The sequence below is a fragment of the Taudactylus pleione genome, unplaced genomic scaffold, assembly GCF_031769625.1.
Source record: "Taudactylus pleione unplaced genomic scaffold, aTauple2 ptg000671l, whole genome shotgun sequence".
In the NCBI taxonomy this organism is placed as follows: domain Eukaryota; kingdom Metazoa; phylum Chordata; class Amphibia; order Anura; family Myobatrachidae; genus Taudactylus; species Taudactylus pleione.
In genome coordinates this window covers 5,087,421-5,159,509 of record NW_028285073.1, presented here as the reverse complement: position 1 = coordinate 5,159,509, position 72,089 = coordinate 5,087,421, and the positions used below count along the sequence as shown (strand labels likewise).

General features: G+C 45.6%; 1 pseudogene; it reads right to left on the bottom strand.

Moving 5' to 3' along the window:
• Positions 1 to 60,310: 60,310 nt before the first annotated feature.
• On the bottom strand, positions 60,311 to 71,014 carry LOC148478205 (zinc finger protein 862-like; annotated as a pseudogene).
• Positions 71,015 to 72,089: the final 1,075 nt, after the last annotated feature.

Sequence of the window (72,089 nt, the reverse complement as noted above, 5' to 3'; positions counted from 1 at the left end):
CAGCACAGCACAACACTACTCTGCACTACACTACACTACACAGCCCAGCCAGCCCTAACTCCCACCCTCCCTCTTCACTGTCCACAGCCGAGTGAGAAAATGGCGCCAACGCAGGTACCTTATATAGGATCCAAAACCCGCGAGACTCGGAAGGCGGGATGATGACGTTTTGCCTCGATTTCAGATCCGAGTCAGGCGGGAAAAGTCGAGCCTGACTCGGATCGGCCTCGGATCGGGGGGGCTCGGGGGGGTTCGGATTTCAGAAATCCGAACCCGCTCACCCCTAATATATACACATATATATTAGGGGTGAGCGGGTTTGGATTTCTGAAATCTGAACCCCCCCGAGCCCCCCCGATCCGAGGCCGATCCGAGTCAGGCTCGACTTTTCCCGCCTGACTCGGATCTGAAATCGAGGCAAAACGCCATCATCCCGCCTTTCGGGTCTCGCGGGTTTTGGATCCTATAGAAGGTACCCGCGTCGGCGCCATTTTCTCACTCGGCTGTGGACAGTGAAGAGGGAGGGTGGGAGTTAGGGCTGGTTTGGCTGTGTAGTGTAGTGTAGTGCAGTGTTGTGCTGTGCTGCGCTGTGCTGCTGTTGTCCATAGGGGCTGTGTCCACTACTTCAAAGTCCATAGGGGCTGGCTGGACTGTGTTGTGCAGTCAGTTGTCCATAGGGGCTGTGTCCACTCCAAAGTCCTGTGCAGTGTCCCAGTCCTAAAGGGGTGCTGTAGTGTTGTCCAGGGGGTGCTCTGTCCATCAGGGGTGCTCCCCCCAAGTGCAAAAAAATATATATTTTTTCTGTGTTTGTGAATTGTGTGCACTGTGGCTGCACGTGCATCAACAAAGGAGCAGCGCCAAGCGTGCGCCTGTGTCCCATAAGTAAAAGGCCGGCTGGCTTGTCCATTAAAGGGTGCTGTAACCCCCAAAGGGCACTCCAAACAAAATAAAAAATATATTTTTTTGTGTTTGTGAATTGTGTGCGCAGTAGCCGCACGTGCATCAACAAAGTAGTGCCAAGCGTGCGCCTGTGTCCCATAAATAAAGGGCTGGCTGGATTGACCGCTAAAGGGTGCTGTAACCCCCAAAGGGCACTCCAAACAAAATAAAAAAATATATTTTTTTGTGTTTGTGAATTGTGTGCGCAGTAGCCGCAGGTGCATCAACAAAATAGTGCCAAGTGTGCGCCTGTGTCCCATAAATAAAGGGCCGGCTGGATTGACCGCTAAAGGGTGCTGTAACCCCCAAAGGGCACTCCAAACAAAATAAAAAAATATTTTTTTTTGTGTTTGTGAATTGTGTGCGCAGTAGCCGCACATGCATCAACAAAGTAGTGCCAAGCGTGCGCCTGTGTCCCATAAATAAAGGGCCGGCTGGATTGACCGCTAAAGGGTGCTGTAACCCCCAAAGGGCACTCCAAACAAAATAAAAAATATATTTTTTTGTGTTTGTGAATTGTGTGCGCAGTAGCCGCACGTGCATCAACAAAGTAGTGCCAAGCGTGCGCCTGTGTCCCATAAATAAAGTGCCGGCTGGATTGACCACTAAAGGGTGCTGTAACCCCCAAAGGGCACTCCAAACAAAATAAAAAAATATTTTTTTTTGTGTTTGTGAACTGTGTGCGCAGTAGCCGCACGTGCATCAGCAAAGTAGTGTCAAGCGTGCGCCTGTGTCCCATAAATAAAGGGCCAGCTGGATTGACCGCTAAAGGGTGCTGTAACCCCCAAAGGGCACTCCAAACAAAATAAAAAAATATATTTTTTTGTGTTTGTGAATTGTGTGGGCTGTAGCTGCACGTGCATCAACAAAGGAGCTGCGCCAAGCATGCGCCTGTGTCCCATAAGTAAAGGGCCGGCTGGCTCATTTCTTAAAGGGTGGTGTAATCCACAAAGTGCACTAGTCTCCAACAAAAATAAAAAATTATTTTCTGTGTTTGTGTGCGCCTTAGCCGCACGTATATATCAATATAACATAAATGGAGGACCAAACTTTCTCCGATAAAAATAAAATAGGGAAAGATCAAGAAGCACTTCCTCTTAGTGCTGAAGCTGCTGCCACTAGTCATGACATAGACGATAACATGCCATCAACGTCGTCTGCCAAGGCCGATGCCCAATGTCATAGTAGAGGGCACATACAATCCCAAATGACAAAGTTCAGGAAAATGACCTTGAAAAAAACATTTAAATCATCTGAAGAGAAACCTAAACTTGCCAATATGCCATTTACAACACGGAGTGGCAAGGAACGGCTAAGGTCTTTCCGTATGTTCATGACTAGTGGCTCAGCTTCACATGACGATGGAAACCCTCCTCCCACTAAAAAAATCAAATGAGTTAAGCTGGCAAAAGCACAGTGAAGAACTGTGTGTTCTAAGAAGATATCACAAATCCCCAAGGAGAGACCAAGTGTGGTGGTGGTTGAGATTCCTGACCTTCCCAGCACTGAACGGGAAGAGGTGGCTCTTTCCACCATTTGAACGCCCCCTGCAAGTGCTGAAAAGAGCACCCACAGTCCACTTGCTGATATGCAAATTGAAGATGTCACTGTTGAAGTACAACAGGATGAGGATACTGGTGTAGCTGGCGCTGAGGAGGAAGTTGGCGAGGAGGATTCTGATGGTGATGTGGTTTGTTTAAATCAGGCTCCGGGGGAGACAGTTGTTGTCCGTGGGATGAAAAAGCCCATCACGGTCATGCCTGGGCAGAAGACCAAACATTCCACCTCTTTGGTCTGGCAATATTTCTATCCAAATCCGGACAACAACTGTCTTGCCATATGTACCATATGTAAAGGTGAAATAAGTAGGGGTAGGGACGTTAACCACCTAGGAACATCCTCCCTTATACGGCACCTGCAGCGCGTTCATAAAAAGTTACTGTCAAGTTCAGAAACTTTGGCTAAGACCGTAAGCAGTCCAGGGACACCTAAATCCCGTTGTCCTGTTGTATCCAAGCGCCTGCAAACCACACCGTCAACTCCCTCCTCGTCAATTTCCTCCTTATTCAGGACCGGAAGTAGTCCTGCAGGCCATGTCACTGGCATGACTGACTCTCCTATCCGGGATTCCTCCGGAGGATCCTGCATTGCTATGCCTCCTGCTGCCACTGCTGCTGTTGCTGCTGCTGGGAGTCGTTCATCATCCCAGAGAGGAAGTAGGAACACCACTACTTTTACTAAACAACTGACCCTCCAACAGTCCTTAGCGAGGAGGATGTAGTACGACAGCAGTCATCCTGAAGCAAAACGTATAACTGAGGCCTTGACTGCTATGTTGGTGTTAGATGTGCGTCCGGTATCCGCCATTAGTGCAGTGGGATTTAGACAACTGATGGAGGTACTGTGTCCCCGGTTCCAAATCCCGTCTAGATTCCACTTCACTAGGCAGGCGATACCGAGACTGTACAGAAACGTCAGAAAAAGTGTCCTCAGTGTCCTGAAAAATGCCGTTGTACCCAATGTTCACTTAACCACGGACATGTGGACAAGTGGAACAGGGCAGACTAAGGACTATATGACTGTGACAGCCCACTGGGTAGATGTATCACCTTACGCAGCAACAGCAGCAGTGTCACCAGTAGCAGCATCTCAGAAACGCCAGCTCGTTCCAAGGCAGGCTATGCTGTGTATCACCGGTTTCAGTAAGAGGCACACCGCCAACAACCTCTTAGAGAAACTGAGGGAAATCATCACCCAGTGGCTTACCCCACTTAGACTCTCCTGGGGATTTGTGATATCTGACAACGCCACCAATATTGTGCGGGCATTACATCTGGGCAAATTCCAGCACGTCCCATGTTTTGCTCACACAATAAACTTGGTGGTGCAGAATTTTCTGAAAAGCGACAGGGGCGTGCAGGAAACGCTTTGGGTGGCCCGAAAAATTTCTGGCCACTTTCGCCATTCATTGACTGCGTGCCGAAGACTGGAGCGCCAGCAAACACTCTTGAACCTGCCCCGCCATCACCTAAAGCAAGAGGTTGTGACGCGATGGAACTCAACTCTCTATATGCTTCAGAGGATGGAGGAGCAGCAAAAGGCCATTCAAGCCAATACATCCACCTATGACATAGGCAAAGGAGGGGGTATGCACCTGACTCAAGTGCAGTGGAGAATGATTTCCGTGTTGTGCAAGGTTCTCCAGCCCTTCGAACTTGCCACAAGTGAAGTCAGTTCAGACGCTGCCAGCTTGAATCAGGTCATTCCCCTCATCAGGCTTTTGCAGGAGCAGCTGGAGAAAGTGAAGGAGGAGCTAAGATGGAGCGATTCCGCTCGGCATGTGGGACTTGTGGATGAAGCCCTTCATTCGCTTTGCCAGGATTCCAGGGTGGTCAATCTGTTGAAATCAGACCACTACATTTTGGCCACCGTGCTCGATCCTAGGTTTAAAGCCTATGTGGTGTCTCTCTTTCCGACCGACACAAGCCTGCAGAGGTGCATAGACCTGCTGGTGAAAACACTGTCAGCTGAAGCGGAACGTGACATGTCAACAGCTCCTTCTTCATTTTCTCCCGCAACTGGGGCTACCAGGAAAAAACTTAGGTATCCTAAGCAACCCGCTGGCAGTGATGCAGGGCAGGCAGGACCAAGTTTGGACATCTGGTCCGGACTGAAGGACCTGGCAACAAATTCTGACATGTCTACTGTCACTGCATATGATACTGTCACCATTGACAGAATGGTGGAGGATTACATCGGTGACAGCATCCAAGTAGGCATGTCAGACAGTCCGTACCTTTACTGGCAGGAAAAAGAGGCAAGAATAAAAATAAATGAACTGCGCTAGGTATGTCTATACAGCTGCTCAATTAAAAAACATCACCTAGTGATCACTGTAGAGCCGGAGCCGCAGTGGGAGCGTCTCTCGCTGGCGGCCCAGATACAGAGCAGCGGTGGCAGCTACCAGAGCCGCTGCTGCTGCTCCTTCACACACACAATGATCACTATGTGATCACTGTAGTTCCGGAGCCGCAGCAGGAGGGTGTCCCGCTGGCGGCCCGGATAGATAGCAGCAGCGGCGGCTACCAGAGCCGCCGCTACTGCCATTTACTGAAGGGGGTGGATGGCTGCCCGATCACTGCTGGCCACAGTGATCTGGTCACAGCAGCAGCACTGCTGCTTCGATGGGAGGGAGGCTGCCGACGGTGCCCGATCACTGTGGCCAGCAGTGATCGGGACATGCTAGAGAGGCAGCCACGCTTGCAGAGGGACCAGAAGGTGCCTCTGATGTAGGCGGCTGCGGGAAGATTAGCTTCCCAAAGCCTAGTGGGCATTTCTGACTGGTCGTATCAGATACGACCATGTCAGGGAAAGCCCAGCCTGGTGCGGTCGTATCTGATACGACCGTGCCAGGCAAGTGGTTAACAGACAGACACACGCTTGTCGCTGCTGCTTTGAGGATGCATGTGCGTATACAGCCCACACAATTCACAAAGACAGAAAAAAAAGAATTTTTTTATTATTTGTGGAGCGCACTTTGAGGGTTACACCACCCTTTAACAGACAGACGCACACTTGTCGCTGCTGCTTTGAGGACAGTATCATATGCAGTGACAGTAGACTTGTCAGAATTTGTTGGCACGTCCTTCAGTCCGGACCAGATGTCCAAACCGGCCCTTGACTTATGACACAGGCGCACGCTTGGCGCTGCTACTGTGTTGATGCACGTGCGGCTACATCGCACACAAGTCACAAGCACAGAAAAAAAATTGTTTTTTATTTTTTGGAGCACTTTGGGGGTTACACCACCCTTTAACAGACTTATGGGACACAGGCGCACGCTTGGCGCTGCTCCTTTGTTGATGCACGTGCAGCTACAGTGCACACAATTCACAAAGACAGAAAAAAAAAGAAGAATTTTTTTATTGTTTGTGGAGCGCACTTTGAGGGTTACACCACCCTTTAACAGACAGACGCACGCTTGTCACTGCTGCTTTGAGGATGCAGGTGCGGCTACAGACCACACAATTCACAAAGACCGAAAAAAAAAAGAAGAATTTTTTTATTGTTTGTGGAGCGCACTTTGAGGGTTACACCACCCTTTAACAGACAGACGCACACTTGTCGCTGCTGCTTTGAGAATGCAGGTGGAATCTAGACGGGATTTGGAACCGGGGACATACTACCTCCATCAATTGTCTAAATCCCACTGCACTAATGGCGGATACCGGACACACATCTAACACCAACATAGCAGTCAAGGCCTCAGTTATACCTTTTGCTTCAGGATGACTGCTGTCGTACTTCATCCTCCTCGCGAAGGACTGTTGGAGGGTCAATTGTTTAGTAAAAGTAGTGATGTTCCTACTTCCTCTCTGGGATGATGAACAACTCCCAGCAGCAGCAACAGCACTAGGAGGAAGTGGTTCTTGATCTTTCCCTATTTTATTTTTATCGGAGAAAGTTTGGTCCTCCATTTATGTTATATTGATATATACGTGCGGCTAAGGTGCACACAAACACAGAAAATAATTTTTTATTTTTGTTGGAGACTAGTGCACTTTGTGGGTTACACCACCCTTTAAGAAATGAGCCAGCCGGCCCTTTACTTATGGGACACAGGCGCACACTTGGCGCTGCTCCTTTGTTGATGCACGTGCAGCCACAGTGCACACAATTCACAAACACAGAAAATATTTTTTTATTTTGTTTGGAGTGCACTTTGGGGGTTACAGCACCCTTTAACGGTCAAGCCAGCCGGCCCTTTACCTATGACACAGGCGCATGCTTGGCGCTACTTTGTTGATGCACGTGCGGCTACTGCGCACACAATTCACAAACACAAAAAAATATACATTTTTATTTTTTTTGGAGTGCACTTTGGGGGTTACAGCACCCTTTAATGGTCAAGCCAGGCAGCCCTTTACCTATGACACAGGCGCACGCTTGGCGCTACTTTGTTGATGCACGTGCGGCTACTGCGCACACAATTCACAAACACAAAAAAAAATATTTTTGTATTTTTTTTGGAGTACACTTTGGGGGTTACAGCACCCTTTAACAGTCAAGCCAGCCGGCCCTTTACCTATGACACAGGCGCACGCTTGGCGCTACTTTGTTGATGCACATGCGGCTACTGCGCACACAATTCACAAACACAAAAAAATATATTTTTTTTTTTTTGAAGTGCACTTTGGGGGTGCCAGCACCCTTTAACGGTCAAGCCAGCCGGCCCTTTACCTATGGGACACAGGCGCACGCTTGGCACTGCTCCTTTGTTGATGCACGTGCAGCCACAGTGCACACAATTCACAAACATAGAAAATATTTTTTTTATTTTGTTGGGAGTGCCCTTTGGGGGTTACAACACCCTTTAATGGACAAGCCAGCTGGCCCTTTACTTATGGGACACAGGCGCACGCTTGGCGCTGCTCCTTTGTTGATGCACGTGCAGCCACAGTTCACACAATTCACAAACACAGAAAATATTTTTTTATTTGGTTTGTAGTGCACTTTGTTGGTTACAGTACCCTTTAACGGTCAAGCCAGCCGGCCTTTTACTTATGACACAGGCGCACGCTTGGAACTACTTTGTTGATGCACATGCGGCTACTGCGCACACAATTCACAAACACAGTAAAAATATTTTTTTTTTTGCACTTGGGGGGAGCACCCCTGATGGACAGAGCACCCCCTGGACAACACTACAGCACCCCTTTAGGACTGGGACACTGCACAGGACTTTGGAGTGGACACAGCCCCTATGGACAACTGACTGCACAACACAGTCCAGCCAGCCCCTATGGACTTTGAAGTAGTGGACACAGCCCCTATGGACAACAGCAGCACAGCGCAGCACAGCACAACACTACACTACACTACACTACACAGCCCAGCCAACCCTAACTCCCACCCTCCCTCTTCACTGTCCACAGCCGAGTGAGAAAATGGCGCTGACGCGGGTAACTTATATAGCATCCAAAACCCGTGAGACCCGGAAGGCGGGATGATGACGTTTTGCCCCGATTTCAGATCTAAGTCAGGTGGGAAAAGTCGAGCCTGACTCGGATCGGGCTCGGATCGGGGTGGCTCGGGGGGGTTCGGATTTCAGAAATATTTTATCTTGTATTGAGGAGTGCCGGCAACACTGTATACTATATATAAACATATATATATATACTGTAGACACACACATATGTATATAGTATACACACACTATATATATATATATATATATATATATATACACAGTATACACACACACACACACACATATATATATATATATATAGTATATATACACATATAAATATATATACAGTATACACACACACATGTGTGTATATATATATATATATATATATATACATACATATATATACATGAAAGACAAAAGGTGAAAGACAAGCGCCTAATAGCGTAATACGTTTATCAAAAAGTGCACACACCATATGTATTCAGTATGCGTACCATAAAGTGCTCATCCAGCAGCATATATAAGATCTCTATCACTCTTGTATCATAGAATGGTTCGTTACTCCCCAATTGTAGATATATACCAGGAGGAAAAACACTCACATAGTCTATTACCATAGACAATTTATTCACAAACAACGACACACACTTAAAAAATGCATAATTACATAAAGAAAATTCAAGATAGACTTATCTGAGAGAGTCAATGTATCAAACGACAGAGGTCCCCACTTCCTCAACGCGTTTTGTCACTTATACCATTAGGGTTGGACTTCGTCAGGAGGATTGCGTTGGAATCAAGAAGTTCGCAAATTTAAACATTCTATGATCAAGTCGGGGAGAATAGTGGGAGGAGCTTCAGGGCCTGATTGGACGAGATCCCTCTGTCCCTGCAGTTTTTGGCAGTCTGTGGAGTAAGTTCTCAGAGTTCCTTTTAGCATCCACCATGCAGTAGTTTAAGGTTGTGAGATGTTAACAACCCAGAGTTCTTGAATACCGCAATCCTTCTTAGAGGGGTTTTGTAAAACAGTCCAAAGTGCATCCAGTGAGTCTTGGGAGATGTAGAATAAAGCTATCAACGTGTTTCGCTGGGGTATGGGGTGGGAGATATATATACACATATAGATATATACATACAGTATACACACATATATATATGCAATGTACACACCCATATATACAGTATATATACACACATATATATATACATATAAATATATATACACAGTATACACACATATGTATATATATATATATACACATATATTTGCTTTTAAATGTCACTGTCTCACATTTAAAAGCAAAGTTGCTGTGAGCTTTTAACCTTGATAGCATACCCTGAGTTTAACACTAATGTGATGGCTATGTCCATGTTATAATTCTGAGCAATAGAGTTGGAACTTGCAGTAAAGTGGGGTCCCGTGACGAGGGCTGCAAGCTTAAATGCATTGATCAATTCATGAACCAAAACCCCACTGTTTATTATCATTATTGTTAGTTATTATGGTGAGTGCAGAGCCCCTGTGATTTCTATTTAAACAATGTGGTCACATACCATGTTGCACCCCAAAACTAGGAATGGTGAGTGCCGTGGATTAGTGCTTTTTGTTTATTGTGATTAATTTTTATAATTAATCATTTTTGTGATCACATTTTCTCATGCACCCCTTTTAACTAGTTATCTAACTCGTGTCAGCTGTTTTCCTAGGTGCTTTGCAACAGGTGTGCTTGGTGACTGTCTCACATTTAAAAGCAAAGTTGCTGTGAGCTTTAAACCTTGATAGCATACCCTGAGTTTAACACTAATGTGATGGCTATGTCCATGTTATAATTGTGAGCAATAGAGTAGGGACTTGCAGTAAAGTGGGGTCCGGTGACGGGGGCTGCAAGCTTAAATGCATTGATCAATTCATGAACCAAAACACCACTGTTTATTATGGTTATTATCATTATTGTTAGTTATTATGGTGAGTGCAGAGCCCCTGTGATTTCTATTTAAACAATGTGGTCACATACCATGTTGCACCCCAAAACTAAGAATGGCGAGTGCCGTGGATTAGTGCTTTTTGTATATACACACATGTAAATATATATATACAGTATACACACATATATATATATATACACACACTACCCCCACAGCCCCACAGTTGTTGGTGCCAGCATGCACAGCAGAGTGTGACACATACAGCCATTTGTCAACCTCCCCCCCAGGGCTGCAGACACTGGCTGCTCCCACAGTGTGGCAAGGGGGCAGGGTGGAGGTAGGATGATGAGGGGAGACTCGGAAGTCACCATAGCAGGACTCAGGTGGGACAGAGAAGTGATAAAGAGGGAGGAGACGCTCTCACTCATGGCTGGGTCCATGAGTGCAGCTTTCTTTACCTCAGGGCTGCTTCCCTTGCCACTGCCTGGACCCGGAGCCGTCGTCACATCGTGTTAGCCTCCTGTGACCTACAGTAGACAGCGGGCATCAGGAGCAGTGCATTGTGCCCGGAGTCGGAAACAGGAGCAGGAGGTGGAGGTGCGGATCGGGAGGCGGGACCATCAGCCAGCACTGCCGCGACTCGCACTACCTGGACCAAGAGGCTGCACACTGTCTGGGGGAAGATTTTGCCCCTGTGCTGGGGGCGGCGATCGCTCCAATCGCCCACCCCTGGATCCGCCACTGTGTGCTACCCTATACAACCCTGGTCCCTGGGAGGAGAGTCTAAAGCGGTGCTAGCGCGGTGGCATAAGAAAATAGACTGGGGGCTCTCACCACATGCAGGAGCTCTTCCACCCAAATCGACTCCTGGGTTCTGAAACTGCGCAGACCTGGGATGCAGATCACTGCACCAGGCTGCAAAAACAACTCCACTCCACGCTATACAGACATCTGGCCACAAGTGATAAAGGCGGCTCCTCTGCCCAGCGGCGATACTTCCTCCGGTGCATGCAGGCTCTCTAGGAGTACGCAGGTGCAGATCCTTCTACCCTTCAGCGACGGGCCCTTCTTCTATCCCTCCGTCTTTAGTCCTCTGCAATGCAGCAGTCTTCCTGCAATCTGGCAGTGGCAGCATCACCCGGGAGACAGGGTCCTTACAGTGGGGTCCTCTCCACCTGAGGCTTCCCCAGCACTGCCTGCCTATCCTGGCCATCCAGCAATCCTGCTCTGGATCCGGCAGCCAAACAAGCCACCTCAGCGGGGTCCTTCCTGCCAGCAGCTGGGTCCTCACAGGGAGTCTTTTGGCAGCAGCAGTAGGTACAGTCGGCAGACAATCCCCGGGGCATCCAACCACCTCCCCAGAATCCTCACATCAGGGGATGATGCACAGCTGACCAATCATGGGGTAGCAGGGGTTCAATAATTATAATCCAGGTGGGTAGCAGGGGTCTATGCAGCAGGCACTCCTCTAAACAGCAGGCAGTGACAGCACAGCCATCATACTTAGCAGGGGGCTCTTCCATACTGGGGGGTCCTCCTAGTTCTTCACTGGTCCTTACAGCTAGTTCTCGTGGGGGTCTTTGCGCCGGCTGTTTGCAGCCGGGATACCTTCACTGTGGCAGCGCTCAGGCTTCTACCACAGCTGCTGACCTCCAGCGAGTCCTGCTCTGCATCTGGGTTACTACTGGCTAGGACACCCCCCTCCTCTTTCCCCTGCAGGTTACACTTTTGATTTTTCTCAGCTACATAATGGGGTTGCTGCACAGTATTTTCCCCTAGTGCAGGATTTCTACACTCCATATTAACTATATGGCAGCTCCTACTGCCCAGCTGCTTCCCATCAGGGCATCTCCTCTCCCCTCCAGGGGATTGCTATTTTATAAACTCTCCCTTTCTCTCCTCCCTGTCAGTCCGGCTTCTAGGAGTGGACAGGGGACCCCCAGCAACAGGCCGCATACAAGGATCTCTGCCTGGACACCCAGGCTACCAATGAAGGGGGCAGAATATTCCCGCAAAAAAGAGTTGCTGACCAAGGGGCATTTTCTACCTTCCTGTTCGCACATGCTCAGTATGGTCCAGGGGAAGCAGGGTCAGTGAAAGTTCACTATATTAGCCTATGGGGCCTATGGTGCTGTATGATCTTATAGTAAAAAAACTGACAGGGGCTACAGAACACCTGAATGTCTCCCTAATTTATTAAGGGGTGACCCTATAACAGTGGGGGTACCACATATTAACAACTATCACAGCAGTATGCTCTCTTGTGTATGACCCTTCAATGCATTATATATCATAGCAGCATGCTCTCTTGTGTATGACCCTTCATTTCATTATATATCACAGCAGTATGCTCTCTTGTGTATGACCCTTCAATGCGTTATATATCACAGCAGTATGCTCTTTTTTGTATAACTCTTCAATGCATTATTATATATCACAGCAGTATGCTCTTTTTTGTATGACTCTTCAATGCATTATTATATATCACAGCAGTATGCTCTTTTTTGTATCACCCTTCAATGCATTATTATATATCACAGCAGTATGCTGTCTGTGTATGACCCTTCATTTCATTATATATCACAGCAGTATGCTCTCTTGTGTATGACCCTTCAATGCATTATTATATATCACAGCAGTATGCTGTCTGTGTATGACCCTTCAATGCATTATTATAAATCACAGCACTATGCCCTCTTGTGTATGACCCTTCAATTTATTATATATCATAGCAGTATGCTCTGTTTTGTATGACCCTTCAATTTATTATATATCGACTGTTCTGCAGATATATCTGCAGTCTGGGCCTGATTCAGACCCGGTCACAAGCGCTGAGCGCTCACAACCTGGTCAATGTTTGGCCACTGGGCATGCGCACGACGGAGACGGCTAGCGACGGGTGCTTTGTCGCTCCAGGTCTTGCACACAAAGGGGGAGAGCTGTTGATGGTGTGACAGCTCACCCCATTTTATTAGGCGTGGCCGGGGGGTGGCTTCACAAACGGAGGCGTTCCCAAGCAAATGCCTGCTGTTTGTGGGCACCCCACTGACATCACCAGTGATGTCAGTGGGAGAGCTTCCGGCTCTGTTAGAGCCAGAAGCTCTCTGGGGCTCGCGGCCACTAGACCCTACCACAAGGGTCTCGTCGCAAGCCCGATGGTCGTTATGGTCTTGACCATCGCGACCATCAACCTGGCCGCTCGCTATAGCTGTGGGTGGTCACCCACAGCTATGCGAGCGGCCAGGAGGTCGACACTCATATGGTCGACATGCAATTGGTCAACACATGGTTTTTTAGGGTTTATGGTTAGGCACTTACCGGAGGGTTAGGGTTAGGCACTTACCCTGATGGTTAGGGTTAGGCAATTACCCAGACAGTTAGGGTTTGGCACCTATACTGACAGTTAGGGTTAGGCACTTACCCCGACGGTTAGGGTTAAGCACTTACCCCGACAGTTAGAGGTTAGGTTTAGGGTTTCAGGTTAGGGTTAGGCACCAAGGGGAGGGTTAGGGTTAGGCACCAATGGGATGGTTAGGGTTAAGGTTAGGGCTAAATATATGAGTGTCGACCTAATGAACTTGTCGACCTTCAATGCCTGTCGGCCTTGTTACTAGTCGACCTTTAGTGTGTCGACCTTCAGACCCTGTCGACCTTCAGTCCCTGTCCACCTATTGCCTGTCTATCTTCCATTGTCTACCCAAACATTGTCTATATAGACAATGTAGACCTAATGATCCACACCCTCATTAACTATGACGTAATGCCCCGGGCCAAAATGTGTATTCCATAAGATAAGTTTTATTTTAAAGGCCCTTTTTAGTGCCTTCTTTTCTAAATTATATATATATGTTCCCAGAAATATCGTCATTCACAGACATATCGCTGGTGCACACTGGCCGATGCACACACGATATACCGGCCGTTCAATTGATCGGCTGATATGATGGCCAGTGTGTACCCAGCATAAGTTAGCTAATAAAAAATACCCCCTCCCTAACCCACCACCCTCACCTCATTCAAAATGTTGTCTATGTGCGATGTACTTCTCCAGGCAAAGTTCCCCAGAACATACAGTAGGATAACTGTCATCTTCTTTCATGTTACATATTATTATATATATATGCAGTAAGGTTTTACATTGAAGGGATTTGATGTATTATTGATAAATCACAGAGCAGTGTCATTGTGGCTTATTTCTACATATCTGTCACAAAATTACACCACTGGTAACCATTTGTACAATTTTACTTTGGAATATAAATACTTTCAGTGCCTCATTACCCTGATCAGTAAGTTCCTTCTCATATATTCTAATGGACCAGCACTGAGATTCTCTCTGCTGTTGCTACTTTCTTCAGCCAAGCAGCTGTGTAGTTATTTGTCATTTGTGAACAACCAAATAATGAGAATGAGAATAGGGCAGGGGCCATAAACACCACCAGTGTGCGTATGAACCAGGCCCACCTTAGTACGATTGAGGATCATAGTGTGGTGACCCAAAATTTCACTGTCTTTAATGCCGGGAACACACTAGATGATATGTTGGGAAGCAGTCGGGAAACCAACGGACGTAATCCTGACCGCCGGCTTCCCGACTGTCTAATCCCGGCAAGGCACTAATGACAGGCATCGAAATCCTGATGCCTGTCATTAGACCTTTGCCAGTAGTCTGACACCCAGCTTACCGATCGAAGGTAAGCCGGGCACGGACAGCTGTGGGGGGGAGGGTTAGGTTAGGGGCTCCTGGGTGGACTTAGGGTTAGGCACCCCCCTGGAGGTTAGGTGTAGGCTAGGGGAAGGGGGGGTTAGGGTTAGGCACCCCCGGGGGGAAGTTAGGGGTTGGCACCCCCCCAGGGGACTTAGGTTTAGGCTGCGGGGAAGGGGGGGTTAACTTTAGGCACTTAGGGGGGGATTAGGGTTAGGCACTTGGGAGGAGGTTAGGATTAGGCACCCCTAAGGGAGGGTTAGGGGGTAGAATTAGGTTAGTGAATACTTACCTTTTCACAATCAGGAGTTTCACCCCTGCCAGGCTGCCACTATCAGGATTTGAACAGCCGGCCATGCGGCCGGCGGTAAATCATACTGAATCTGATATGTTGTCTGATCCCACATCTAGTGTGTTTCCATGATATGTGCGCTCCCGCAGGTCGCTTGTGACATCACCCGTGGGCCCTACTGCAGGGCAGCATGACTTGTAGCTTCTCCCTGTCATACCCAGCATCCACAAGTGAGCTTGGCAGGGCATGAGCGAATACACTTTCAGGGTATTTTTTGTGAAAAATATCCTGAAAAGTTTGCAAAGAGGAATCGCAGTGACAGAGCTTTCTCCCAAGCTTTGTCACTGCATGCAATATTTGACACATCCTTGCAATGTATTCAAATATCGCATTGCGAATCACGGCGAATTTAGCACATCGGCATCTGATATGTGGATTGTGATAAATGGGGCCCATAACAACATAAGTTACATAGCCCTACATTTTCAGACACTATACAGAACAATGGGGGTGATTCAGCTTCGGATGGAATTGCAAAGCTGCATGCAGGCAGCTTTGCAATTCTGTCCTTGGTAATCTGCAAATGCAGCAGGAAGTATCACACTCCCTGCTGCATTTGTGATCCTAGGCTAGGATCACCATTGCGACCATCGTTCGAGATGGTGAATGGAGCTGGGCCTTTGGCCAGCTGAGGCTTATTCAGATGGCTGGCTTGCGAGGTGAGGAAACTGTGGGTCTGATTCAGAGGCGCTCGCAAAAAGTGAGCGCCTCTGTATCAGGGCTGCCGCTTTTTTTTTTAACCCGGCCTCCTGGCCGATCGCTAAGCTGTGGGTGATCACCCACAGCTTTTGCGAGCGGCCAGGTGATGGTTGCGACCATCGGGCTTGCGACAAGACCCTTGTGGTAGGGTCTCGTTCCCGCAAGCTCTAGTGAGCTTCCTGCTCTAATAGAGCAGGAAGCTCACTAATGACATCACGAGTGATGTCAGTAGGGCCGCCCACAAAGGCAGGCGTTCCTTCAGGAACAACTCTTTTTGACCAGCCACACCACCTCACCGCCTACAGAATGGGGCGAGCTGTCGATCAACATCGACAGCCACCCCGTTTGTAGCGAGCCCCGGAGCGAGTGAGTTTCTCACTCACTCTGAGGCTCACGCACACCCCGCGTGGGCAGTGCCCCACCATCGACCCACTTGCGAGTGCATAGCGCTTGCGAGCGTGTCTGAATCAGGCCCTGTGCCCATAGATGCAGTCCCTGGCCTTGCCACTCACAGAGAATGGGGCTGACATGATTCCATTTCCGGGACTGCCGACCATCCCTGCCCTCTCACCACCCCTTGAATGCCCTTGCCTCCGGCACCCCCCACCACCCCATTGATAACCACGGGTCGGGGTTTGGTCCATGAGGCTGGAGGTCACGCCCCTTCCCAAGGCCATGTCCCCTTTTCAGCATTGCTCGTCGCTGCCACACGCATGGCATCCCTCCCCGCACCAAGTGGGACGCCACTGCAAACAACTTTAAATATTTTTATACTGCAGTATAAATTACTACAATAAAATTAATTGTTTCTAGAGCTTGGTGGTACACAATGTTTTGTTTGTGTTATTGCAGTAATCCTGTACAAGTAGCTGACTGACTGCCACAATTGTGTATGAGAATTGGTATGGCTGTAGGAAATGCTGCTTTACAGCTCACAATGGTCAGTATAACATGGAGTATGTAAGAGGATCACAGGAAAGTCTTTATTTTTACACAAGGCAGAATTTGGTTCTCTTCCTGCTTCACCACTTTACCGAGGCGAAGCAGGATACACTAACAATGAGATGTAAGAACATCTCATCTGCCGAAGTGGGGGGAGTGAAAACTCCCCGCTCCGGTGATCCCTGGCTAAGCTCGCAGCGCATCAGCCTAGTGACGGCTCCATTGGGCATGGCCGGATCTCGCAAGCATTGCGAGATCCCACGTGCAGTCCCCGCAGCCAGCAGCCGTGGCACCAGGGACAGTGCTGTCCCTGCTGTGGTGATAGGGCAATGATTGTTGCAGCTGTCAATATCGATAACTGCAGCTATTGGAATGGTCAGTGCAACTGACCGTTTATACATTGCCCTCCATATCGCCTCTGCTATCTTGTAGATAGCAGGGCTGATAATAACAATTATTGTCAATTACCACCCAAACCCTCAGTAATACATGGGTAGAAGCAGTAAGAGTACACACATGTGCTGATACCACTTCTTCCCCATATCGACATTTAATACATCTACCCCTTGCTAAAGTATGTTTTAATAGCTCACCAAGCTAACAGATTTCAGTGGGCGCTGTCTCCTTAATGGACTTCTCTTCTGAGTCCCTATGTTAGCAAACCTGCCACCCAGCACTTACGTACTTTTACCTCGTTTCTTATGATACTATTGCTTAGTGTCTGTTTCCTTAATTATTTACTAGTTCTGTCACTGCACCTGCCAGAGAAGAAAGTGTGTAATGCTACAGTACTATACTAAGATCAATACTAGCAGATTTAGCAGACTGGCGGCAGTGGGTACTGTGCAGTTACTCATGGAGCAGAGCTTCCCCTTTTCCTTTGGCAGCGATTCATCACCACATACAGTAAGAGACCCTGTTGTCCATCACTGCAAGTGAGGCCCCTCTCCTCAGTTTCTGTCTGATCCCAGGATCAGCCTCCTCTCACACAGCGACTGCCCTGGGTCTGCCTCCAGCTTCTGTCATACCCCTTTCACATCGCAAACCCGGCTCTGACCTGGGATTTTTAACACAGGTCCAACCCGGCTGCAACATGCGTCAGACCCCTTTCACACTGTACCTTCGACAAGGGTTATTCCCGGGTTGGCCCTGTTCACACTGAACCCGGATCAGCCCTGTAAAATCCTATGGATGTCATTAAAAATTTTCAGGCTCACAAAGACAAGATCACAAAAGGGAACAGAAGGGAGGGGTGGGACTGCTCAAAGCATTGCAGGAATCATGGCTGATGGATTACCACTGTGTAGCCCTGAGTTTATGAGTGTTTGTGCTTTACTCATACTTACCGACGTTGAAGAGTCTCTCTCCGGGAGAGCTGCTTCTGCTGGGCAGATCGGTGGGGGCGGTACTGGGTTGTAGACGTAATTAGGCCCCACCCCTTTCCCAGAAAAGTCAGAAATTTGCTGGTCCGCAAGGAGGGGGCGAGCTAAACAACACGATTTGCGTCATTTAGCCCCGCCCACTGTCTACAGACCCGCATATTCACCATTAAATCTCCCCATCCTGCCAGCTTCACTAGGAAGTGGGCAGGATGTGGAAGATCTGACTAGACTTCCGGGGGTGCGGAGGGCTACCCGATAAATCAGGAGCCTCTTGTGACTTCTGGGAGTGTAGACAAGTATGGCTTTGCTGATTCAGCCAGTGAGAGCATGATGCAGCTTCTGACACCATAGTGTACAGTTCACTTCTTCATCACTCCAATTAGCCATCAGTGTAATGACAGTAGTATACTATTGACCCCTTTCAGACTGCCGGAATGCTGCCTCTGCTGTTGTCTGCAGTGTGCTGTCTGTGTGTTTGGCTGCTGACATCATCAAGTGAGACCCAGGGACATATAATCAGTGGTGTTTGCGGAGTCCCGGGTTGGATAACCCGGGTAGGTCCTGTTTACACTGCACTTCAACCCAGGTTGTTCCCATGTTCAACCCTGCTTGATTGCAGGGCTGAAATGCTAGGTTGCTCGACCCGGGAATTTTTTTGGTGGCGCTTTCACACTGCACCTCGACCCGGGTTGACCCGGCAATAGCCCGGGTTATTTTTGCAATGTGAAAAGGTTATAATTGAGATGCGCTTCCACCCAGGTTTGCCTCTGGCTGCTGTATTTCACAAAGGGAAGACTGGTCGCCAGGAGTCACTATGCCCGTATAATGGCTACTGCTGCTCCACCTCAGATCCTACTCCTTTCAGTCCAGGGCACCACGGAAAGGCCGGAGCTTGTTTGACAGCTCAGCCTGTGTCTGCCTACAGGTCCTTCCCACAGAGCTGCTGTTCACCACACACCGGGGGCTGTCAGCGGGACTCTGCCAGAGCACTCCCTTCCTTCAGCGATCAGCACAGAACTGCCCCACAGACAGTGCTGTCTCCTTATTTATATTTCTTGGCCAGTTGACGGTTGGGCAGAGGAAGAATTCTAAACTGCTCGTGGCCAGAGGGTCGCTCCCACTCTGCTGCAGTATGTCCGGGGATGGGGGGGAAACGCCTGCAGAGTACCTCACAGCGCCATGTCCCTAATAAAGCCCACACACAGCAGGCAGTGCATATACAGTATGCAATATGAGTTCCTTTTTAGGATAAGGGTGATACCACATTGTATAAAAACAACAGTCTTTTGGTGGGGTATCACAATAGCACTGAATTGCCAGAGCTATCAGAGGTGGCACCCATGAGTTGTATAAATTGTGACTAATTACAATAAGCTCTTGTTTCTAATAAATATTTATAAAAATGAACATACATATAATAGTACCATACTGTAAAAATGAGGTATACATAAGGATCTGTTGGCAGCTGGCAGATATATGCAGCTTTTTCATTCTCTGACTTCAGTTTTTCAGATATTTTATCAGTGAAGCGAAATGATAGCAAAATGCCTGTTCTGTGTCGCAACAGTGCCACCATGTGGCCTTTTTGTAGAATGCTACTATATATTTTATATATACTCCATTACTACATAAAAAATGTTTTAATAGATTAGTTATCTCTGCCATACGGGCACAAATACATTTGGGGGTTCTCTTTCAAATTACAAATCTACTTAGTAGTTATTATCTGTTGATCGCCAGACAATATTACCCTTTACTATGGAAAACATAGGTTTTACTATGCCCTTTCACCCCAGTAATTGTACATGTACACATGGAGGCATCCACATTTGAAAGAGAGGAGTCCCCTCTCAACACAATAATGTGGCCCATTAGCAGCTATTGTCTGAAGATCATAGGTGTTTAACAACAAAGTATCAAAAATTATGTTTTTTCATAGCTAGGGAGGGCATATTGTGCTCAATCAGGACACCATATGCCTTCCTTCATACTTGTCTACTTTTGAAAATGCATGTCAGGGAGATTGTGAAAGAACCATCTATGAGCGTGCAGTAAAGTGGGTGTGTGCTGCTACATCTGAGAGGCGTGTCATAAAATTGATTTAAATCCAATTGTAAATGAGCACCAAGCAGTTAGTAAGATCTATTTGTTGATGAAAACACACTAATACATTTAAGAAAATACATGTAGCCATAGAGATCATTGTGCCTTATAACCAATGCAGGGAAATGATACTAATAATCCCATTTGAATGTATAGATCTCTGTTGTTGTTGTTTTTTATATATATAACAGCTACATAATGGGGGTAAGGTGCATTCAGGGAGATTGCTGGCCTTTTTTTCTACTATTTCAGGGAGTCTCCAATGGATTTGGATGACATCACATAATATAACTTAATCACACATTGTGATGAAACCAACCTGAGGTCATCCAGTTGGATCCAGGCCAGGTTTTAGTGGGGTTAGGGTCCCGGTTGGACCTCCTGTTGGTGTACGTTGGGCAGAACTTTGACCTGGGGAGCCTGTTTTCAGCCTCCCACTGGATGAATTTGGATAAAAACTTCACAGAGTGGTAACATTGGATCCCAGAAGACATACTAGATGGTTGGGGTCCTGGTCGGAACTCATGGTGGAGTGCACCAGGCAGAATTTTGACCCAGGGAGCCTTCCACTGGATGTATTTGATAGACATCACATAATAAAACTTAATAACTTGAAGATTTAAACCCAGGCAACGCCAGCTACTTCAGCTAGTATAATATACTGTATACAGTCAGGTGCATAAATATTGGGACATTGACAGAATTTTCATATTTTGGCCTCTATTCACCACCACAATGGCTTTGAAATGAAACAAACAAGATGTGCTTTAACTGCAGACTTTCAGATTTAATTTGAGGGTAATTACATCCAAATCAGGTGAACAGTGTAGGAATTACAACGGTTTCTATATGTGCCTCCCACTTTTTAAGGGGCCAAAAGTAATGGGACTATCAACTCAAAAGCTATTTCATGGACAGGTGTGGGCTATTCCCTCGTTATTTCATTATCAATTAAGCAGGTAAAAGGCCTGGAGTTCATTCTAGGTGTGACATTTGCATTTGGAATCAGTTGCTGTCGACTTTCAATATGAGATCCAAAGAGCTGTCACTATCAGTGAAGCAAGCCATCATTAGGCTGAACAATCAAAACAAACCCATCAGAGAGATAGCAAAAACATTAGGTGTGGCCAAATCAACTGTTTGGAACATTCTTAAAATGAAAGAACGCACCGGAGAGCTCAGCAACACCAAAAGACCCGGAAGACCATGGAAAACAACTGTGGTGGATGACAGAAGAATTATTTTCCTGGTGAAGAAAACGTCATGACGTTTCTCCCAACACCCACTGCGGGAGCCGGAAGGCGGTGCTCAAGAAGGAGCTCCAACCTCTACCCACAGGGAGGGAGCCATCGGGCTTTCGCTGGTAACACAATCTCAGCGGGTGGCCGGCAATTGGAGCAGCCCGGCTCCTCCCTGATGTGCAGGGCCAGCAGAGCGTGTTGCGCCGGCCTTGATCTTCAGTCACAAAGTGTAGGAGTCTGCTACAATAAACATATCAAGTAGTCTGCAGCCATAAATTAAGGTGGAGATACTGGCCGCTTCCAGTCCTCACAATACAGATAACTTGAAAGTGGCTCAACATTACAAGGAAATGCTGGGATCTGTTTTAAAAAACAGTTGGAACAATTCAGGTACTTTGTGCTCCTTAGCATTACCATCTGGTAGATTACTTGCTCGCTGTTTACATTCACTTTTGGAGGTACTGGCATCAGTGGTGTAACTAGGGTATTTGGAGCCCAGGGCAAATTTTAAAATGGAGTCCCCCCCAACTTCCCCCATATGCTCGCGCCGAAGGCAAAAAAAATGGGCGTGGTCACAAGGGGCGTGGTCACTTGACAATGGGGCGTGTCAACAGGACACATATACCCTTACTCGTAACTCTTAACATTCCTTTCCATATGCACCTTAACCCCTGTAGTGCTCCTTATACAGTCCGCCCTATGCAGTGCCCCCAGTAGTGGTCCCTCTTATGCAGGCCCCCAGTAGTGCCCCTTGTACAGTACCCCCAGTAGTGGTGCCCCTTATGCAGCTCCCCATTAGTTCCCCTTATACAGTACCCCCAGTAGTGGTCCCCCTTGTGCAGCTCCCCATTAGTTCCCCTTATACAGTGCCCCCAGTAGTGGTCCCCCTTCTGCAGGCCCCCAGTTGTGCCCCTTATACAGTTCCCCTAGTAGTAATCCCCCTTATGCAGCCCCCCCAGTAGCAGTCCCCACTATCTAGTGCCCCTTGTAGTGATCCTCCCTATTTAGTGCCCCCAGTGCAGTGTCCCTTGTGCCTCCAGTAGTAAACCCCTTATATAGTGCCACCAGTAGTAGACCCCCCCTTCATGCAGTGCCCATTATATAGTGCCCCCAGTAGTAAACCCCCCCTTATGCACTGCCCATTATATAGTCCCTCCAGTAGCAGTCCCCCCATGCAGTGCCCCAGTAGTAGTCTCCCCAGTAGTGGTCCCTGATGGAGTGCTCCAGTAGTAGTCCCCCCAATTAGTGCCCCCAGTAGTGGTCCCCCCAGTGGTGCCCCCAATTACTGCCCCCAGTAGTCCCCCCGATTAGTGCCCCCAGTAGAGGTCCCTCCAATTACTGCCCCCAGTAGTAGTCCCCCCAATTACTGCCCCCAGTAGTAGTCCCCCCAATTACTGCCCCCAGTAGAGGTTCCCCCCAGTGGTGCCCCCAATTAGAGCCCCCAGTAGAGGTTGTTCCCCCCAGTGGTGCCCCCAATTACTGCCCCCAGCAGTAGTCCCCCCAATTACTGCCCCCAGTAGTAGTCCCCCAATTAGTGTCCCCAGTAGAGGTTCCCCCCAGTGGTGCCCCCCAATTACTGCCCCCAGTAGAGGTTCCCCCCAGTGGTGCCCTCAATTACTGCCCCTCCCAATACATAGCAAAAAAATAAATAATGTATAAAAAAACTTACCTGCATCCACGCTCCTGCTCCTGCTCCCGGCACCGCAAGGTCCGCACGTCAGCCCTCCCGGGCTGGCGCGCTCTGCATTATGGGAGAGACGTCATGACATCATGACGTATCTCCCATTACCCACTGCAGGAGCCGGACAGAAGCCCGGCTTTTGCAGTGGGCGCTGCAGCAGCCAATGAGAGTCTATCTGACTCTTTAACACACACATCTCCGCCAGCGCTGGCGGAGATATGTGTGCAGCAGCAGCAGCCAATGAGAGTATGTCTGACTCTCATTGGCTGTTGAATAACTCACACATCGCTGCAGTGCTGGCGGCGATGTGTGTGTTAGCACAGTCTGAGCCCGCCTGCCACCCTCCTCCTGGCGCAATTGGGCAAGAACTCAGGGGGAAGGATGGGGCTCAGCTGTGCAGCACAGGACCGGCACTGGAAGCCTAGTGCCGGTCCTGTGTAAATGTGTAGCGCTGACCGCACTCACTGCGGTCGGCGCTACACTGGCTAACTAGGGCGGGCCGGTACCGTGGCTGGTGGTGCACCCCCGCGCCACCAGTCCCACGGCGCCCAGGGCACGCACCCTGCTCGCCCTGCCCTAGTTACGCCACTGACTGGCATACCGACTCTAATGTGTGGCTCAGTCTCCTCATAATGAGAAGATCTGTAGTGCTGACAGTCGCGCGGCTATTCACAAGCAAGGGTGCAGTGATGACACACGTCAGTTTAGGCACAGCCCTTTTCACTTCATTCAAATCTTCACAGTAAATATTTCTTCCTATAGATTTTCTTGCTTTAAACAGCACTCAGATGTCTGCATACAAAATCCCCTTTGAAGTTCATTCTAATGATGTTTGGTCCCAGACTTTCCCAGGTAACGCCGGGGGCTAAAGCTAGTGTGTTTGTGTGTGTGTATATATATATATATATATATATACACAGTGGTCGAAGTGGAAATTTTTAAGTGGGGGTATGGAAATAGCAGGGGGGCTCTTCTTAGGCAGGCCCAATCCTGATCCCCCCTTATATTTCCATACCCCAACTTCCTCCCCTCACAGCTCACCTGCCTTCACAAGTTCCAGCACAGCTCCCATCCCTCACCACAGCTCCCATCCCTCACACCTCCCAGCTCACCTGGCCTCACACCTCCCAACTCACCTGCCCTCCCAGCTCACATCACAGCTCCCCTGCCCTCACACCTCCCAGCTCACCTGCCCTCACACCTCCCAGCTCACCACAGCTCCCCTGCCCTCACATCTCCCAGCTCACCTGCCCTCACGTCTCCCAGCTCACCTGTCCTCCCACCTAACAGCACAGCTCACCCTGCCCTCCCACCTCACAGCACAGTTCCCATCTCTCCAGCCCTCACATCTCACCTCCCAGCTCACGTGCCCTCATACCTCCCAGTACAGCTCCCCTGTCCTCTCATCACAGCTACCAGCTCACCTCCAAGTCCCTCCCAGGTCACCTTCCAGCACACACCACTCCACACTGCACTCTGCTGACCAATGCCGTGCTGCACTCTGCTGACCTGTGCCGCTCTGCACTCTGCTGACCGGCACTGCACCCTGCTGACCAGTGCCACTTTGCATTCTTCTGACTGGTGCTGCTCTCGCCTCTTCTCTTCACGACTCGGCGCAGCATATTGAATTTAGCTCCAGCCGCGGACCGGCAGCCAATTAGGGCCAAACCCCCACTTCCTCCCCTCACAGCGCACCTGTCCTCACACCTCCCAGCTCACCTGCCCTCACACCTCCCAGCTCACCTGCCCTCCCAGCTCACAGCACAGCTCTCAGCACACCTCCAAGTACAGCTCACCTGCCCTCACACCTCAGCTCCCAGCTCACCTTCCCTCACACCTCACAGCACAGCTCCCAGCTCAACTGCCCTCACACCTCCCAGTACAGCTCCAAGCTGCCAGCGCAGCTCCCAGCTCACCTGCCCTTACAGCACACCTCCCAGCTCACAGCACACCTCCCACCTCCCAGTATAGCTCACCTGCCCTCACACCTCAGCTCCCAGCTCACCTGCCCTCACACCTCATGGCACAGCTCACCTGCCCTCCCAGCTCACATTACAGTTCCCAGCTCACCCGCCCTCACACCTCGCAGCACAGCTCCTAGCTCACCTGCCCTCACAGCACAGCTCACCTGCCCTCACATCCACCAGCTCACCTGCCCTCACATCCCCCAGCTCACCTGCCCTCACAATCCCCAGCTAACCTGCCCTCACAATTCCCAGCTAACCTGCCCTCACATCTCCCAGTTAACCTGCCCACACATCTCCCAATTAACCTGCCTTAACATATCACAGCACAGCTCCCAGCTCACCTACCCTCCCACCTTCCAACACAGCTCCCAGCTCACCAGCCCTCCCAGTACAGCTCCCAGCTCACCTTCCCTCACACCTCACGGCACAGCTCCCAGCTCAACTGCCCTCACACCTCCCAGTACAGCTCCAAGCAGCCAGCGCAGCTCCCAGCTCACCTGCCCTTACAGCACACCTCCCAGCTCACAGAACACCTCCCACCTCCCGGTATAGCTCACCTGCCCTCACACCTCAGCTCCCAGCTCACCTGCCCTCACACCTCATGGCACAGCTCACCTGCCCTCCCAGCTCACATTACAGCTCCCAGCTCACCTGCCCTCACACCTCGCAGCACAGCTCCCAGCTCACCTGCCCTCACAGCACAGCTCACCTGCCCTCACAGCTCACAACTCACCTGCCCTCACAGCTCACAACTCACCTGCCCTCACACCTCAAAGCTCACCTTCCCTCCCACGTCCCAACCCACCTGCCCTCACACCTCCCAGCTTACCTGCCCTCACACCTCCAAGCTCACCTGCCCTCACACCTCCAAGCTCACCTGCCCTCACACCTCCCAGCTCCCAGCTCACCTGCCCTCATATCCCCCAGATCACCTGCCCTCACATCCCCCAGCTCACCTGCCCTCACAATTCCCAGCTCACCTGCCCTCACAATTCCCAGCTCACCTGTCCTCACAATTCCCAGCTCACCTGCCCTCACAATTCCCAGCTAACCTGCCCTCACATCTCCCAGCTAACCTGCCCTCACATCTCCCAATTAACCTGCCTTAACATTTCACAGCACAGCTCCCAGCTCACCTTCCCTCCCACCTTCCAACACAGCTCCCAGGTCATCTGCCCTCCCAACACAGCTCCCAGCTCACCTGCCCTCCCACCTCCCAGCACAGGTCTCAGCTCACCTGCCCTCCCAGCTCCCAGCACAGGTCTTAGCTCACCTGCCCTCACACCTCCCAGCACAGGTCTCAGCTCACCTGTCCTCACACCTCCCAGCTCAGCTAACAGCTCACCTGTCCTCCCAGCTCACAGCATAGCTCCCAGCTCACCTGCCCTCACACCTCCCAGCACAGGTCTCAGCTCAACTGTCCTCACACCTACCAGCACAGGTCTCAGTTCACCTGCCCTCCCACCTCCCAGCACAGGTCTCAGCTCACCTGTCCTCACACGTCCCAGCACAGCTAACAGCTCACCTGTCCTCCCAGCTCACAGCACAGCTCCCATCTCACCTGCCCTCACACCTCCCAGCACAGGTCTCAGCTCACCTGTCCTCACACCTCCCAGCACAGCTAACAGCTCACCTGCCCTCCCACCTCACAGCACAGCTCCCAGCTCACCTTCCCTCACACCTCCCATTACAGCTCCCCTGCCCTACCATTACAGCTACCCGCTCCCCTGCCCTCCCATTACAGCTACCCGCTCACCTGCCCTCACACCACAGCTACCAGCTCACCTCCAAGTCCCTCTCAGGTCATCTTCCAACACACACCACTCCACACTGCACTCTGCTGATCTGTGCCGCACTGCACTCTGCTTACCGGCGCTGCACCCTGCTGACCAGTGCCGCTCTGCACTCTTCTGACGGGCACTGCTCCCGCCTCTTCTTCTCACTCCTCGTCTGCACAGCATATTGAATTTAGCTCCAGCCATGGACTGGCAGCCAATTAGGGGTGGCCGCGTGGCTGCCCCTGATTGGCTTGCGGCCGGCACCAAATTCAATATGCTGCAGATCGCTGCTGATTGGCCACTGGTCTGCGAGCCATGATTGGCTCGTGGCCGGAGCCAAGTGTAAACAAGCAGTGCAAGTGATTGTTAACTGGCGCTAGGACTGTGACAGTACCAGTGCTGGGTGTCGAAATTAAGTGCCAGTATGACATACCGTTTCATACCGGCACACTTCCAGCACTGTATATATATATATATATATATATATATATATAATCAAATAAAATTTTCAAATGTCCATTGTTATTCCAATAATGTGATCCGGTCCCAATATAGAGTATTAATTAATATTGTGCAGCTTCATCCAATATACCCGTAACTGCGGGCAACAGATTCAGTACCACCTCCATGATATCGCCGGCGTCTCCACGACATAAAGCGTCCACCATGAGCCTGACAGTTCCACAATGCAGAACTGATTTCCAGCAGCAAGAATCAATGCTGGGACCAGCGTATGATGTCACCACATCTTCCGTAAGGCAAGCCACGCCCAACGCGTTTCGTCATTATTGGGACTTTGTCAGGGGCTTGCCTTACGGAAGACGTGGTGATGTCATATGCTGGTCCTGGCATTGATTCTTGCTGCTGGAAATCCGTTCTGCATTGTGGAGCTGTCAGCCTCATGGTGGACGCTTTATGTCGTGGAGACGCCGGCGCTATTGTGGAGGCTGAGTGGTGATGCTGAATAATTTAATCTTTAATGTATGTGAGCTTGATAGTTTAAGTAAAGTGCCTTTTCAAAATACTTATATGTGTGCTCTCCTTTCCTTCTGCATATATATATATATATATATATATATATATATTGTGACAGTTAGGTTAGGGGGTCCCTCTCCTGGGTAGAGGACTCCTTCCTTACACACACACACAGCAGCAGGGAAGCAGCACACCAGTCTGGATGCAAGTACAAGCTGGTCGGCGCCAGTCTTTATTGTACAATGTCAGAAACATAAAGAAAACATAAATATAAATCCTAGCCCTGTCGGGGCACTAACTTCACAGGTAGTTCCCTCACTACCAGAACCTGGCAGGGCCTAATGCCCTCGCCAGCAACAAAAGCACAGCACAACACTCACGGTTAGGTTTCCAAGTGTTTCTGAGCAAACTCCCTGCCTGCTCTCCCAGGTGAGACAATCAGCCCTAAACAAACTAGGCTTATATTGGCCACTCTCAGGTGGAAAACTAACAATCCTGTTACCAGGCTGCGAGAACCAAAACCTGGAGTGGCCGTGGGTGGAGCCCTCCCTCTCCTCTCACCCGCAACCCCCAGGTCCCAAACCGGCTTTTCAAAAAGCCGAAACTCAAGCCTGCTACACTGCAGACTTTCTCCTGGGGGTTTAAAACACAAAGACAGGAATCTGGGACAAATGTACCTGCCACAGACCACTTTACCAGTGATCCTATCACATATCCCCCCCTTTGTTTCGACCTGTGGGGCGGAACAACTGAAGCCCCCAAACAATGAACGCGTGACAACGCGTCAGCATTGGCCAGCTGGCTTCCTGGCCTGTGTTCCACTGAAAATTTAAAAGTTTGTAACGCCAAGAACCATCTTGTAATTCTCGCATTACTGTCCTTATTTTCAGACATCCACTTCAGAGGGGCATGGTCAGTGATCAATTTGAACTTTCTTCCGACCAAGTAGTACCTGAGAGCCTCTAACGCCCACTTTATGGCCAACGCCTCCTTCTCCACTGTGGCATAGTTTCTCTCATGTACATTCAACTTTCTGCTAAGATAGAAAATAGGGTGTTCCTCACCCTCCTTGTTCTGGGACAGGACCGCTCCTATACCTACTTCTGATGCATCGGTTTGCACCATGAATTCCCTTTCAAAATTAGGAGTCATCAGGACTGGTTGGGAACACAACGCTACTTTCAACTCCTGAAAAGCTTTCTCTGCCTCCGGACTCCATTCTACCATGTCTTTTTGTTTGCCTTTGGTCAGGTCAGTCAGTGGGACTGCCATGGTGGCAAAGTTGGGTATAAACCTCCTGTAGTACCCCATAATTCCCAAGAAGGCTCTCACCTGCTTCTTATTCAGAGGCCATGGCCAGTTTTGTATGGCATAAACTTTATTGAGCTGAGGCTTTATCAGGCCTCTGCCAATGGTGTATCCCAGATATTTTACTTCCTCCATGCCTAGACAACACTTTTTTGGGTTGGCTGTCAAACCTGCCTTATAGATGGAGTCCAACACTGCTTGCACCCTGGGTAAGTGAGACTGCCAATCAGGTCTATGAACGACTACGTCATCCAGATAAGCAACCGCATACCGTCTATGGGGCCTTAGAATCCTGTCCATCATTCTTTGGAAGGTAGCAGGTGCCCCATGTAGCCCGAAGGGCAACATCTTGTACTGAAACAATCCCTCTGGGGCTGAAAAAGCTATCTTTTGTTTGGCGCTCTCGGTTAACGGTACTTGCCAATACCCTTTGGTTAGGTCAAGAGTGGTTAAATACCTTGCCGTCCCTAGTCTCTCAATCAGTTCATCCACTCTTGGCATCGGGTAGGCATCGAATTTTGAAACACTGTTCAACTTTCGGAAGTCATTGCAGAAACGCACACTCCCGTCGGGCTTTGGAATCAACACAATGGGACTTGACCATTCACTATGTGATTCTTCAATAACCCCTAACTCTAGCATATTTTTTATTTCTTTCGACACCGATTCTCTTTGTGCTTCTGGTAACCTATAGGGCTTTAGATTAACTTTAACCCCTGGGTCAGTGATGATGTCATGTTTAATGACCGAGGTTTTCCCAGGTACGTCAGAGAACAGCACCCTATTTCTAATCAGAAACTCCTTGACCTCTTCTTGTTGAATTGCCGACAGGGTTTTTGCCACTGTCACTTCGGGAACTAAGGGCCCTGGACTTACTGGAGGGTCTCGGACGGCCGACAGTACCGTTCTATCTTTCCAGGGCTTTAACAGATTTATATGGTATATCTGTTCCGGCTTTCTTTTCCCCGGCTGGTACACTTTGTAATTGACCTGCCCCACTCTTTCTAAGATTTCAAAGGGCCCTTGCCATTTAGCCAAAAGTTTATTTTCCACAGTGGGAACCAATACTAACACTCTGTCCCCAGGAGCAAAGCTGCGTAACCGAGCATTGCGGTTGTATACCCTCCGCTGTGCCTGTTGAGCCTGTTCCAGGTGCTCTCTCACTATCGGCACTACGGCAGCAATTCTCTCCTGCATTTGAGAAACATACTCAATCACGGTTTTGTAAGGACTAGACTGCCCCTCCCATGTCTCTTTGGCAATGTCTAGTAACCCCCTTGGGTGTCTCCCATACAACAAGTCGAAGGGTGAAAACCCGGTGGAGGACTGGGGAACTTCTCTTATGGCCAACAATAAATACGGCAATAAGTAGTCCCAATCCCTACCATCCTTGTCGACCACTTTCCTAAGCATGTGTTTTAACGTCTTGTTAAACCTCTCGACCAGCCCATCGGTTTGGGGGTGATAAACCGAAGTTCTTAACTGTTCGATTTTGAACAGGCGGCATAACTCTTTCATGACCTTGGACATAAACGGTGTACCCTGGTCAGTTAGTATCTCCTTAGGTATACCCAGCCTGCTAAAGACATGAACTAGCTCTCTGGCAATGGTCTTGGTTGACGTATTGTGCAACAGGATCGCTTCCGGGTACCTGGTAGCGTAATCCATTATGACCAGAATATACTGGTGTCCCCTGGCAGACTTCATTAAGGGTCCAAAAAAAATCCATCGCTATTCTTTCAAACGGCACCTCTATGATAGGCAATGGAACTAGTGGACCCTTAAAATGTGGCCTGGGAGCATGATACTGACACTCAGGGCAGGATGCGCAAAAGTCAGATACCTCTTTATGAAGCCTGGGCCAGAAAAACCTCTGCATTATTCGCTCAGTGGTTTTCTCTACCCCTAGATGGCCTGTCGTTATATGACCATGGGCCAGATCCAACACTGTTCTTCTGTAGGCTTTGGGAACTATTAGTTGTTCCACAACATCTTCCCCCTTCTTAGTCACCTGATATAACAAATCCTGACATATTGCCATGTGGGGATAGGACAAAGGACTATCAGGGTCTACGGGTTTACCATCAACTACTTTTACATTCTCCCTGGCTTTTACCAAAGTAGGGTCATTCAACTGCTCGATGGCAAAGACCTCTCTTCTGACCTCTAAATCAGGCAGACGATCACCTGGCCCAACAACACTTCCCACTTCAATGGGAGGCACATCAGTTGGCGGGCCACCGTCACATTCCGCATTCTCTAGTTCGCCAACCATAGTAGAAAAAGGGAATAACTCTGACTCAGAAGAAACTCCCTCCTCCACTACATCGACAACCTTCTCAAATGGATCGGGGTTGTTCACCTCTGGAACAAAACGGCTTTCCCACAACTTCCAGAAGTGAGCAAAGTCTCTCCCCAATATTGCATCGTACACCAGACCATGCACCAAACCCACAGAAACTATAGCAGAGCCACATGGTGTCTCGATGTTCACCTCGGCCATAACATAATATCGAGTATCCCCATGTATGCAGGTCACACCAACAGTTTTCCCTGTATGCCTCAAGGGGTTCACCAGCTCAGCTTTTATAAGTGTCACCAAGCTACCAGAGTCTAACAGTGCCTCTACTCGGTTGCCATCTACAGTGAGTACACACATGTGCTTATCAGTCTCAGCCTGCCGGTCAGCCGTACAGGCTATCTGTGCAAAGAAAGACCCCCTGCGGTAGACATGAGCAGTATCACATTGCATAGGTTCAGTTGTAAGTGCACAATTAGCGGCAATATGGCCGAAGCCACCACATCGGAAACACTGAGTCATATTAATGTCTAGTCGTTTACGGGGCAAGAACCTTCCTGGCCTGGCAGGCCTGTCTCCAGGTTCTACACCCTCAGTCTTAGGTACATTCCACCGTCCAGCACCATTCTCCCCTGGAACAGTCTTACCAGTGTCTCTGGGAGTTCGTCGGTGCACCATCGGGGCTCGGTGGGGCATACTCATCAGCTCCTCAGCCGCCACGTACCTCTCCACCAGCTCGACCAACTGGTCCGCGGACTTAGGGTCTGCATGGCTCACCCACTTGCACTGAGTCACAGGTAATGATCGCAGGTACCGGTCCATCACGACCCTTTCCACAATCTGTGGTCCCGTCAGCGTCTCGGGCTGTAGCCATTTTGAGGACAGATGGACGAGGTCATGCATCTGTGAACGTGGAGGCTTGTCCTTATGGAACTCCCAGCAGTGGACCCGTTGGGCACGAACAAAGGTGGTGACTCCCAAGCGAGTTAGGATCTCCTGTTTTAGTTTTTTATAGTCCTTGGCATCAGCCAGGCATAAGTCGAAATATGCTTTTTGTGGCTCCCCAGACAAAAAAGGTGCCACCAGACTTGCCCACTGCTCCTGGGGCCAACTCTCCCTTTTGGCCGTTCTTTCAAATGCGGCGAGATAGGCCTCCACATCATCGCCCAAAGTCATCTTTTGGAGGAAGTGACTGGCTCGTACGGAGTGAGTGGTGGTGGGAGGACCAGTATAAACATCTCTGGGCCGGGCGACCAGGTGCTGTACCACCTCTCTTATGGCCTGGCTGTTTTCCGCTAAGGCCTGGCGGGTTTCCTCAATGGCGACCTGTTGAAGTCTGTTAGTCTCCTGCTGAGCTCTGGTAGATTCCTGCTGAAGTTTGTTTGTCTCTTGCTGAGCTGCTGTAGCTTGAAGCAAGGCCTTAATAATGTCCTCCATTTTGTCCTGGGGTGTAGGTTGGAAGCTGAACCTTGCCTCTCTGAGCATTGGCTGACGCCTCCTCTATGGGACTCCAAGGACACAGGGTTATTTCCACACTCACAAATTGGGTGTCTGTCCCTTTAATTTTTAAATGGAAAGTTTTCCTCTCGCTGCAACTTCAGTGTGTGTGGGTGCCCTCATTCTCCACCATATTGTGACACAGTTAGGTTAGGGGGTCCCTCTCCTGGGTAGAGGACTCCTTCCTTACACACACACACAGCAGCAGGGAAGCAGCACACCAGTCTGGATGCAAGTACAAGCTGGTCGGCGCCAGTCTTTATTGTACAATGTCAGAAACATAAAGAAAACATAAATATAAATCCTAGCCCTGTCGGGGCACTAACTTCAAAGGTAGTTCCCTCACTACCAGAACCTGGCAGGGCCTAATGCCCTCGCCAGCAACAAAAGCACAGCACAACACTCACGGTTAGGTTTCCAAGTGTCTCTGAGCAAACTCCCTGCCTGCTCTCCCAGGTGAGACAATCAGCCCTAAACAAACTAGGCTTATACTGGCCACTCTCAGGTGGAAAACTAACAATCCTGTTACCAGGCTGCGAGAACCAAAACATGGAGTGGCCGTGGGTGGAGCCCTCCCTCTCCTCTCACCCACAACCCCCAGGTCCCAAACCGGCTTTTCAAAAAGCCGAAACTCAAGCCTGCTACACTGCAGACTTTCTCCTGGGGGTTTAAAACACAAAAGACAGGAATCTGGGACAAATGTACCTGCCACAGACCACTTTACCAGTGATCCTATCACAATATATATATATATATATATATATATATATATATATATATGTAGTACACATCTGTAACTGCCAAAGTAGGCAAAGTGAGGAAGGTCCCAGTAGGACACCTTTCCTCATTACCAACCTAGGCTACCAGGTTGTCAGGCATTAGGCCCATGGCGCACAGTTGGACAGTAGACTAGGGGGCGTGGAAGGCGGGCACTAGGCCTATTCATTATTAGAATGAGCATAACTAGCATACCCCCGACTGTCTCGCTTTTCAAGGACTGTCCTGCCGTCCCACTCGCAGGCACAGTGTCCCTCAGGGGGGGGAGTTGGAAGAGCAAACACACCACTGTTCTGCATAGAACAGCGGGTGAATAGATGCTGAGAACATGCGCACATTATCTTCATGGTGCAGGGAAAGCCTGAGGGCAGTCCAGTATCTCCAATGGGCCATGCCACCTTCACATGAAGCCATTCCCTATTTTCAGGCCAATGTGTTTGCCGTGCACAGGAAGTGCACTAGCTGAAATCTTGCTAGGGCACCAAATTGGTCAGGGTTCGCTTTCTTCACGCATGCACACATTTGCTGAGCTTCTGACACCACTTCTGGTGTCCGCAGCTGCAAAAAGGAGCCAGCCATCGGATCAGCATCTGAAATCTACATCCTATGGCTGGCAATCATCAAATACTTGCAATTCTATGGGGAAAGTATTTTCATCGAATCGGGAACATTGATGTTTGCTAACAATTGGCTTACAGTGTCCATCCATACTGTAGCTCACAGATGCTACTCTCGAATGGTAGTACTTTGAGAAATCATGGCCACCTTTAACAAGAAGAGTCTGACCTCCCATGGTCCCACTACAGATGCACTGTTTTTTCCAGGTAATTGCACAGCTCCTTTTGCTGACTGTCGTTGAGTCACTCACATTTATAGAAGATCACCCATGTGCCCTCCTTCCTGCTGACATGTCATACCACTGATCACCTCAGACTTGGTAGGAGCCACTTCTAGAAGGTTCTTGTCTTCGTGCCCAGTCTCTTAATGTTATTATGCCTCTCCTCCTCTACAATCTCCAGTAGCCCCATAAATACCTATACTTTCTTTACTTCACAACATTAAATAACCATTAAAGACAGTATATTACAATTTAATTTAAAGGGGGTTCGATCACTAAACTGTATTAAAAAAATGTCTAGTCCCTGGAATCGTCTAACATGAAATGTATCCTTCAAGAATTCCACTATGTCATATATTATAGAACACAAAACACAGGCGCTAAGGAAAAGATTTTTCACACTCAAAAATATTAATCAAACAAAATCCCAAAAATCTATACAACCTATCATCTTAGATGAAAATGATGACCCTTATATTGATATTTTAAATACTCTTCTTCAGGAAAATTTCAACACAAGTCCCACACAGACAACAACTCCAGTGGTTCTATTAGATATAAATAATACTGAGGTTCTGAAAGAACAAAATAAGTTTAAACGAAAGTCGAGATGTTTTCCTACACATAGTAAAAGTACTCAAATCTACATATTTTATAAAACAACATTAGAGGACTTCAAAATCTTATGCGCTGAAGAAAACAAAAAAACACAATATTCAGATAATCTGTCAGGTCCTGAGAGATTGGCCCACAAACAACTGATGTCTGATTATCATCAAAGCCGCAGACAGGGGTGGGGGGATAATAGTACAGGACAGAACAGATTATCTGAATGAAGCCCATCGACAATTAAAAAACGTAAATGTCTATAAGGAGTTAGATCAAGATCCTACTCCAAAATTCCAGCAGGATTTATAATCCCTGTTAAACACAGCACTAGCAGAATTGGTGATATCCAGGGAAATATATTTATTTCTCTTTCCTTCCCATCCGGACACTGCCACATACTACCATCTTCCCAAAATTCATAAATCCATCACCAATCCCCCAGGGCATCTCCTAATTTCGGGTATAGGGTCTTTAACTTCTAACCTTTCCTTTTTTGTTGACTCCCATCTCCAACCCCTAGCAAGCTTCATAAGATCACATATTAAGGATACCATGCATTTCTTAGATATGATACAATCTGTTCATTGGTTACCCACATATAAGTTTCTTACATGCGACATACAGGCCCTACACACCAACATTCCGCACCATTTAGGTTTAGAGGCTATAAAATTCTATTTTTAGTCCAATGAAACTATTAATCAAAATTTAAAATAATTTTTATTAGACAGTATTTCTTTTATACTTACCCATAACTATTTAATTTTCCATAGTCAACATTATCTTCAGACACACGGAACTGCCATGGGGACCAGATTCGCTCTGTGCTTTGCTAATTTCTATATGGGTCTCTTGGAAGAGAAACTCATTTGGGACAAACCTGGTCCTCTATGGACGTTATATAGAGGATTTATTTTTTCTATGCAATGGAGATGAGGAGTCAATAAACAAATGTGTTACCTTCCTAAATTCCAACCCGTTTCATTTAACCTGCACCCACAGTTCCACCACAATTAATTTCCTGGATATCACCCTTTCCATAGTTGATAATGAAATTTCTACTTGCACTTTCCAAAAAGAAACAGATTCTTACAATTTCATTAACTTCATATTATTGGATGCATTTAAAGAAAAAGGATATCCGGAATCCCTGTTAAAAGATTCATACGTCAAGGTTTCCACATCCAATAGAAACACCTATTTTTCTGCAAACATCAATAAAGACATTGAAACCAATAAACAAAACTTTACAAAAGCCATCAAATGTATTACTAGGTATAATTCCGCAGCTAGTAAAATTAAAACAATAATACACACTAATCAAAGAATTCTTATGTCCGATGCATTATTGAAATAAGATTTAGCAACAGGAGCATGAGTCATATTTAAAAAGGCCAAAAATCAGGGAAACTTTTTGGCTCCCTCTTTTTTCAAACCTATTCAAAATGAAACAACACACCAAAAAATTGGTTAGGTAAAAAAACTTTAGGCTGCTACAAATGCGTCTCTAACAGATGTATCACATGCAATTATATTTTACACAGAACTATACAATACACATCATCTATCACTAAGGAAATATTTTCCATAAAAACATTTATTAATTGTAATTCGACTTATGTGGTGTGGTGTACCTTCTGCAGTGCGAGTGTGGCACTCAATATATTGCGCGCACCACTCGCAGATTAAAGGATAGACTATTGGAACATAGAAGAAATGTTATCAATAAGAAGACAGAACATTCGGTCTCCAGACACTGCATTGAAAAACATGAAGGAGATTTTAAATGCATGCATGTCTTGGGCATAGAACATATCTCACACACAGCGGGAGGAGGAGACAGATACTCTCGTCTCTGCCTCAGAGAAACCTACTGGATTCACAAAATGCGCACATTACATCCAGAAGGCCTCAATGAAATTACAGAGGTGGATTTTGATATCTAATCCCCAATATACACTACAGGTCCCTGTGGGTTATCTGGGGAATTTTTATATCCCCACCTCTGCCCTTTACCCCCTTTTTCCCTCTCCCCTTCCCTCTGTTTTTCACTTTTTCTCCCTCCCCTCATCTTTCTTTTTCTCCCCCCCCTTTCCCTTACTTCTAACACCACCCAACCCTTCCCACCCCCCTTGAGTTACAATACATTTAAGAATAATACAGTAGGTCATCTAAAGAAAGTCTATAAGATCGGTTGTTCTTTTTTTTACTCTGTTATATCCCTCTCCTTCCTTTTGTTTTTTCCAAAAAGGAATCAATGAAAATGTGGTTTAGTTATTCACCTGTTACGTTTTTTTTCATATTCATATTTAATTTCTCTTTATTGAATAATGTTGATGTGGTTATCATCAATATTAATATTTCAACAATATATTCGTTCATGTCTTCATATATATTGTACATGTATATTTTAGCATTTAAATATGCTGCTTATTCATACAGCAACTACCTATAATGGTTAAAAGCTAGAGAGAAAAATCACTCTAAGGAGAGAAACTATTCAGTTTTAAATGTGTCTGTTTTAAATATGCATTTCTGAAACTGGTTTACACTATAATTGGATTGTTTGTGTAACTATCCTTAGTTCGAATGTATTAATAAGACAAAATAGCTATTAAGTCACCCATAGTTTTGTTATTTTAAACACCACTCTTAAGCTTAACTTAACTAATAAATAAGACACCGACAACTGTATAGAATTAGAAAAAAGAGGTCACAGCCAAATTTATTTAGATCGGATTAGAAATGTAATTAGTTAGTCATGGTGGCGAAAAAGCAGTGCTACCTCGATCTACAGCTTATAATAATTGTTCACTTTACCAAACTGGGGTGGAGTTTTCCATCCCGTGCACAAGCCATCCTGGGTAGTACCATCTCCCCTTAACTGACACAGTGCTGTCCCTCCTTAAGATGAAGACCTGGTTCTCCCGCAAAGTAGCAACCAACTCGCCTCCCTCAAAGGGGGAATGCTAGCCAAGCTCCGTTGCACTAAATTGAGCTGCCGAGGAGCACTGCTTTCCGCCTGCTGCGCCTCACCTGTTGGAAAATAACATATATTCCAACGATACATATTGGTACAAACCAATTTCTCATAACAAATAAATATTGGTACAAACCAATTTCTCACAACGAATAAATATTGGTACAAACCAATGTCTCACACAAATAATTATTGGTATATACCAATGTCTCCCACAAATAAATATTGGTACAAACCAATTATTCACCACAAATAAATATTGATATAAACCAATGTCTCCCACAAATATTGGTACAAACCAATTTCTCAATATGCTGGGTGGGTGGGATCACAAAATGGAAAGAGGCAATTGACTCCTCCTCCAGATTTAATATACCATTGCTAAACCCCGCCTCGACGGGGCAGCTAATAGGTTAACACACAATGATTGGCAACTGACCTCTACCAATTATAACTATCAACAAAAACCAGCTCTAACTCTTAACTAGTACTGTACCAAATAAAAAACAGTGTGCTTATATCTTCTCAAGCTTATTCAAGCATTCGAATATTTTAAGTCACCCATAGTTTTTTTTATTTTAAACACCACTCTTAAGCTTAACTTAACTAATAAATAAGACACCGACAACTGTTTAGAATTGGAAAAAAGAGGTCACAGACAAATTTATTTAGATCGGATTAGAAATTTAATTAGTTAGTCATGGTGGCAAAAAAGCAGTGCTACCTCGGTCTACAGCTCATAATAATTGTTCGCTTTACCAAACTGGGGTGGAGTTTTCCGCCCCATGTGCAAGCCATCCCGGGTAGTACCACCTCCCCTTAACTGGCACAGTGCTGGTACCTCCTTAAGATGAAGACATGGTTCTCCTGTAAAGTAACAACCATCTCACCTCTTTCAAAGGGGGAATGCTGGCCAAGCTCGGTTGCGCTAAATTGAGCCGCCGAGGAGCACTGCTTTCCGCCAACGACATGGACAAAATGGCCATGTAACGCCACCAAAGGAAAAAACCTAGCCCCTCCAAGCTATTCCAATGAATCCAGGATATTCGTGACAAAAAACTCTAAACCTTGTTCGGTGAGGTGCACTCCATCCGGCCTATATAAATGCACCACCTCATGGCGGAGGCGAGGGTGCTTGATAACACGCCCATCAAAACCAATCAAAAAACTAGACACTGCAGCATTCTGCTTCCTCTTAACTCTGTATAGGGTTGCCCCACGCAGGGTACCGCGCCAGAACCTCCTCGGAATTATTTTCAGACCAACAAAGCTTAACCTGTGGCCAGCGCTCTGCTAACAACCACAAATCCCGCTTAAAGGCGATTATCAGTTCAACCCCTTTACACAATGCCAAGGGCATTACCACCGAAGTGCACGACTACCAGTCAGGGGTCCCCCACTCAGGGGCGCCGAGAGGGGGGGGAGCGGGTACAGATTACCGGGGCCCGGGCTTCCTGAGGGGCCCGGCGGGGCCCGGGTCTGGCACTGCTCCCCCTCCCTCACAGCAGCCCAGCACACAGCGTGTGCTGAGCTGCAGTGGAGACTGCTCGTGGCTGCTGGCCTGTGGGGGGGAGCGATCACACTGATCGCACCCCCCCTGGCTTTGAGCAGGGCTGAGGGGGCCCAGAGCGCTCCCCTCCCCAGCGCACAGCGCCGCTCAGCGGTGCTGCAATTTTTTTTTTCCCGGGAAGGGGGCGTGGCCATGCCTCCCGCGATGAGGCCATGCCCCCTATTACCCGGGCCCGCCGCGGCTCTCAGCGGGCCTGCCCCCACTTGCTCTCAGACTGCCAAAGAAGGTCCAAAAGGCCGCTCCACTGAAAACCTCTTAAGCCAATCCAACGGACCTTAAAAAGGGTTAATGTGGTACAGTTATGCCTGCGAGCCCCGTACGCCAAAGAATGCCCAACAATCCACACCCAGCAATCTAACTTCAAAAATTCTGTGATGTGAAAAATTTGTATAACATAAGAATTAATATAATATAAATTTAAAAAATTCGTATAACATAAGCATTAATATAATATAATATTACAAACTCAAACAGACAAAAAACAGGAGGGGGAAAAACTGAGTTGTTTGGGTGACCAAGATGAGGGTGAACAACACCAAACCTATTTATTTGAGGGCAAAGGTGAAAAGAACACCAATCCCCCTAGTGGCGGGTAGCATAAAGCACTGGGATTCCCAAAAAACAAACTCGCCAGGAGCACCACTACTTCTGCAATTTATCGCCTCTTATATATAACCGTTGTAAGCCGAAGACTTCCATCTACCTAAGTGCTTCATTGCCTCCATGGAAGAACCTTACGCTGCTGCACAAGATGCTGCTCCAATCCTAAACGAATGGGTGCCGTACTCTTCAATCGGCATGTTCCAAGGCTATCAGGCATCTATTGAACACACTTGTAAACTGGAACTAAGATAAGGGAGAAAGATCTTCATGAATAAACCATTGACCCCCCCCCCCCCTCCATTTAGACACTGCTGATTATATCTGTTAGCTAGCGTTACCGGGCAGATGATGCCCGGCTCCGGATGAGAGAGGACAGAATTCCAGCGCCCCCTACCCATCTAATCCATTTTTGATATCTGTATTTTACCAAAATTAAATTAGCCTTAACCACTGCATTGCCCATTAGCAACCCTGTGTTGGCTGATTTTTAGTGTGCTGCTACTAACTCCCCAACACGTAAAGCGCCAAAAAACGCCAGCGCAAAGGACAAACTGAACAAAACCGCAAAAAAATCACCCTTAGCTACACCTGAGACTGCCAAACTAAATACCTCAACATACCCACATCTATTGGCCTACGTGAATAACTTAAAGTCGCCTGTTCCCTCGCCCAGTCTCTCAGCGCTTTAGCAATAATAAATGATTTTATAGGATCAGTCAAACCATACCGATGTGAGAAATAGGAAATGCCAGCTAAAGCGCAAGACATAGAAGCCTTTGAACGCCCACTCTCGTGCCCGTGCCATGCAAACTCAGACATACTGACACAACTACTCCCTACCTGTTTCCAGCTTCGCCAGAAAAACCTGCCATTCATTTCAAGCTGCTGAATACGACCTCAACGTACCTAGAGCAAGTGCTCTCAAAGCGAGACCTGCAATGCCAAATTTATGATCTGCCAGACAGAATCATGAAAAAGCAATCCCTGAAACCTGGCTGACGGGGCCAATAAACTAAACCTAACCCATTGGAAACGCGATAATGCGTCCGCAATCTTGTTCTCAACACCCGGGACGTCCTTGCCGTAAAATCAATATTCCTAAGCAGACAGACAAAAACTAAATGTCCAAGCACTTAGGGGCAGACCGACCTCTGATTGTTAATAGCACTAAGTTATCGCACCAAAATATGATTTTCAATTGCTAAGCATAACAACTCGCTATCTTCTGCACTTTTTCATAGGGGAGCCTACACAAACCCAAATCAGTGTCAATTTCAATACCTAGGTAAGACAACCTAGTAACAGGCCCTTTCCGTCTTTTTGTGTGCAATGGAAACCCCCATTGAACCAAAAAATACCTGTACCGAAAACAGTAGCTATCTACATACTGCGCTATCGGCCGGCCCTACCAAAAGGAAATAGTCAAGGTAATGAGCGACGCCTGACTGGCTAGTACCTGCTTGAAGACACCACTGTAAAAAGGAGCTAAAAAACTCAAAAAAGGAACAAGAAATGGAACAGCCCATAGGTAGACACTTATCTACGTAAATTGAATCGCCTATCCAAACACCCATGTACTTAAATGACTCGGGATGCAAAGGGAGCAACCTAAAAGCCAATTCAACATCGATCTTTGCCAACAAAGCCCCTTTTCCAAAATCCTGCACAATACCAAGTGCATCCTCAAATAACTGGTATGTGACACTACAATCTACCAGATCTAAAGCGTCATTTACTGACCTTCTGTCCGGGTAAGACAGGTGCTGTATTAGCCTGAACTTTACTTGTTCCTTCTTTGGTACCACGCCAAGCGGGGAAATGCTAAGATTTTCCACAGGCGGTGAGGTAAGAGGAGCCACACATACGCCCCAGACTCAGCTCTGCCTCCACAACCTCTGGAAAATCCCAAACTGACTTAAGATTCCCCTTAGCTACAACTATAACTGGACGAACCAACGGTAACCTAAAACCCTCCTTAAAGCCCTGTAATAGGAAGGCCGCTTCCTCCTTAAGAGGATAACACCTCAACCAGCGCTCTAATACCTCCACCTCCACCTTAATTGGAGATGCAGCTTTACTTAGCACCTGCGCGCTGATCCCCCTTTCCTACTGCAAAACCCCCCGATTGCAGTCCTTTGCTGAGTGACTTCCCCCACAAAGCATGCACACGTGCTGGTAGCGGCAACTAGCCCCTCTACTACACTGGGCATTATTAAACGCGTAGCACTTCCCCTTCCCTCCGGTATTAAATCCAGGGCGAGCTGGTAAGGGATGTTTACGTCCAACAGTAGACTCGACAGCTGATCGAGCCTGCTGCGTAACTTCCAGCCACACCTCCACATCTCTAAACTCAAAACTAAAAATGTTCTGCCCATCCTGCTTTTTCCTACTTAGCTCATCATACTGCCTCCAAACAGTATGCCCAGCTGACACCTGCATGCCCTGCACTAAATGTAAGTACTTCAGCATGTTCATGCATTCAGCTTGGCGTGTCTCAATGTAATGGGCACCAAACACATAAATACCGGTAAGCCAATTCTGATAGCTCCTCCTGGCTTCCTCAGCTGCCACTCCCCCTTTCTTTGCTGGGTCTAACGCCTTCTTAGCAGCATGCGTGAGAGCGAACATGTCGACATAACGACCTTTTCAAATTCGCTCTCTGATCTTGGACCTAAACACCCCTCAATATGGCCATGTTGGAGCAATGGACTGCATCCCCTGAAGCATCCGGAACCGAGCTGGCCCTAGATTACCTGCTATTTTAGGACTCTTCCCCTTACCCTTCAACTGCTGCACAAAGTATTTCATGAGCTTACTCGGCCACTCCCCTGAACTAGAGGAGTCCGAAGAGTCATCAGTGTGATAGCTAGGAAATTGAAGGTACTGCATCCAGACGCCGACGGGACTTCAGGCACGTTCCTGGAGGTTGAGGCTTGTCCTTCATTGTGTGGCGCACCCACCGCGCTTTGACAAGCCGACAAACGTTCATCGGCGACGACATCCCTTGTGGATGCCAACGTCTGAACTAAGGAAACCTGTGTGCTCGAGACATTTGCATTTGGGACAGGAGCTGATGGTGCACATGCAGTAACGGGCACCCGGGGGGGCCGCACTGCTGCGTGGGAGTTAATGGGGTCTGCGCAGGTGAAGGAAGCGTTGGGGCTGGGGTAGGGGCGGAGCTAGTGTAAGGGGTGGTTGACACACTGTTGGGGTTGGACGCAGGGGTGGGGCTTGTGGAAGAGGGGGTTGGCACATCGGTTGTGGGCGTGCGTGCTGCCCAGGAACAAACTGAACCTGTTGGGGCATGGGTGCAATTATGCCCGGGCAGTCGTGAACTGCTGGGGAAAACACCCCAGCACCTGCGCATACGAAGTGGCATAAAATTGCTGGCTTGGGCCCGTGAATGGGTTTGGGAATGGCTGCTGGCACAACCCTTGACTAAAATAAGGTGAGAAACCAAATGAAGGAGTGGTGGCGGGGCCAGACTCATAATTCCAAAACTGCTGTACTGCATGTGTGTAAGCTGCAGCAAGTGGGTGGGTCAATACTGCCAGCAACCTGGGCCAAGAGCCCCCATAAGGGGTTGCTCTATCCTGCTGTGCAAACGGCCTAGGGAAGTGAATTATAGGGGGCTGGTGCATTAGAATGGATGGCCTGCTATCCTGGCTCCTATGAGAGGCCTGTGCACTAGGCGCTGCGGTAATGCCCAGACCTCCAGTCCCTAGGACCGAGAGGGGGGAGTCTGAGGAGGTTAAAAACTCCTCAGCATCTAAAATGGTCGCCTGAGGTGACAGGACATGGCTAGCGGCCGGGGAAGCCCAGCACGCAGCGCCACTAGTTCCTTGTGTACTAAACGGGCGGGGGGTTCCAGGCTCACCCGCCGGACCTGGCGGGTTAATAATATATGCACTGCCTGTCACTGTAGCCTCAGCGGCGGCCATGAGCCGGGGCCCTGCACAGTCTAAGATGGCCACCGGAGAAAAGTGGGCATGGCGAGCGGCCGGGGAAGTCCGGCGGGCAGCCCCGCCAGCACTTGGGGAATTATAATGGCGGGGGGTGCCGGGCGCACTCTCTGCACCCCTCGCCAACCAAGCCTGGAGGCGAAGGGGCCAGCGGGAGCAGCCGCAGCGGCGGGTGGGAGACAGAGGCACGTGCGTGCTGCAGACAGGCGCACATCCTGGGCCAAAGTGGAGGCTGTGGTGACTGCTAATGGTCTAGCCGCTTCACCAGGTGGCGGGGGGGGCATTCCGGCTGGGATGGGGCATTGCTGGTATCAACAAGAGGGAGGGAAATTATTAGGGGGCAGAAATGAGCAGATAGGAAAGTGAAGGAAGAGAGAGGCAGTGAAAGGGTGAAGAGAACAGCAGGACAGGAAGATAGCTGAGTGAATTGAAAGAAAAAGAGTAATAAATTGAAGGGTTTTATGCTTTTTAGGCAACAATAGAGATACTGGGTACTTATTAGTCCAAGGATCACAAATGGAAAGAGGCAGTTGTTTCCTGCTCCAGCCTTGGCAGCTAGTAGGTTAACACATAATGATTGGCAACTAACCTCTACCAATTATAACTATCAACAAAAACCAGCTCTAACCAGTACTGTACCAAATAAAAAACAGGGTGCTTATATCTTCTCAATCTTATTCAAGCATTCGAATATTTATAAGCTGTTTTGATGTTTATTTTATTTATTTGTTGTCTTTTTCTGGCTCTTGTGTACAAAAGATTGTGTACAAAACAGAAAAAAGTCTTAATTAACCTCACTTATCTTATGATCTCTGAGGGAAAAAAACTCCATGAATAAATGGGAATAGAAATAAATACAGAAACGTTTTTACATTTATACACAAGATGTACTATTTTCTAGTTACAATGTATCATAGTGACTGTCAGATTGTGCAGATTGTAATGTTTAAATAAGGTGTTATACAGTTGCACATGGTAACATAAGGTTGATACAAAGTTGTATATCCTTTCACTGCGCTTCTGAATAAATTCAGAGCTTCTCAATCAGCTCACAGCTGAAAATTATCCCAATTTTGCAAATAAACTTTGGATCACATAAAGAGACTGACCCGTCTACCCAAATCACGCTCCTGGTGAACACACGGAAATGCATTGAGCAAATTCACAAACTTTCAGAGTCAATTGACTAGAACACGAGGCTGAACCTGTTTCTATCAGGGCGCTGAGAACGGACCGGCTCCCCATCGCACACGCTGTGTATGTTGCTGAGTTGCAAGACTTCAAGAGAGCCAGCCAAAGCATTCACACTTCTGAAACCTGACCAGCTGCCTATTACTATACTATACAATCAGAGGTCCCATGGTGAGATCACGGATCTGGGACGTGACACCCAGGCAGACTGTTTAACCAGCATACCTACAAAGGAACAACTAATACACAGTTACTATTTACAAACGGACTTGTTTGCAGCCTGTTTTGCCTGGAATCCAACTGAAAGAAGGGCAACTCCGCTGATGCCGCACTGTTGCTACGAAGTGGGTGACCTCCCCCTTTTTTGTATACATAAAATATATTTTTTCATTATGCTCACATAAACAAAAATCCTATCAGCCATCGCATATCAATGAGTTATATAACCATTGGCTAAATATCTTGTATTTCAATCCAATTGATTTTCACATATCCAGTGACTCTGACTATGTTGAATTGCGAATAACATACGTGCAAATGCACAAACAATACAGTTGCATTGATTTCAACTAATTAAACTGGATCATTGATAAGCCTTTAATGCATCTTTACATGTACAAGCTAAACTTGTGAGGTCATAAAAAGTGGGAGGTAACTGCTTCACAACCTCCAATGAGCTCATTTTAGGCATGACCTAGGTCGGATTACCTAGGCTGTGCCGTTTACACTGCACCATTACCCAGGTCCATTCTGGGTCTGACCCTGGTAGCTACCAGGGTTGGATTGCTGGGTCACTTGACCCAGGTTATTTTTCAGGGACCCTTTTACACTGAGCTGCGACCCGGGTAGACCCAGACCCAGGTTTTTGGTCTGATGTAAAAGGAGTTTTAGTCAGACCACTTCCTTATATATACATTATATTCATTGTATTCTCAGAGCAAGGGTGCTCTCCTTTCACTCATCAGTATTAGGATAAACATAAAGCCAATACTTGTGGTGCCAATCACAATTACACCCTGATACATTGTTGTTATTTTAAAACTGCCAAATGACTGTAAAACTATAGTGATGTTTAAATGTTCTGTCATTTCTCAAAAGGTGAAAGAATAAAGTAGTTTTTCCGCACTAGTCACTCTCTTATTCTATTTATTTATAAGAGGTGTGTGGAGGATAATAGTCCTTATACAATATGGGTTATAGATTATTGTACCCTTTAATCAAATCCTACCAAATGTAGGAGTGCTACCAATACCCCTCCAATAATAGCTTTAATAAACAAAAAGTAGAAAGGAGAGGGGATTATTACTCAGTGCACTTATCCTCCACTCACAAACAAGTGTTTGTGAGTGGAGGATAAGTGCACTGAGTAATAATCCCCTCTCCTTTCTACTTTTTGTTTATTTCTCAAAAGGTGCAATTAACATAAAAACATTTAATAAAAAAATAATAAAACACTTAATAAAGTAACACAAATTATGTGATTACTACTATACCCATACACATTCCATAATCTTGCCTCTAGGTTACCCAACAACAGATCAAGTCGTCACAGCCAAAACAGATAAAAAAATATACAATTAACAATTTTTGGTATTTTATTCAAAACATTTAGTTATTTGATTTAATCTAATTCCTACTATACAATATATTCAAGAAATATGCAAATAAAGTGACACAATTGTCACAGAGGGGTGGGAGCTATGCTTTTATAATGAAGGAAACAGAGTAGAGATTTATATTACTACACAGAGTGAGGGGCCTCACAGAGAGATGTTCCCAGATCCAGATTACATGGATTTCTTTCCATTGGAGATACCTCACTCTAATGTGTATAATTTTATAAAAGGCACCAATTTTGATTTGTGCTATTATTACTAAATATATATGAATAAACTCCTGTATACACATTCTCATAGATTCATAGATAGAGGGGAGTTTCACAGAACAACCCTAGAGATGGAATTCCATCACAAATTACAAAGCCAATTCAAATCTCACATTTTACAAATCACATATTTCATAAACATTCCTATGAGATACACCCTGAAATATTATTTAGAGGTGGCCAATTTTCACCCCAGAAATATCAGTATAGCAATATAGCAGTATTACGTAGAAGCTTCCCAAGTTCTATATATCCTTTACCATTAGGATGACTCTATCAACCACTTATTAGTTTTTCTATATATTGTTTAGGTTATGACACACATTGATACCTAAGGGATGTCAACCGCACAGCATACGTCCAAATAGTTGTCTAGATACCACAATCCCCAATATACACAAGTAAATCACATGATATCCACACAGAGGGAGTGTTCCTCAGACCACAGAAGGTCCCACCCAAATTCTTATACCCAGAGGACATACAGGTATCTATATCGTACATGAGGACCATGATATATATGGAAATGTGATCTATATTTTTTCCATATATATTTTTCAAAATTTGTAGAATTTCCCGCTAAGCTTTCAAACAGTGGGGGTTTATTCAGACCCGCTCGCGAGTGCAGGACGCTCGCAAGCGGGTCGATGTTACCCCACTGCGCATGCGCACGATGGAGGGAGCTCCGTCGTGCGCATGCGCGAGACCCGGCGAGCGATGGGCTATCCTTCACTCCGGGTCTCGCACCAAAGGGGGCGTGCTGTCGATGTTAATTGACAGCACGCCTCCTTTGGTGGGCATGCCGGGGGCGTGCCTGCCAGACGGAGGCGTTCCCATGAGAACGCCTACCGTCTGAAGCCGGCCCCACTGATAGAGCCAAAATCACTCCAGGGCTTGCGGCAGTGAGACCCTACCGCAGGGTCTCCGTAGCAAGCCCGATGGTCTTGATGTCTTGACCATCATCATGGACGCTAGCATATGCTGTGGGTGGTCACCCACAGCTATGCGAGTGGCCAGGAGGCTGCTCCATTTTCATGGAGGAGGGCCCTGATTCAGAGCGAGCGCTCTGGTCAGAGCGTTCGGCTCTGAATCAGGCCCAGTATCTTCACATGGATACCATAGCAATTGCGTAGACAGTCTCACTGTGCATCTCCTCATATATATTTAGTTCCACCATGTAACTGAGACCTTGTGGAATCATCGTTCTTAGACGTAATATCCAGTATGCGTCACGTCTACATAGAGTGTTATATCTGTCTCCTCCCCTCTTGGTGGGCCTTATATGGTCTATTGCCTTAATTGAGATCTTATTTTTGTTTCCCCCTGACAATTTGCAACATGTCTATATAATGTATGTGTTTTGAGCTTTTTTATTATGTTCTTATGGTGCTCCATGAATCTCACATGTAAAGGTCTGGTGGTGCGACCTACATACTGAATACCGCACCCACATTCAATCACGTATATAACAAATGATGTTCTAAAATTGAGGAATTCCTCTATCGCAAAACATTCACCCGATATATGTGATTTGAAATTCGTAGTTCTCCTCTCAGTAAATATTAACTTGTGGTACATTGATTTTTTTCTGAATCTAAAGAATCCTGATGGTTTAGCCAATTAAGACACTTCTCTTGTTTCATCTCTGATCTTTTGAAATGGCTCAGAGCTAGTTTTAATTTTAGAGTTTCTGATTTCTAAAAATTACTGATCTTCCTGCTACAATAGAGGGTCCAATATGAGCGTCAAACTTCAATAGTGGGATATTTTTCTTAATAATCCATACGCATATGAATTACATGTGGTTACAAATGCCAATGTTCTATCTTGTCCCTTCTTCCTTTTATTACTATCCTCCAGCATGCTGTTTCTATCCAACCTATTTCTCTGTACGACTTTTCAAGAACAGATTCTGGATAGCCCTGTTCCAAAAAAGACGCATATAGGGTTGATGCCTATTTTTCAAAGTCCTCTGGTCGGGAACAGTTCCTTTTTTCCTTTTTACTCTAAGGAACTCTCCCCTTGGGGATATTTTCCTTCAAAATTTTGAGGTGGTTGCTTCCATAGTTGAGGTACCTATTTTGATCTACCTCTTTGATATACAGTATGTCTGGGTAATGATGTTACCTTCTTCCCTCACTGACAATGCTATATCCAGGTAATTAATAGAAACTGAACTAATGGTGTTGGTGAACCACAATCCAAAGGAATTGTGATTAAAACTATCCAAAAGCGATCCAAGTGAACACACATCCCCATCCCAAATGAAAAAAAGGTCACCTATGTACCTGCCATAGAGAACCAGGGGGTAAATTTACTAAAGTTCGATTTTGTTTTCTGTTCGATTTTGCATTCGATTTTGGTTTGATTTTTTATGAAAGGATTTACTAAAGGCCAAATCGACTGTCAAATCGAACAGAAAAAGGAATTTGAAATGAAATCGAATTTCTGAAAAACATCAATTTTTTTTCACTTCGAGGACAATAGGATTCCTTCATTTACTAACATTTGATTTGTAAATCGAATGAAAAATTAACTCAAACTCGAACTGCAAATCCCCAAATGAATAGAAGAACTTCATGCATTTGTTTTCAGCATGAGCAGTTCGATTAGAAACTGATACTTGAATACATACATCAGATGCAGGGATCCCCTGTCTGGGCTCACTAGCAGTCAGGAGTAATGTTTCAGCTGGTGAACCCAGTGATAGGGTTTCCCTGGCTGTGACATTACCCCCCCAACCCACTAGAAAGGGTCCAGTGTTGGTTATAGAAATTACAGGGGAACCCTACGCATTTTTTCCCCTGTAATTCCAGAACCAGGACCGGATTAGAGCCCAGTGGTGAAAACCACTGATGTATACAAATACAGATCTTTGTTCATTTGACCACTAATCCCAGTAACAAGTGTGTCCCTAACCCTCAGTCACCACCTGTCAGCTGTCCATATTGTATATAGACATGATGTTGTAAAAAGTGTTGTGTAAAATAAAACTAATTTGTTTTCCATGGAAAAATTACATCTCTCTGAGAACAGCCAGAGGGCCTGAATCAGAGGTGTACCCAGGAGCGCTACATATTCTGCGACTGTGCATATGCCTCTGCATACTATTTCCCTGCTGTACATTAGTGCTGGTTGTGCTAAGTACAGGGGGAACCCTACGCAGTTTTTTTCCTGGACTTACACAACCAGGACTGGCTATGAAAGTCCGGGGCTGGTTGTCTATTTAGGGGGGGACCTCATGTCATTTTTTTTAACATTAACATTTACTTCTCACTGATGTATGCATGTATCTGTGTGAAAACATAATGCTCATGCTGAAAATGAAAGCATGAAGCAGTTCTATTCATTTGGGGATTTGCAGTTCGATTTGGACATGAACATGCAAAATCAAAAAGCAAATCCCTTTTTAAACTGAAACAAGATCGAACTCAAGTTGAAAATCAAAAGCAAAATCCATTAATAGTAAATTTGAGATTTGCTAAGGGATTTTGCTGTTCGAGTTCAATTCGATCTCAGGCGATTCAGAGATTCATAAAAATGAATCTCAAATCAAACCATAGTAAATATACCCCCAGGTCCCCCCAAGACTGCGACCCCACACATGTAGATCTTCAAACCTTCCCATGTATAGGTTCGCGAAGCTCAGGGTGAACCTAGTCCCCATGGCAGTCACAAGTGTTTGTAAATAAAATCGTGAATCAAAAGGTAAAATATTTGTTTTAAAATAAAATTAATTGATGCCAAAACAAAATTCTGTAATTCTGTATCATACATTAGATAGTTTTCCTATTTTTTCTTATGTACTGTATGTACAATTTTTACCTTAGAGATGTTGTGCGACGTGCCACATAATGCAACATAGACTTTTCATGCAGACCAGAGAATTGGAATAGATAGTGTCAATTGTTTCAATGTCCAAAAAAAAGTGATAACTTGCAATTTGTCTCTAATGTAACTAAGTACTGACACACACAGAGACATTCAGGGAACAGTACTTTGCAGAGAAGGCTGGCACTGTACCTGGAAAGTGGGGATACCTCACTCTATTTCTCATATGTAATTATTTTAGTTATGCCACATGCCATTTGCAGAGGGGATGGGTACTGATGCAGTCTGAATCCCAATGCAGGCATTCCAACAGGGTTAGAATACTGACACTTGTTTGTCAGTATTCTAACCCCCCCCCCTCTCCCTACCCTAACCCTCCCTCCCCGATGCCTGACCCTAACCTCCCCCCTGGTGCCTAAACCTAACCTTCCCCTCCCCACACCCTAAACCTAACCCTCCCCCTTAGTGCCTAGCCCTAACCTTCCCCCTAATGCCTAACCTTAAACCCTAACAGTAACCCCCCCAACCCTGCTATTTACCTTCGGGATTACGGCTGTTGGGGTGCCTGCATCGGGATTCTGAGCACCTGAGAAACCCTGCAGAAGGGATATTGACTGCATCCCATTGCCGAGTTTAACTGCTGCCATCTAGTGGCCTGTTGTGATCTACTTTGTTACTTTATACTATAATAATTGATTATCAAGATGCATAATAGGGGAGATTTTTCAAAACCTCTAAAAAGGACAGCGTAAAAGTTGCCAATAGCCACCAATCAGCTTCTACTTATTATTTTGTGCTTGATACATGATAGCTAGAATTTATTTGGTTACTATGGGCAACTTCTCTTTAGAAGGTTTGATATACAGGTATGTCCCCATAGGACTTGTACTGGGCCACCGGGTAGCTGGGAAAATTTCCAGTGGGCTCCACTGATTCGTAGCCATGCCCTCTATCATGGGAGGGTCCTACGGCACTAAAGCAGGGGGCAGGATTAATTTGGCCTGGCAGCTACTGGAGCACTGCTCTACTAAGTAAATCCTATGATACTCTACAAAGGGATCAGAGGAGCATTATCTCTGATTGGAGGAGCCCATCACATGCTCCTCTAATCTGTGGAGATCTGCAGCAGCACAGTCCAATGGGAGTGATTCATTGTGAGGCTGTGTCTGCTGCTCTGCTGGCTGCTTGAGGCTGTGACTTCTTGTGAGGAAAGCTGCCCCCGTGATGTGATGCTCTGCAGACCCCATGTCAGGTGCAGCTCCTACCTATGATATGTTGCTCTGCAGACCCCATATCAGGTGCAGCCCCTACCTATGATGTGATGTTCTGCAGATCACAAAGCAGGTGCAGCTCCTCCTATGATGTGATGCTCTGCAGACCCCATATCAGGTGCAGCTCCCCAATGATGTGATGCTCTGCAGCCTCGATATCAGGTGCAGTCTTCCTATGATGTGATGCTCTGCAGATGCAGGCTCAGTGAGGGGAGTGGGGTCACACATGCACAGAGAGCACGTAGCTAGCATCAGGTCTCATCCTCTTGCCCATGGCTGCCCATTCCTCCCCCTGTCTACTGTGTACAAAGCCCGGGAGGGGTCATCACCTACTGGAGGAGGACAAGACTGTGCTAACCTGTCACAGGTACAGCCCAAAGACCCCTGCCCCGCTCTCGCAACCGCCCTGCATTGTGGTGGCCATGTGGAAAAAGAACTTCTCCAAGCTGCTGGAGAATGTCGACAGGTCAGGTAAGTCTTTTGTAAGTCTTTTGTGGGGAGCTGGGGCAATAATTAATGTGTTTTATTTTATTGTTTTACTGTGGGGGCCAATGTGTTTTATTTTTTTTTATGTGGCAGCCAATGTGTTGTTTTTCTTCCTGTGGGGACCATTGTGTTTATTTTTTTTTCTATTGGGGCCAGTATGTTTTATTTTCTTTTACTATGCGGATCAATGTGTTTTGTTTTTTCCTGTGGGTCCATTGTTTTGGGGGTTTTTTCCCTGTGGGGTCTAATATATGTGTGTTTTTTTTCACATGGGAACCAATGTGTGTATTTTTTTCCGTGGTGGCCATTGTGCATGTTTTTTGCTCCTAGGGGCCAATATGTGTGTTTTTTGCCTGTGGGAACCAATGTGTGTATGTGGTGTTCCTTGGCAATTTTGTTCGATGTGCTGTGAGTTAAAAAAGGTTGAAAACCACTGCACATCACTTTTTCCACATTTTGTTATGTTACAGCTTTACTCCAAAGTGGAATAAATTAATTTTTCTCCTCAAAATTCTACACACAATATCCCATAATGACAATGTATAAAAAGTGTTTTAGAGATTTTTGCAAATTTAATAAAAAAACAACAACTAAGAAATCACATGTACATAAGTATTCACAACCTTTGCTCAATTCTTTGTTGATGCACCTTTGGCAGCAATTACAGCCTCAAGTCTTTTTGAATATGATGCCACAAGCTTGGCACACCAATGTTTGGGCAGTTTTGCCCATTCCTCTTGGCAGCACCTCTCAAGCTCCATCAGGTTGGATGGGAAGTGTCAGTGCACAACCATTTTCAGATCTTTCCAGAGATGTTCAATCAGATTCAAGTCTGGGCCACTCAAGGACATTCACAGAGTTGTCCTGAAGCCACTCCTTTGATATCTTGTCTGTGTGCTTAGGGTTGTTGTCCTGCTGAAAGATGAACCGACGCCCCAGTCTGAGGTCAAGAGTGCTCTGGATCAGATTTTCATCCAGGATGTCTCTGTACATTGCTGCATTCATCTTTCCCTCTATCCTGACTTATCTCCCAGTTCCTGCCAATGAAAAACATCCCCACAACATGATGCTGCCACCACCTTGCTTCACTGTAGGGATGGTATTGGCCTGTTGATGAGTGGTGCCTAGTTTCCTCCAAACATAATGCCTGGCATTCACGCTAAAGAGTTCAATCTTTGTCTCATCAGACCAGAAAATTTTGTTTCTCATGGTCCGAGAGTCATTTAGGTGCATTTTGGCAAAATCCAGGCAGGCTGCCATGTGCTTTTTACTAAAGAGTGGCTTCCATCTGGCCACTCTATCATACAGGCCTGATTGGTGGGTTGCTGCAGAGATGGTTGTCCTTCTGGAAGGTTCTCCCCTCTCCACAGAGGAATGCTGTAGCTCTGACAGAGTTACCATCGGGTTCTTGGTCACCTTCCTGACTAGGGCCCTTCTCCCCCGATCACTCAGTTAAGACAGCCAGCCAACTCTAGGAAGAGTCCTGGTGATTCTGAACTTCTTCCATTTACAGATGATGGAGGCCACAGTGCTCATTGGGACCTTCAAAGGAGCAGATATTTTTCTGTACCGTTCCAGAGATTTGTGCCTCGAGACAACCCTGTTCCAGAGGCCTACAGACGATTCCTTGGGCTTCATGCTTGGTTTGTGCTCTGACATGCACTGTCAAGTGTGGGACTTTATATAGACAGGTGTATGCCTTTCAAAATCATGTCCAATCAACTGAATTTACCACAGGTAGACTCCAATTAAGCTGTAGGAACATCTCAAGGATGATCAGTGGAAGCAGGATGCCCGAGCTCAATTTTGAGCTTCATAGCAAAGGATGTGAATACTTATGTACATGTGATTTCTTATTTTTTAAATTTTTTATTAAATTTGCAAAATTCTCAAAAAAACTTTTTACACCTTGTCATTATGGGGTATTGTGTGTAGAATTTTGAAGACAAAAATGAATTTATTCCATTTTGGAAAAAGGCTGTAACAAAACAAAATGTGGAAAAAGTGACGCGCTGTGAATACTTTCCGGATGCACTGTATATACAACTACAGATCTCTGTTCATTTGACCACTGGTCCCAATACCCTCAGTCTCCACCTGTCAGCTGTCCATTTTGTATACAGACATGATGTTGTGTAAAAAAAAATCTAATTTGTTTTCCATGGAAGAGGGCCCAGATAGAGGGCTTGAAACAGAGGTGTACCCACGAGCGCTACATACTCTGCGACTTTGTGCATATGCCTCTACATACTATTTCCCTGCTGTACATTGGTGCAGCCGAATGTGCAAGGACTGAGATGGCCACCCTCAGCATCTGTGCACGCATTAATACTGATTGGTGCGTCCTTAGATGCCACCATTGGTCTCACCATAGAAACTTGCTCCAGCCCTGACCATGGCCTCCTATGCCTCCGGCTGTACTTCTGTGAATGCGCCTGCTTGCATTGACACTCTCATAACACTTCTATAATACACCCATCGAATGGACCATTTTTGTGTGCATTTCTAGCCACCACCCAGTCACCGCCCAGGAATGCCCATCACTTTTCCATCTTGATCGCAACAGCGCCTTTGGGGCATATTCAACTAGGTGCAAGTTTTTTTGAGCGCTCAAGTTTTTTTTTGTTTTTGAGCACCCCCAGCAGGTACATATTTCCTTACATCCTTATTTTAAGGAAAATCTGTTAGGACTTGTTTCTGGACCCTGCAGCACCCCCTCACCCCTTGCAAAGACTAACTGAGCAATTGCAATTTTCCAGTTAGCTAAATTAGTCCAAAAATTATTGACCTTCAGGCAGTGCTGTCCTCCTCCTCCGCTTCTCTGGTATGCCATAGGTGCCACGGGTGCAGCTGCTATGGGGCCCAGAGCTGAGGGGGAGCCATCTTTATTGTCAAAGTTACATGTGGAATATAAATTTTTCACCAAAGGGTGGCCCTTACAAACCCTTGCTATGTGGCCCTCAAATACCTAGTTTTGCAGTCTTCCCTCTGAAGTCTGTAGAGTGTGCGAGTGATTTCTGTGTATGTGAGACTCCTGTCAGTGTTTGACCCCGTGTGTGACCCCCTGTCAGTTGTGTGTGACTCCCCTGTCATGTGTGTGACCCTGTGACCATGTCCAGTGTGCATAAACTCAGGGCTTGATTCAGAGATATATGTAATGCCGATATTTACACAGTTCGAGTAATTGTTTGCCATTGCAAATGCTTGTAAACAACACTGTGCGCGCACAGTGATCATTTTGCGATTGCGCTCGCACAGAGAATTAATTCACAAAGTGAGTGACAAGTAGTTAGTGTTTGGCAGAGGTAACTATGGTGGTTAGGTAAATGCAGGCATCTGACCATTTAAACATGTCAGGAGAGGCTGGTCAGACCTGACCTACAAGCTGCATGGCTGGCCGATCTGTGTCGATGTTACAGATGTTTACGCTGTTGCACATTATCGGGCGGATATGAGACGGCAGCAGTGGGCATCCCTATGTTTGGGTAAACTTTGGAAACTGCATATTTTAGTAGCTGCATTTTCAGCTACTAACATGACCCCTTCCACCAGGTACAAAATACTCTGCTCCTGTTCTTCCCACCTAATTTATGATTGCAGCCACCTGTGGTGAAACACCTGTCTCATCAATTACCTAGTTCACGACAGATGACTGCAATCCTACATTAGGTGGGAAGTCCAGGAGCAGAGCATCTTGTGCCTGGTAGAAGGGGTCACGTTGGAGGGTAGGCATTTTGTGCAAAATTGCAGCTGCAATTATTAGCGCACATCTCTGAACAGGCCCTCAGTGTGCTGTGCAGTCACCTCAAGACGTCCGTGCAGCAGCCATGCACAGTAAAGACCAAAGCAGCCGGAATAGGTGAGTTTATTATTTATTTTCTTCCCTCCTGGAATTTTGCCCGTAAAAAACACTGCAATCAATTTTTTTAATGGATACGGTGGGTATCAGTGTGGTACCCCAGACCTGGGTGTACGCACTCATGTTGGGTCCTATATAAAATGTATAAATACAGTGTGCACTGTACTTTATATGGAAACAGTTACCCATATACACTACCATTCAAAAGTTTGGGGTCACTTAGAAATTACCTAATTTTTGAAAGAAAAGCACTGTTTTTTTCAATGAAGATAACATTAAATTAATCAAAAATACACTCTATACATTGTTAAGATGGTAAATGACTATACTAGCTGCAAAGATCTGGTTTTTAAAGGAATATCTACATAGGTGTATAGAGGCCCATTTCCAGCAACTATTACTCCAGTGTTCTAATGGTACATTGTGTTTGCTAAGCGCGGTAGAAGACTAATGGATGATTAGAAAACCCTTGAAAACCCTAGTACAATTATGTTAGCACAGCTGAAAATGGGTTTGTTCATTAGAGAAGCTATAAAACTGGCCTTCCTTTGAGCTAGTTGAGTATCTGGAGCTTCACTTTTGTGGGTTCGATTATACTCTCCAAATGGCCAGAAAATGAGAACTTTCATGTGAAACTCAACAGTCTACTCTTGTTCGTAGAAATGAAGGCTATTCCATGCGAGAAATGGCCAAGAAACTGAACATTTCCTACAACGGTGTGTACTACTCCCTTCAGGGAACAACACAAACAGGCTCTAACCAGAGGAGAAAGAGACGTGGGTGGCCCCGGTGCTCAACTGTGCAAGAAGACAAGTACATTAGAGTCTCTAGTTTGAGAAATAGATGCCTCACAAGTCCTCAACTGGCAGCTTCATTAAATGGTACCCGCAAAACGCCAGTGTCAACGTCTACAGTGAAGAGGCGACTCCAGGATGCTGGCCTTCTTGGCAGAGTGGCAAAGAAAAAGCCATATCTCAGACTGGCCAATAAAAGGAAAAGATTAATATTGGCAAAAGAACACAGACATTGGACAGAGGAAGATTGGAAAAAAGTGTTATGGACAGACGAATCGAAGTTTGAGGTGTTTGGATCACACAGAAGAACATTTGTGAAAAAATTGGGTATCACATCGGGAGTGCACATACCTGCGTAAATCCAAATTGGTCACGAGGTCCACTTAATTTTTTGCCGGCAAAACCTTGCAGCCAATTAGAGATGCTCCTTTGTGCGTACACACTAATACCCCTTTCAGACATACAAACAGGGAAAATTCCTGCTCATACCCGGGAATTTCTATTGTGCTAATTCCAGGGTATTTGGTCAAGATCCCCCTTTCACACTACAGCGTCTACCCTGGAAATTCCCAGGTAGACCCCTTGCAGACATAAGCCGGCCTCTCCTCTGCCCTTCCTAGCCTATCCGCTTTTCGGCTGCCGCTGATGATGTCATCATCATGCAGCAGGCAGCCGACCAATCACTGCAGCCATTTTATTTTAATAAATATTAAATTAATTATATCTGCCCTGGTGGCCCAGCGGGAGTGCGGGCGGCCCGCTGTGGCAGAGACCCCGCCAGCGCTGGGTCTCCGGCGTCCGGCTGGGGTTCTTTGTACAGAGCCACCGGCGCGGGGGGTGGTGAGCAGCAGCGCTGAGCATCGTATAGGCATATCTGGGCGTATCTCGAACTGCATCCATCTCTGTAATGGCATATGCACCTGTTGTATGATTAGAGAGCAGTATTATACAGTATGTGCCATGCTGCAGAGCTGGGCATATCTGGAACTGCATCCATCTCTCTTAATGGCATATGCACCAGCTGTATGGGTAGAGAACAGTAGTATACAGTATGTGCCAGGTTGCAGAGCTGGGTGTATCTCGCACTGCGTCCATCTCTGTATCGGCATATGACCAGCTGTATGGATAGAGAACAGTAGTATACAGTATGTGTCAGGTTGCAGAGCTGGGCATATCTCGCACTGCGTCCTTCTCTGAAACGGCATATGCACCAGTTGTATGTCTAGAGAGCAGTAGTATACAGTATGTGCCATGCTGAAGCCAGGAGAAAACATTAGTACAGTATACAGTATTTGCCTAGTTTATTGCAGAACTATCCACTAGGGCAGTGATATACTGTGTAACAGGTTGGCTAAAGGTGCCTACACACTTATTATTTTATCCGATTGGCCAATTCCGATGCATCGGAATGACAGATCGTGTAAAATATGCCCAAATCATGAGTCCCCACTCACGATCACGATGCGATGTGCATCCCCGCTGGTCGTACATCGCATCGTCACATCTGCCATGCTGTAGGGCAGATCTGCCAATTTGGGACACAATGCACTGGAAAAAGTCTGGATGCATGATAGATCGTTTGTAAATTGGACACTTTAAATTAGGGGTGAGCGGGTTCGGTTTTACTCGGATCTTTAAACGGCATTTTATTGGCTATCGACTATCATGTGTTTTGGGTAGCCAATATAATAAATCCGAATTTGCGGTAAAGTGGCGATAAGAACCGAGTAAATCCGAGCCTGCACATCCCTACTTTAAACACCAAATCGTGTGCAGAGCTGCCGGGGAAGAGTTTCAAGGGAAATTGTACACATCGTAGGATCGTGTGCAGATTGCCAAGTGTGTAGGCACCTTAAGGGCTGCACATGGGGATACTGTGATAAAGATGATGCTATGTCCTTTTAGTATAATGTGGACCAATGATAAATGTGAAACTGGCCTTATTTGAAAAGTAAATTTTATTATTTATATACTATACTATGGCATTTCTTTAATGGCTGACCACTCCTCTCTGGTCAGATGACCACACCCCTTAGTGGACTTTGCAACAACCTCCGCTTGCTCTTTCTTCGGCCATCAATAGCGATCCTCTTCAATCCACTTTAAAAACATAATTTCAACTACCATCAAATCTTTCTCATTATCATCCTTGTTGAACAACGGTGCATCTGTCCCAGATAGAATGTTTGGTCATAATACACTGCATATATATTTGACTAAGAAATGCTTTTTTGTACTTCATAAATGTTTTAATCTGACAGGCATTCTGCGGCAAATCTTACTTCTCTTACTTCTATGGCCCCTTGAGCTCATCTTTATCTAGCATATCTAGGCCCAATGACACATCACTATCTGATGTAATTTTCCAATAATTTTCTAGCACTGGTTTGACTTGCTTTCAGCCTTCATTTTTATTGTCCGAGTACATTCAGCAGAAGTTATTACTACTGCAGTTGTATCAACTCGATGACTTGTTTTGGTAGACCGAGTTGATTTTGGTGACAGTTTCTCAAGGAAAAGTTTTTCAAAACTTTGCTCTTTGGGACTCTTCCATAGGCTTCTTCGTGAAAGGGTCACCTGTTCATCCATAGGCCCAGGTTCTCCAGCATAAAGTTCTCTACTGCAGAAGGCGCAACTTGTCCAGCAGAAGTCCCTGAATGATTATCTGCTGTGATTTGGGAGGTTGATGCCAAGCTACAGTATAGATAATGAATGGGTCATCTGTGACATCTCCTTTAGCTTGCTGTAATGCCTCAGGTTTCTTCACTGTCAAATCATGGCATTTCTTATAAATTTGGAACCAGTCTTCTCCTAGTCTGTTGTTGGTGAAAGGAGTACTAATGTTGTGCTCAGTCACATACTTTTTAATGGTGTCCTTCACTTCTTATTCTATTAGTCCGAAACCCCATTTCAACGATTCCTCTAGTTGACTTTCTTCATCTTCTGGAATGACTGGTTTCCTTCCAGCTGTGCCACCTCCTTGTCCTTTCAGATAATAAAATAGCAGGTCCTTTTTCAGGCCATAGTGTCTGGCAACACATCTGCTAACACATAATTTCTAGTATTCTATGAAAAAAACATGCAAACCACAAATTGAAAGAAAAACAAAAAAAATTAAAATAAATCCAATACAGACTTCCAAAGAATCAGAACATTTTGAACAAGAAACTACCTCAATATATTAATTGTCTTTTTAAACACCCAATATCCATATTCCCAAATAAACTACCAGAACCACAACTCAGATAACCAACCTATCATAGACTACTAGAAATTAATTTGTCTAATCACATCTAAAAATTCAAATCAATCTATTTAAGTAATTAAATATAACCATTACAAAATAATAAATACATATCATCTGTCAAAATTCCGTAATCTACGGTACTCAATATATACTCTAGGACTATTATGTTTAAACTAACCTGACAACCAATTACCACATTCCTGATAAATCAGATGTCCATTTTAGTTGCACGCTAATAAACAAACACTCACTTTCCTAGATTTCATTTTAGCTGAAACTAAATATACTGCATCCTCTTCTTTTTTAAACTGGCAAAACCATATTGTATAGATTGCTCGGTAAAAACTCAGCAAGCGACATAAATCAAACATACAATTTTTTATCTAGATCGCACTTTAGTCAAAACAAACACGCAGCATCCTTTTCTTTTTAAACTGGCAACACTACACAGTATCGAACGCCTGTTTAAAACACAAGTGATACAAAATGATACAAACAAACTACCAATTTATTGACAACATGTTTAACCAATAAGGAAACAGTCTCTCATATAAGATAGTGAGAAAGACAGCCAATCAAATTGCCCTGACGAAGATCACCTCCCATTGGAGATCGAAACGCGTTGAACCCGGATTCACACTCCACACAGAGACATACTAATACCCCTTTTACACCAAAATCCCGGGTCTGACCCTGGAAGTTGAACACTGGTCAATCCCGGGTCGCACTCGGCTTCAGACCCCGTTCACACTTCAACTCGACCCGGGTTATTCCCGGGTTTGCCCCGTTCACACTGAACCCGGGTAATCCCTGCTTTTCCCATTGATTTAAAATAAAAAGGCAAAATTTCATATTCCAAACATGTTTTTGGTTTATTTGGTTTTAAAGTTTTTGTTTTTTTCACTTTAACCATGTGCATATATTGTGTTTTTTAATAGAACAGTTTTAACACATTCTTATTTTGTTGAAAAAGTATAAAAAAAAGTATAAAACATATGTCAAACATCGTATGCCCAGTATAAAAGAAAAGTGCCAATCCGTGCGGGGAAAACAATATACTATAAAAGTTATAAAAAAATGAAAAGTGCCTTCACACAATAAACATTATAATTTTAGCCACACAACATAAAAAAAAAACTAAAATAGAACATGTACCGATTGGTACAACGATAAAATATTTAAAATGGCCATGTTTACGGCAATTGCCTATACACTGTATACTGTGGTGACTCTTGGTTTGTTTGTGTTGTGTTAGGGTTAGTGCTAGGGTTGTAATAATTGGGTCCCATATTGCACTGCCCAAATCTGTGTTCTGGGTACACTGGGGCCTGTGGTAATGCCTGTGTTTGGTTTGGATAGCCACGACCAAATGTGCGCTCAAAAAACAACATCTGTCTCTCTTGCATATCCATTAATTGCATCATAAATGACTGTTGCATTTCCCTTTCGGACTCTAGAAACCAATCCAATCTAGCATCCTCCTGCCTCTGAATATCGGCATCCAATTCGCGGAGATGCTCCACGATCACAGAAGTCATCGCTCTAGCCGCTTGCTCCGACCTGTTGAGCTTCTTCTTTTTGGGTGGCACATTGTAGACTGCAAAGGGGAAAAACAAAAACAAAAATATAATATGCACTGAGCCGACGTAAAGATAGCAGTGGTGTTTGCGTACATGTGCTTGTGGCCTTCTATCTACCTGCATGCTAGCAGCACTCTGCAACAGTTACCCTTTGGATTTAAGTGAATGTAGTGTGTGTGTGTGTAATGTGGGTGTTTTTATTTTTTAAAATACTTACTATTAGCGCGTAGCGGAGGGTCTTTTTAGGGGGCGCAGTCTCTGAGCTTGTCTCAACTACCTAATCTATGGTGGAAGCTATACTGTCAGCATTCACAGATGAATCCATCCTGTCAGCATTCACAGATGAATCCATCCCACTACCTTCTCCAAGTTCATCGGTCAGTAGGAGCTGTGATGTTGGTCTGCTTCGCGAGGACGGCAGGGTAACCTGTGTAGCCGGTACCTCTTGACTATCCTCCTGCTGGCTGGAGCAGGATGGCGCAATTGAGGACAGTGTTATGGGGTTTGAAAGCGCTGTATTTCCAAAAGCGCTGTAGCACAATTGGTAATGCACCCATTCCTTGCGGCCTGCACCACTTTTGTTGCGGTTATGATCGTGCACTTTAGTGAACTGCTTACGCAAGGCCGTCAATTTATTGACCACTTGCTGCTGCCTGCGTTTTATCCCTCGGGACTCCAGCATCTTGGCTATATTGTGGTACACTACTGCATCTTTCACTGTGCCGGTCATCTGGCGTTCAATTTCTTCCTCCGCCCTGATGAGCAGTAGCTCTCGGATATCGGCATCAGTCCAGTAAGATGCAGCACACATGCTGCTGTAGCAACAGGCTGTGGGTCAGGCTGCTGTTATGGCTGTGTTTCAGCCTGCGTTTGGAGCTGCTGGTCAGGCTGTGGTACAGGCTGCAGTTCTGACTGTGGCAGCCTGTGTATCAGCCTGCATTTTGTGGGAGTTGGTCAGGCTGTGGTTCAGGCTGTGTGCAGGAGGTTAGGCAGGCAAGTAATGGCTGCATGTGTATCTCTCTGCAGGGCCCTGACAAATGACATCATCTGCCAGTGCCCCAGAAGCTCCAATCAGCTAATAGCAGAATGTAGCCGGGTAAAATAATCCGGGTAGCACCCGTTCACACTGCCACATGACACGGGAACAACCCGTGTTCAACCCTGCTCTCAATCCGAGTAAGATTCCCGGGTAAATCAACCCGGGAAATTTTTCTGGGAGCCGTTCACACAGAACATCGACCCGGGTCGACACGGCAATACCCCGGGTTATTCGGTTGGTGTAAAAGGGGTATAATTCTCCCCAGGAGAACCCATCCGGCATTGAGCTCAGCTGAGCTACAGGGACACCGGGGAGCACCACCAACTAACACAGTGCGGAGGAACTTGAAAATCTTTATCTCGGAGGAGCATACCAGCACAGCTGAGGCATCCAACAGCCCCCGTACACTATACTTGCCTACATGCCGGAGGCATCTTTAACATCAGGCGACCGCCTCACTGGGCTAAGGTAAGAGCCAGTGCGTCAGTGTATCCCCTCGATACAACGCAGGCTCACACCTAAAAGATTTTATACTGCAATATTGTCACCATATTAAAGACAGGAGCCTTTATGCAAGGATCATTTTTAGGACATTATAAGACTTTATACATCCCGTGCCAAAAAGGAAAAAAAGTGAACTGTATCTTACTAACCAAAGACCACACACAATTTATTCTGCCACAATATTTCCTGTTATTTGTTATGCAGATTTTTTTATGTGAATAGATATAGGATTTATTTATTACTAATATATGCATTCATTTATTATTGTTTAAATCACACTATATGGAATTATTTCTTTTTATCTAAATTGTTTGTTTCAATATGTCAGAATAAATAACTTATCCATATACATCCCTCTTGTGGCCAATCTCACAGCATACCCACTAACCACAATATTAGTGACTTATCCATTCTATATCCACCTAAAAGTATAAGTTCTTTATATATTTGCACCAGCAAAACCATATTTTCTCTCTATAGTATATTCCTGTGTCCTTGGAAAAAGACACAACTCATTGCTGGCAGCACTATATAGAGAAAAATACCATTCCACACTACACACATATAAAGGGAGAGACTGCAGTAAAAACTCTCAAACTACTTAGGACTACTCACCATACTATCTGAATATTACCTCAAGTTTGTGAACACCCGCATTTTTTAAAAAAGTTCCCTTTTCTCCCAGGAAATGTTACTTTTTGCTTGGAGTATGGCTGACATACCGTGGTACCCACACAAAAAGTTGGGTTTCTACAAATGAACTTGAAACAAAGAAACAGAAATTTGAAGTTGATGAAACAAAAAGGGTGAGAGCAGAAAAGTCAAACAATTGATAGATGGCGCTAATATCTCACAGCAGATAGAGAATAAAAATGTTTTTAATTGTATAATATGCACATATAATAAATATAATAAATTATCCCTAAGTGGGATTCCTAAAAAGAAATACAATCCTAAAAAACATAATGTACAGAATAACAATAATGCATATAGATATCGATAAGGCAGCCGGTGGATAGTGATCTCCAGTCCCCTATAATAAAGGGTGCCAAAGTCCTTTTCCAAATCAGATGATAAGAAACTGTGCACAATGGTAACTCTGCATGCAATAGTATAATGGATGATGTTCCCAGTGGTTGTAACACTGTGTTACAGACAAGCCACAAATTCACAGTAATGGCAACACTTGTGTCGGACCACAGTACCTATGAGCTGAACTTCAAGTGAAAGAAGTGCTGGTAACAGAGCAGTACTGGAGCAACATTGTGTATAAAGGCTCAACAGTACTCACAATCCTCTAATGGTACGAGCCACTCCGGCAGTGATCAATCTACAGCCTCCGTGGCTGCCAACAGTGCCTCTCAGAGATGGAAAACGAAGCGAATAACCCAACAAGGTCTCCTGCTCTCTGAACCGCTCCAGCGGTTAACAGTATGTGGCGTCAGTGGCTGCTGTAACTTCCTCCGGAGATAGAATTGGGACTGACCCCTTCTCAGCACTGATAATCTCATGGTACAAATCAGCTGCCTCCCTCACGTGTATCCCGGCAGACCGCTGTATATGAACCAGCGATGTTGCTGCTGGAGAGGGGAAAAGGCAGGCAAATTTCTTGTACTGCAACAAACAATGGGGGATGGAGTCACACCACCTGCAAGCACAACCGTGCCCTCAACGCGTTTCTCCGCACTAGGCGGCTTTTTCAAGAGGCGGATGTGTTCAGAGGGTCAATCTTAACCCAACCTTATAGTGCTGCCAAGCAAAGAATTCAGGTGAATTTAAATAATCAATTAGAACAAACACCACTACTCCCTTCAAATCTAATGATATCACCAATAGGGAGGAAAACAGAGACAATTAAGCAAGATTAAATTCATTGTTCATATTCACCCAAACTTAATGAAGTAATAAAATACAATCCATTACAGCACATAAATTAATGATTAATAATTACAATGCAAAATATATATGTATTAATGGACAATATATTAATAAAAAATATAAAAATAAAATATAAAAATATATAAGTAATCACAAATATGAACAAACAAGAACTTGATGTGTTATATTACCTAAGTGATTCCAAAATAGGGAACAGAGAAACAACCTCAATAAACAAAAAAAAGGAGAAAAGGCTAAAGTACACCATATATACTCTATATACTAGGAGAGGATTTAATGGAAAGAACAGAAAAAGAAAGAGGGAGAACCTCCCAATAGTTTCTAAATGAATTCAAGGTCAATTGTTTCATTCAATCCTTGTGGCTTTAATGATTGAAGTTTCAATATCCAAGATGCCTCTTGGCGACATAATGTTCTAAATCTGTCGCCACCCCGATTGGTAATAGGTATGTGTTCTAACCCAGAACAAACTTCTGGTATGTGGTATGTGTTCTCAAACCAGAAGGATCACTTTCATGGCTTTCCAAGAAATGCCTGGGAACACTATGGTTTGCACACTTATTAAGAATATTCCTCCTGTGTTCCATGAATCTAAACTTTAAATATCTCACGGTGCGCCCCACATAATATATATTGCAAGAACAATATAACAAATAAACAACAAAGTCTGTATTGCAGTTGATAAATGCATCTATTTTAAATTCTTTCTTAGATTGGCTGGAAAATACAGTTTTATTTGCTACATGTAAGCATGTGGTGCATTTATTATGATTATATCTATAAAAGCCACAGATGTTTAAACCTGTAATAGTTCTCTGTCTAACTGCAGATTTTTGATTCTGGGGATTATTATAGAAGCTAGGAGCCAGTATACTTCTCAAATTATTCGCCTTCCTAAACACAACCATCGGTTTCTCTTCCAAACACTGAGCCAGAACCGGATCTGTAAATAGTAACTTGTGATTCTTCTTCATTATGCTGGTGATTTTGTTAGCTGAAACATTATATTTGGAAGTGAATCTGGGACCAGGCCCAAAGCCCCCCCACTGTTTAGATTTGGAACTGAGTCTATTATCAATGACAGCATCTAACATAGGACCTCATTCAGAGCCGGACGCTATTTGCGCTCGCTCGTTCAGAAAAAAGGGGTGGCTATTCAAATGAACCGTTCGCTCTTTGCGGTCTGTTCACACCTCTAGGTCTGAACGAGCGAACCGAACATGCGGTCGTTTTTTTGTAAAACTACGCCCCCTGGCCGCTCGCATCCTACGTCATGTCCGCTATTTATTAGATTAATCGAGTACATCGACCAGCGTATGAACTGCTCGCTATTCTTGTGGTTGGTTTTTCCTACTGCAATCTTGCGAGCAGTTCTGACTATAAAATAACCCAGTGATGTGGTCAATGACGCTGCTGTATTAATTATGCACACCCATAAAACGCCCGTTTTGACCTTTAAGCACGCCTGCGTTCGGATCTCCACTCCCCGTTTTCAAGCACCTTCCCCTGTTACCACCCACATACGCCCCCTCCTGTCACTCAAATTAGCAGGCATTCGCTATTTAGCGAACAAACGATTTTCGGCCGCACTGACTGGTTCGTGCATGCGTATTACGATCCGTACGCATGCGCAGTTGTGCAAACATCGCTCGGAACGAACGAGCGGCCGCTTATGAGCGGCTCTGAATCAGGCCCATAGTCTCATTGCTAATCTCAGAGTTACCTATATTGCTCAACTCAATATTAGTACTATGTCCCACAGGGATATCACTGGATAGCTGTGTGAGAACTAAACCATCCCCACCTTTCTTAGATTGTCTACCTCTCAAAATGTTTAGTCTATCTAATGCTTTAGAATAATCCAAGGCTTCATCAGGCACCTCAGAGGGATAGCACTTAGTTTTAAATTCTTGAATCAATTCAGTGGCCTAATAAACAGAGTAAAAACAAGGTAGTCCACACAATGTATAAGACTGCGAGATGCTGGCATCAACATAATTCCAGATTTTTTATTTTAAATTATTGCTGCTTTTAAAAATAAAGGTAGACTCTCCGGATCACACCGAGGACTGCATCTTGCTTGTTATTACATTTTCCCCATAGGGGGAGAACAGGAGAGTCTGCTAATAAACATAAAGGATGGGAGCAGGAGTCCCAGCTTTGATCACTTTGCTTAGATCATTCGTAGTATGTAGATGGGTAGTTTTTATAGGAATCCGGGGAAAGGGTATCCAGTTGGACTACAGCAGATTATAAAAGTGAAGGAAAAAAAATATATAATTTTTATATTTTATTAGATAAATGAGGATTTATTCTATTAAAGTTTATTTACAAATTGTGTGTTATTTATTTACTACTTTGGTATTATAGGCAGTAATCTTAGAGATTCATGTCCATTATATTGGAACCAGTGGAGTGACTAATTGGACACTTCTGGGGTCCCAATAATGGATTACTCCACTGCCTGGCTTTCAGTATAGCCAGTACATCCCATACATCAGGGCTTGACAAATTTTTCTAAAATCTAGGAGCCAGACCACCTCCCAAAAAAAAAAACATAACTGAAACCTTATACAAGGTAAAGCAACATAACGAAAACAGAACAAGCATTACAAAGTAGTGGCCATCACTAACCTATTTATGGTGTTTGTGCCCATGTACATGCCGTGTTCCTTTCGAGTTGAAGCACCACTTGTCTACAGACTTGTCTGGATTGAAATCTTCAGTGGATGGACCGTTCATGTTAACTATCATCAGATGACCTATACCTTCATCTTGCAGTGATGATCTTAGCTATTTGCGCTCGCTCGTTCAGAAAAAGGGGCCGGCTATTTAAATTGAGCGCTCTCTCTTTGCGGTCTGTTGACGCCTCTATGTCTGAGAGAGCGAACGAAATATGCGCTCGCTATTTTGTAAAAACGTCCCCTGGCCGCTCGCATCCTACGTCATCTCCGCTATTTATTTGATTAATCGAGTACATCGAAAGGCATCTGAACTGCTCGCAGTGCTTGTGGTTGGATTTTTCTAACGCAATCACGCGAACAGTTCAGGCTAAGAAACAACCAAGTGACGTGGTCGATGACGCTGTTTTGTTAATTATGCACACCCTTAAAACGCCCGTTTTGACCTTTTGGCACGCCTGCGTTCGGATCACCACTCCCCGTTTTCAAGCACCTTCCCCTGTTACCACCCACAAACGCCTCATTCTGTCACTCAAATTAGCAGGCATTCGCTATTTTGCGAGCACACAATTTCCGACCACAATGAATCGTTTGCGCATGCGTATTACAACCCATACGCATGCGCAGTTGTGCGAACATCGCTCGGAGCGAACGAGCAGCCCCTTACGAGCGGCTCTGAATCAGGCCCTGAATCCTCACAGGACACTATGAAAACTGGCAACACAGAAACAATGCACAACAATCTTCCCAGAATCGGAAATCTCTCTCCATGAGTTAGTGCTAACTGGAGAAGTTCACTCAGTTTTTTCCCTTTGCCAAGAACTTTGAAGTCATACCACTCATTAAGTAGACTTGATTCACAGAAACCATCTTTATCTGTTGGCAACAATTTTTTAAAATGAAGTGCTAGTTTTGTTATTTCAAGAACACCATAACTTTCCAAGCTGCTTTCAGTTGGCCATGTGAATGTATCGAAAATTGTAGTGAATTTCTCAATTTCTTGCTTGGTGAGGAATCTCTCTTTTAAATATTTTACGGTATTTTCAATTAAATTTTCTTTGTCTGTTTGGACAGAAGATGATGCCAAACTACTTATACCATGCAGCGGCACGTCTTCATACTTCCCAGTTAAAGTAGTATCATTCAGGAATTTTTCTTCATATACTCCATTGGAAGATTTAAGTGATTGCGGTGATGAGATTGTGGTTTTTACATGCATCTCGACTGTGCTCAGGAAAAGCTCTTCCCTTTGAAACAACATTGAAATATTTTTGTGTAACACCAGTTAGTCCAATATAAAGTGCAACATGTGCAAAAACTTGTAATCAGTGAGTTTTTTCAACAAACCTTTTGCAACTGATGAAGCGGTATCATTTTGTGCTGCCACACTTTCCAGGTGAATGGTAATACACTTCCAATCTGTAACAAGTGCTGAGACAGCACACACTTTGCTTGCAACCCATCGAATATTATGCAAGTATTGAAACTTTCTAATATTGATTTCCAGGTTTTTGGATACTACTTTCAATTCTCGCATTCTTTTTGGAGATTGCTGATAGAAATTAAATAGCATCTTCAAGGTCCAGCATGTACATCGCATTTTTGACCGAAGATAGAACACTCAAGTTTAATCTATGTGCAATACAATGGACACCAATAACATGATCCACTTTTTGCTTAATTTTCTGTACAAGGCCATTTTCTGCACCAATCATTTTTGCTGCACCATCAGTGTCAATACCAATTAGTTGATTGTTGTACACTGATTGCAGAAGTCCTAGTTTACATAGTTCCTTCTCCATGGTGTTTAAGTAGCTTTCTGCTGTTGCATTTTCAAGAGGTACAACTGACAAAAATGTGTCACGTACAGCTTTGTTCTTGATGTACCTCACATAGATTATTAAATCTTCAACATCAGCATTATCAGTTGATCCATCAAGTAGTATAGTAACATATTTAGCTTCTTTTAATTCAGAAATCAAATTATCTCTTATAACAGCTGCAATGGACGAGATAAATTCTTTACATCTTTAATCATTGGCATAATTCATTTGTTGTTTCAACCCCCAATTTTCTTGTCAATTTCAGTAAACCTTCAAAGTCAGAAAAGGGCTTGTTATTTTCGCAATTTAGTAGGCCACATTAAAAAGAACTTTTAAATTATTAAACATCTTTTCGTTCATTTTCTTTATGCATGCAGCCCAAGGGGTAGCTTCTGGAGCAAGTTGCACATCTTGAGCTTTTACAAACTTCTGATGCTGATAAGATTTTTGATGATTTTGAAAGCTGTCAAGCTTGAATGACCCTGTATAACCTTGTACAATCTTTGAGGAACATATATTACATTTTGCAATACCAGTGGTCTGATCATAGACCAGCCATTGAAGTTCCTTACACCATTCCAGTTTGAATTTTCTTCTTGTCATGACTTGAAGATGAACTATAGCAGAGGTCCTAATTGATCCGTTTTCAGAACAACTTGTTGATGTTGATGCATTAATTTCTTCGTCACAGCTGGTGGTACATATGGACCTTTCTTCTCTTCAGTAGACTCTGAGTCTACCTCAGTAGGCTTTGTAAAAAAATGTTTTGGATTTTCTTGAATAGCAGTATTTGTTACACGTGAGTTACGCTTCATTTTACAGTTGAGATGCAGTAAACACTAAAAAAAAAAAAAAAAAAATCCATACATATAACTGATCTATACAGAAAAATTATGTTAAAAAATATAAAAGTGTAAGAAGGTGTTTTGTGAAAATAAATTGTTTACCCCAATGTAAATGACAAGATCACTCCTGGGAAGATCTAGATGTGCAGCAGACGGTCGTAGTTGCTCAGTTCCTAAGGGGGCTGTTCAGCAGGAGAGACTCTTCTTTGGATGGAGTGTGCAGCAGTCGGCAGACGGTGGTCACGTAGTGTGCAGCTGACGGTGGTTACAGCTGTGAAAGGTTTACCTGTTTTTAAAAAACACAATGGGTCAAAAATTATTTAGTCATCTATTCAGTGAGTAACATGTGAAAGACTGAAGGAAAGGGAATTTAGTACTCACCCAATGTAAATGACGGGATCACTCCTGGGAAGATCTAGATGTGCAGCAGAAGTTCGGTGTTGCACAGTTCCTGAGGGGGCTGTTCAGCAGGAGAGATGCTTCTTTTGGATGGAGTGTGCAGCAGTCGGTAGACGGTGGTCATGGAGTGTGCAGCAGATGGTGGTCATGGAGTGTGCAGCAGATGGTGGTCATGGAGTGTGCAGCAGATGGTGGTCATGGAGTGTGCAGCAGGTGGTCACGCTTGTGAGAACTGGGTGTATAAATAATAAAATAAAATTCTTCAATGATAATTTGACAGTTTACAGATGAACAAACCCTCCTACTCCATGCTCCACTTCCCCCCTCCCGCCCCTCCTTATAAATAACAGACCCTGACTAGATTTCGGGGCCTATCAGATCACAGATATTTCCTGCTTGCCTTCCTGCTTCTAGACAGAACATAGACGGCTCGCTAGAATGAGTGACAGGATGAGCAGTTTGTGGGTGGTGACAGGGGGAGGTAGATGAAAACGGGGGTGCGGTAGTGCGAACGCAGGCATGGGCATGTCTGAGCGTTTTAACGGCGTTTCAAGGGCATGCATAATTAAGATGCAGAATCATAGTACACGTCACCTGTTACAGGCTGTGTTACAGACTCCAGCGATGACAGTGCTTTCGGAAGGGT